Below are 72,089 nucleotides of genomic sequence, written 5' to 3'. Positions count from 1 at the left end.
TGGGGGAACCACACAGCCTCTACCAGGTGTCCACCCAGCATGGGAGCCATCTCTCCCCATGTGACCTGAAGACCCCTGGACTTCACTGTGCTCCTGGGAATTCACCCTTCTCACCAGAGCCACCAGGTATCGAGCTGCAGAATTTCAAACTCTGCACTTCTCCTGTTTATGGAGTCTTAATGGAATTTAATCCCTCTCCTTCCTCCCTTTTAAGTTCAGTCCCTGTGGCTGTTTCCACTTTTCCACTTTCCAGCTGCTTTTGGGAGGGGTGCTTTTCCCTTATTCCTCTCACCCCCATCTCTGTCCTCTCTCTGCATGCAAAAAGAGCTACCTGCCCTCTGTGGCTTCTCTCTCCCCCAGTTCACCTTTCCACCCTGTGTACCTGCTGAGTTCTGTGGTTCGGCTTGTACAGATTGTTGTGTTAATCCTCATATCAGTTTTCTAGGTATGCAGGATGGTTTAGTGTTGATCTGGTTGTACTTCATGGATGCGAGACACAAAAAAACTTCCATACTGTTCCGCCATCTTGGCTCCTGCTCTAAACCCATATTTTTCACTAATAACACTGAATGTATATGGATTAAATGTTCCAATCAAAAGACACAGGGTATCAGAATAGATTTAAGAAAAAAAAAAAAACAAGACGCATCTATTTGCTGTCTACAAGAGACTCATTTAGAACTGAGAACACCTTAAGATTGAAAGTGAGGGTATGGAGAATTATCTATCATGCTACTGAAAGTTCAAAAAAACAAAAAGCTGGAGGAGCCATACTTCTTTCAGGAAAACTAGACTTTAAATTAAAGGCTGTAACAAGAGATGAAGAAGGGCATTATATAATAATTACAGGGTCTACCCATCAGGAAAAGCTAACAATTATAAATGTCTATTGACCAATTTTGGGAGGCCCCAAATAACAAAAAACAAGTAATCATAAACATAAGAAATCTTATTGAAAAGAATGTGGTAATTGCAGGGGACTTTAATACTCCACTTACAACAATGGACAGATCATCTAGACAGAGAATCAATAAAGAAACGATGCCCTGAATGATACATTGGTCCTAGATGGACTTCACAGATATATTTAGAATTCTACGTCCCAAAGCAGCAGAATGTACTTTATTCTCAAGTGAACATGGAACATTTTCCAAGATAGATCACATACTGGATCACAAAACAGCCTTCAATAAATATAAAAGAATTGATATTTAAATATAAAAGAATTGTGTATGGTAACATACACACTTTCAGATGACAATGCTATGAAACTTGAAATCAACCTCAGGAAAAAATCTGGAAAACCTCCAAAAGCATGGAGGTTAAAGAACATCATACTAAAGAAAGAGTGGGTAAACCAGGCAATTAGAGAAGAAATTTAAAAAATATATATGGAAAAAAATGAAAATTAAAATAAAACAATCCAAAACCTTTGGGATGCAGCAAAGGCAGTCCTAAGAGGTCTTCAATCGAGGACTATCACAAGAAAAAAGAAAAATCCCAAATACAAAATCTAACAGCACACCTAAGAAACTAGAAGCACAACAGCAAAGACACTCAAAACCCAGCAGAAAAAATTAAATAATAAATATCAGAGCATAAACAATAAAGAATAAAAAAACCACAAAAAACAGTTGAACATATCAATGAACCCAAGAGTTGTTTTCTTTCTTTTTTTTTTTTTTTTTTAAATAAGCAAAATTGTTAAACTTCCAGCCAGGCTTCTAAAAAAGAAAAGAGACAGGACCCAAATAGACAAAATCACAAATTAAAATTGAATTATTACAACCAATCCCTCAGAAATACAAGCAAATATCAGGGAATACTATGAAAAATAATATGCCAACAAATTGGACAACCTGGAAGAAATGGACAAATTCCTAAACATCCACACCCTACCAAAATTCAAATGGGAAGAAATAGAAAATTTTAACCGACCCATAACTAGTGAATATACTGAATATATTGAATCACCTATCAAAAATCTCCCAACAAATAAGAGTCCAGGACCAGAGGGATTCCCTAGGAATTCTTACAGACATTTAAAGCAGAGATAATACTTATCCTCAAGTTGTGCCAAAAAATAGAAATGGAAGGAAAACTTCTGGATTCATTCCATGAAATCAGCATTACTTTGATTCCAAAACAGAGACCCAGCAAAAAAAGAGAACTATAGGGCAATATCCCTGATGAATATGGATGCAAAAATTCTCAACAGGATACTAGCATATCAAATTCAACAGCGTATAAAAAGAATTATTCACCACGATCAAGTGGGATTCATTCATGGGCTGCAGGTCTGCTTCAATATTTGCAAATCAATCAATGTGATATATCACATTAATAAAAGAAAAGATAAGAACCTTACGGTCCTGTCAATCGATGCAGAAAAACATTAGACAAAATTCAGCATTTCTTAATAAAAATCCTCGAGAAAGTCGGGATAGAAGGAACATACTTAAACATCATAAAAGCCATTTACAAAAGACCCACAGCTCACATCATCCTCAATGAGGAAAAACAGAGCTCTCCCCCTGAGATCAGGAACACAACAGGGATGTCCACTCTCACCACCGTTGTTTGACATAGGGTTGGATGTCCTATCCTCATAAATCAGACAATGAAATGAAATCAAAGGCATCAAAATTGGTAAAGAAGAAGTCAAACTTTCACTTTTCACAGAGGACATGATACTCTACATGGAAAACCCGACAGACTCCACCAAAAGTCTGCTAGAACTGAGGCATGAATTCAGCAAAGTCGCAGGACAGAAAATTAACCTGCAGAAATTGATTGCATTTTTATACACCAGTAATGAAGAAACTGAAACAGAAAGAAAGAAACTGATCCCATTCACGATTTCACCAAGAATCATAAAATACCTAGAAATAAACCTAACCAAAGATGTAAAAGATCTGTACGCTGAAAACTATAGAAAGCTTATGAAGGAAATTGAAGAAGACAAAAGGAAATGGAAAAACAGTACATGCCCATGGATTAGAAAAATCAATATCGTTAAAATGTCAATACTACCCAAAGCAAAAAAGTCATTGCAATCCCAATCAAAATAGCACCAGCATTCTTCTCAAAGATAGAACAAACAATCCTAAAATTTGTATGGAACCACAAAAGACCCCGAATAGCCAAAGTAATATTGAAGAAGAAAACCAAAGTGGGAGGCATCACAATCCCAGACTTTAGCCTCTACTACAAAGCTGTAATCATCAAGACAGTATAGTATTGGCACAAAAACAGACACATAGGCCAATGTAATAGAAGAGAACCCAGAACTGGACCCACAAATGTATGGCCAACTAATCTGTAACAAAGCAGTAAAGAGTATCCAATGGGGGGGGGGAAGACAGTCTCTTTAACAAATGGTGCCTGAAGAACTGGACAGCAACATGCAGAAAAATAAAACTATACCACTTTCTTACACCATACACAAAAATAAACTCAAAATGGATAAAGGATCTGAAAATGAGAAAGGAAACCATCAATAAACCCTAGAAGAGAAAGCAGGCAACAACCTCTTTGACCTCAGCCACAGCAATTTCTTACTCAAAATATCTCCAAAGGCAAGGGAATTAAAAGAAAAAATGAACTATTGGGATCTCATCAAGATAAAAAATCTTCTGCACTGCAAAGGAAACAATAAAAAAAAAAAGCTAAAAGGCAACAAACGGAATGGGAAAGATATTTGTAAATGACATATCAGATAAAGGGCTAGTATAAAAAACCTATAAAGAACTCACCAAACTCCACACCTGAAAAAATAATAATAATAATCCAGTAAAGAAACGGGCAGAAGACATGAATAGACACTTTCCAAAGAAGACATCCAGATGGTCAACAGACACATGAAAAGATGCTCAACGTCACTCATCAGGTATATACAACTCAAAACCACACTGAGATACCACCACACGCCAGTCAGAGTAGCTAAAATGAACAAATCAGGAGACTGTAGATCCTGGAGAGGATGTGGAGAAACGTGAACCCTCTTGCACTGTTGGTGGGAATACAAATTGGTGCAGCCGCTCTGGAGGTTTGTCAAAAAATTAAAATTTGTTTTACCCAAGGGACACAGGAGCACTGATTCATGTGGTCACATGTACCCCAATGTTTGTAGTAGCACTTTCAACAATAGCCAAATTATGGAAAAAGCTTAAATGTCCATCAACTGACGAATGGATAAAGATGTGGTTTATATATACAATGGAATACTACTTGACAATGAGAAAGAACGTAATCTGGCCATTTATTGCCACGTGGATGGAACTGGAGGGTATATGCTAAGTGAAATAAGTCAGAGAAAGATACCATATATTTTCACTCATAGGGGGATCTTGAGAAACTTAACAGAAAACCATGGGGGAAGGGAAAGGGAAAAAAAGTTGCAGAGAAGGAGAGAGGCAAACCATAAGAGACTCTTGAATACTGAGAACAAACTGAGGGTTGATGGGGGGTGAAGGAGAGGGGAAAGTGGGTTCTGGGCATTGATGAGGGCACTTGTTGGGATGAGCACTGGATGTTGTGTGGAAACCACTTTGGCAATAAATTACATTTAAAAATAAAATAAAATAAAATAAAATAAAAATAAAATAGTATTGAATGATAGTAAAATAAAATCTAGTTTGTCTGATATAAGTATAGGTTCTCCAGGTTTCTTTTGACCTGAAAAGTTCTCCCTTTCAATCTACAGGTGCCCTCAGGTCTAAAATGAGTCTCTTTCAGGAATAGCACTACTAGGAATTTATCCAAAGGATACAGGAGTGCTGATTCGTAGGGGCATATGTACCCCCAATGTTTATAGCAGCACTATTAACAATAGCCAAATTATGTAGAGTCCTAATGTCCATCAACTGATGAATGGATAAAGAAGGTGTGGTATATGTATACAATGGAATACTCGGTGATGAAAAAGAATGAAATCTTGCCATTTGCAACAACGTGGATAAACTGGAGGGTATTATGCTAAGTGAAATCAGTCAGAAAAAGACACATAATCATGTTTTCACTCTTATATGGAATTTGAGACACTGAACAGAAGACCACAGGGGAAGGGAAGGAAAAGTAAGTTACAAACAGAGAGTGAGGCAAACCATAAGAGACTCTTAAGCACAGAGAACAAACTGAGGTTTGATGGGGGTGGGGAGTTGAGGGGATGGGCGAATGGGAGATTGGATTTGAGGAGGGCACTTGTTGGGATGAGCACTGGGTGTTGTATGTAAATAATGAACAACAGGAACCTACTGCCGAAGCCAAGACTACACTGTATACATTGTATGTTAGCTAACTTGAAAATAAATTATAAAAACAAACAAGCATTAAAATAAAATAAAATAAAATAAAATAAAATAAAATAAAATAAAATGAGTCTCTTATAAGCAGCATAGGGATGGATTTTTTTTTATCCAGTCTGATATGGGGTTTCAGGTAAGGGGGTCCCACTGCCACTGGGGGCTGCTATGTTCTCCGAAGTCCTACAATGGTGGTATTGGACAGGAAAATGGCATCATCCCAATTCTCATCCCCAGACTGAGATTTCAACCCATGCTGTTCTGGTGGCTCTCATAGAATAGTGAGAGCAGGCAGCTCATCCCATGCCTCATCTTTCCTGTGCCTTCTCCTTGGCGCTTGGCTGAGAAAAATGAGAAGTCTTAAAACTGGCATGGCACAGCTCCACTCTCCTGCTCCTGAATAGAGCCTCTCCACCTGCTGATTAAAGGCCTTTGGCTGGCACCTCCTGGGTCTTCTGTCCCTGGGATGCAGTAAACCCTCTTCCAAATACACTCCAGAAAGGGGACTATTCCCTCCCAGTGGGCCATGGAAATCTCTACACTATGCTATGAATTCTGCAGCCAACTCCCTCCTCACCAGGAGTGCATTGGAGAAAGTCATGCACTTCCAAAACCTCCAAGTTTGAGCTCTCAAAGCTGTTTGCAAAAAAGTACTGGGACACTCAGTACCTTATCACCCAGTCGATGGTCCAGAGAGGTTTTCCTCTTGTGTTCATTTAATGCTGCACTATCTCAACTACCACCCCCCTTTTGTCTCTCTACAGAAAGGGTTCCCTCCTCTCCGTAGCTCTGACATTTTGTCTTCCCCAACTCAATCCACACAACTTGCACATCCCAAGATGTCTCCCTCCAAGTGTGGAGATCTTTCTGGTGCACTTCAGACTGATTTCCTGGCTGTGCCAAGTAACCTTACCTCAATAAAGCTGTGTTTGAGGGACATGGGAAGCCCAGGGATCCCCTACCTCTCTGCCATCTTAACTCCTCCAAAAATTTTCTTCCTTTTTGAGGAAGGTCTGTAATGCTATACACTTCAATCTTATGGCTGCATTTGCTACATCTCAAAGGTTGAGGAATGGCATGCTTTCACTTTCATTTGTTTCCCTGTGTTTCTTTTATAGTTCTTGAATTTCCTGGTTAATCCAGTCATTCTCTAGTAGGATGTTCTTTAAGAGGGAAAGGAAAGTATTAGATCGCCAGGGGAGAACTAGAAAATTTTGTGATTCCATAAAATGAAGAAATATCCTATTATAGGAGTCCCAGAAGAAGAGTAGGAAAAGAGGGCAGAAAGTTTATTTGAACAAAGTTTAGCTTACAACATCCCTAGTCTGGGGAGGAATCAGGCATTCATGTCCACAAGGCACAGACAACTCCCTTCAAAATCAACAAAAACAGGTAAACACCATGACATATCATAATGAAACAGGCAAAATACAAAGATAAAGAGAGAATTCTAAAAGCATCTAGAGATAAAATGACCTTATCCTACCAGGGTGGACATCTAAGGTTAGCAGACCTGTCCACTGAAATGTGGCAGGCCAGAAGGGAGTGGTAGAAAATATTTAATATTCTGAATGGGAAAAATATGCAGCCAAGAATCCTTATCCAGCAAAGCTGTCACTCTGAATAGAAAGATACAGACTTTCCCAGACAAACAAAAATGGAAGGAGTTTCTGAGAACTAATCCAGCCCTGGAAGAAATTTTAAGGGGGACTCTCTGAGTGGAGAAAAAAAACCCAGAAGGCCAAAGCAACAAACACTAAAAAGGGCCAGATAACGTCACCAGAAACACCAACTCTACAGGAAACACAATGGCACTAAATTCATATTTTTCACAATCACTCTGAATGAAAATTGACTGAATGCTCCAGTCAAAAGACATAGGGCAGGTGCGCCTGGGTAGTTTAGTCAGTTAAGCATCCGACTTTGGCTCAGGTCATGATCTCGCAGTTTGTAAGTTCGAGAACCACATCAGACTCTGCACTGACAGTGCAGAGCCTGCTAGGTTTCTCCATATCCCTCTCTCTCTGCCCCATCTCGCTCTCTCTCTAAAAATAAATATATAAACTAAAAAAAAAAAAAAAAAAGACATAGCATATAAGTGGATCAAAAAACAAGATCAATATATATTCTGCCTGCAAGAGACTCATTTTAGACCTAAGGACACCAGGTTGAAAGTGAGGAGATGTAGAATCATATATCATGGTAATGGAGGTCAAAAGAAAGGCAGAATAGCCATTCTTATATCAGACAAACTAGATTTTAAAAGAAAGGCCATAACAAGAGATGAAGTAGGCCATTATATCATAAGTAAGGGGTCTATCCATCAAGAAAATGTAACAAATGCCAATATTTATGCCCCCAACTTGAGAGAATGAAATATATAAATCAATTAATAATGAACATAAAGAAACACATTGATAATAACACCATAGGAGTAGGGGACTTTAAAACCCACTTATAACAATGGACAGATCAACTAAGCAGAAAAACAAGAAAACAATGGCTTAGAAAGATACACTGGAAGAGATGGACTTAACAGATATATTCAGAATTTTCATTCTAAAGCAGACTAATACACATTATTCTTGAGTGCACATGGAGCATTCTCTAGAAGAGATCACATACTGGGTCACAAATCAGCCTACAACATGGACAAAAAGATCAAGATCATACTGTGCATATTTTCAGATCACAACACTATGAAACTTGAAATCAACTACAAGACAATGCCCTCAAAAATACATGGAGGTTAAAAAATATCCTACTAAAAATAAGTTGGTTAACCAAGAAATTAAAGAAAAAACAAAAAATACATGGAAGCAAATGAAAATAAAAATTCAGTCCAAACCCTTTGAAGTGCAGCAAAGGAAGTTCTAAAGGTAAAATACATTGCAATTCAGACCTGTCTCAAGAAGCAATAAAGGTCCCAAATATGCAACCTAATCTTATACCTAAAAGAGCTAGAAAAGAGCAACAAAGAAAGCCTAAGCCAGAAGCAGAAGAAAATAATGAAGATTAGAGCAGAAATAAATGATATAAAAACAAACAAACAAGAAAACCCACAGTAGAACACATCAATGAAAACTAAGAGATGGCTCTTTGAAAGAATAAACAAAATTGATAGACCACTAGCCAACTTATCACAAAGAAAACAGAATGGACCCAAATAGATAAAATCATGAATGAAAGAAGAGAGATTACAACCAACAACACAGAAGTACAAGTAATTATAAGAGAATACTATGAAAATTATATGCCAACAAACAGGGCAATTTGGAAGAAATGGATCAATTACTAGAAATCCATAAACTACCAAAGCTGAAACAGAAAGAAATGAAAAATTTGAACAGACTCATAACTGGCAAAGAAACTGAATAATTAAAAATATCCCAACAATAAGCCTTATGGCTTCCCAGGGAAGTTCTACCGGATATTTAAAGAAGAGTTAATACTTATTCTTCTCAAACTGTTCCAAAAAAATAGAAATGGGAGAAAAGCTTCCAGCTCAGCTATGAAGCCACCATTACCTTGATTCCAAAACCAAAGACCCCATTAAAAAGGAGAATTACAGGCCAATATCCCTAATGAAAGTGGATGCAAAAATTCTCAACAAGATACTAGAAAATCAAATTCAAGGGGCGCCTGGGTGGCTCAGTCGGTTAAGCGTCGGACTTCGGCTCAGGTCATGATCTCGCGGTCCGTGAGTTCAAGCCCCGCATCAGGCTCTGTGCTGACTGCTCAGAGCCAGGAGCCTGTTTAAGATTCTGTGTCTCCCTCTCTTTCTGACCCTCCCCCATTCATGCTCTGTCTCTCTCTGTCTCAAAAATAAATAAACGTTAAAAAAATAAAAAAAAAATAAAAAATAAAATCAAATTCAACACTACATTATAATTATTCACCATGAGTAAGTGGAATTTATTCTTGGGCTACAGAGCTGGTTCAATGTTTGCAAATCAATCAATGTGATACACCACATTAGTAAAAGAAAGGATAAAAACCATATGATGGTCTCAATAGATGCAGAAAAAGTATTTGACAAAATACAGCATCCTTTCTTGATAAGAAAAACCCTCAAGAAAGTAGGGATAGAAGGAACATACCTCAACATCATAATGGCCACATTTGAAAGACCCACGGCTATTATCATCTTCAATGGGGAAAAACTGAGAGATCAGGAACAGGACAGGGATGTCCACTCTCACCACTGTTGTTCAACATACGACTTGGAGGTCCTAACCTCACCATCAGACAACAAAAGGAAATAAAAAGCATACCAACTGGCAATGAAGAAGTTAAGCTTTCATTCTTGGCAGATGACATGATACTCTATGTGGAAAGCCTAGACTCCACCAATTAATTGCTAGAACTGATACATGAATTCAGCTAAGTCACAGCATATAAAATCAACATAATCAGTTGCATTTCTATACACCAATAATAAAGCTGCAGAAAGAGAAATCAAGGAATCGATCTCATTGATAGTTGCACCAAAAACCATAAAATACCCAGGAATAAACTTATCCAAAGAAGTTAAAGATCTGTACACTGAAAACTATAGAAAACTCAGAAATTGAAGAAGATACAAAGAAATGGAAATAGAAAAACATTCCATGCTCATGGATTAGAAGAACAAATAGTGTTAAAATGTTGATACTATCCATAGCAACCCACACATTCATGCAATCCCTATCAAAATAACAGCATTCTTCACAGAGTGGGAGATGCAGGAGAGAAGCATCAAAGGAAAAGACTTCAAAAGGGAAGGGCTGGAGAAGGTGCAAGGCCTTAGGACATGTTTACACAGCTGAATGCGAGGCAGCTACAGCTTGGCTTTGGCTCCTAAGGAATGCCTAGAGTCATTAACATTGCCCAGGGCCGGATTCTCCTTCACACCTGACCCTTCCTAGTGTTATAGAAACCAATTAACTTGAAATTCAACCTTGAAAAGCTAAACTATTAGATTGATTAACACACTTGCTTAGCTGACTTTATGCACACAGTCTTTAGGAATTATCCTAATAAAAAGAGGCTTCATTCTGGAGTCAGGGCCTCATTCAGACTGGAGTATGAGGACCTTCACTTAACTGCACTTTGTGTGCAGACTCATCTTTGTGACTCCGGCCATACTTCCTGCAACAACAGAGTTAGAACAAATGATTTTAAAATTTGTATTGAACCAGAAAAGACCCCAAATAACCAAAGTAATGTTGAAAAAGAAAACCAGTGTTGGAGGCATCACACTTCTGAACTTCAAGCTGTATTACAAAGCTGTAATCATCAGGATGGTATGGCACTCGCACAAAAATACACATAGATCAATGGAACAGAATAGGGAACAAAGAAATGGTTCCACAAATGTATGCCCAATTAACCTTCAAAAAGTAGGAAAGGATATCCAAAGGAAAAAAAGAAGTCTCTTCGGCAAATTGTTTTGGGAAAACTGAACAGGGACATGCAGAAGACTGAAGCTGGACCACTTTCTTACACCATACACAAAAGTAAATTCAAAATGGATGAAAGACCTAAATGTGACAGGAAACCATCAAAATCCTAGAGGAGAAAACAGGCAGCAATCCTCTTTGACCTTGTTATGCCCAGAATTCGTGATCCCCGAAGACCACCAGGGAGCCGAGTCCGATGCAAAAGCAAAGAGCCTTTATTCGAGCTAGCTTGAGCTCAACCCCCTAAATGCATCGACGCAGCGGTGAGATGCCGGAGAGAGAGAGAGCGTATTTCAAAAGCACAAAGGTTTTATAGTGATCTAGGGGCAGTTGGGGGGGTGATGGTCGTGGCCTTAGCTAATTGGCTGGGGAAGGGTTAGAGTCCCTTTGCACAGGTTGCTGGGTGTGGTTTGAATGGGAAGTTTGAACGGGTGAGCAGGAAGTTACTCAAGGGGAGGAGGCGTGGTCTGAGGTTTGAGCAGGAATTTCTTTCCATGGTTTTTCCGGAAAGGGGGCCATGTTGGGGACATAGTCACTCAAGATGGAGGACACAGAACAAAATGGAGTCGGCCAGTGATGGAGGACACAGAACAAAATGGAGTCGGCCGGTCTAGGTCTACTCTTTCAACCTCAGTCACAGCAACTTCTTATGTCTCTGGAGGCAAGGGAAACAAACCCAAAAGTGAATTATTGGGACCTCATCAAGAAAAAAAGCTTCTGCACAGAAAAGGGAAGAATCAAGATAACTAAAAGTAACCTGACGGAATTGGAGAAGATATTTGCAAATGTGTAATCGGGTGAAAGGTTGTATCTAAAATCTATAAAGAACTTATCAAACTCAACACCCAAGAAACAAATAATCCAGTGAAGAAATGGGCAAAAGACATGAACAGACACCTTTTCAAAGAAGTCATCCAGATGGCTAATAGACACATGAAAAGTCACAATCTGGTGCAGCCTTTCTGGAAAATAGTATGGAGGTTCCTCAACAAAATTAAAATAAAAATGAAGTATTGGGACCTCATCAAAATAAGCTTCTGCACAGTGAAGGAAACAACAAAACTAAAAGGTAACTAATGGAATGGAAGAAGATATTTGGAAATGAAATATCAGATAATGGGTCAGTATCCAAAATGTATAAAAAACTTACCAAACAACGCCCAAAATCAAATAATCCAGTGAAATGGGCAGAAGACGAATAGCCACTTTCCAAACAAGACACCCAGATGGCTAACAGACACATGAAAAGATACTCAACATCACTCAGCATCAGGAAAATACAAAGCAAAACCACAGTGAGACACCAGTCAGAATGGCTAAAATTAACAACTCAGGAAACAATAGATATTGGCGAGGATGAGGAGAAAGGGCGACCTTTTTGCATTCTCAGTGGGAATGCAAACTGATGTGGCCATTCTGCAAAACAGTGTGGAGGTTCCTCAAAAAACTAAAAAAAGAACTACCCTACAACCCAGCAATTTCATTATTAGATATTTATCCAAACGATAGAAATATGCTGATTTTCAGGGGCACAGGCACCCTATTGTTTATAGCACTAGTATCAACAATCGCCAAATTACAGAAAGAGCCTAAATGCCCATCAATTGACCAATGGCAAAGAAGATGTGGTATATATATGCAATGGAATACTACTTGGCAATGAAAAGGAATGAAATCTTGCCATTTGCAATAAGGCAAGGATGGAACTAGAAGGTATTATGTTAAATGAGATAAGTCAGTAGAGAAAGACAAATATTATATGATTTCACTCATGTGGAATTTAAGAAACACAACAGATAAGGGAGAAGGGGGGGAAAGATAAAAATACAAAGAGAGATGAAACATAAAAGACTCAAATACAGAGAACAAACTGAGGGTTGCTTGAGGGGAGGTTGGTGGGGATGGGTTAAATGGCTTACAGGCAGGGGTGCCTGGGTGGCTCAATTGGTTAAGTGTCCAACACTTGATTTTGGCTCAGGTCATGATCTCATGATTCATGAGATCAAGCCCCATGTTGGGCTCTGGGTACTGACAGTATGGAACCTGCTTGGGATTCCTCCCCCCACCCCCTCTGTCCTTCCCCTGCCAATGTTGCCCTCTTTCTCTCTCTCAAAATAAATAAACTTTAAAAAAATGCGTGATAGGCATTAAGGAGGACACCTATTGGGAGGAGCACTGGATGCTATATGTAAGTGATCAATCACCGGGCTCTCCTGAAACCAACACTACACTGTAGGTTAACTAACTTGAATTTAAATAAAGTTTAAAGTAATTCTTCCAGAACTGTTTTATTGTTCACAAACTCCTATAGCTTTTGCTAAGGAGTTTTGCTAAGAATCTACAGATTCTTAGAATCTCTTCAGATATCCTTCTGTTCTGAATGATAGTCTTGCCGGAGGAAGTATTGTTGGTTGCATATTTTTCACATTTAGCACATTAAATATATCATATCACTCCTTTCTGGCCTTCCAAGATACTGTTGACTTGTCTGCTTCCAACCTCATGTGTCTACCCTTGTAGGTTAAGGACCTTTTGTCTTTAGCTGCTTTCAGAATTCTCTTTATCTTTGCATTTTGCAAGTTTCATTATATGTCGTGGTTTTGACCTGTTTTTGTTGATTTTGAGGGGAGTTCTCTGTGACTCTTGGATTTGAATGCCTGTTCCTTTCCGAATATCAAGGAATCTCTCAGCTATAACTTATTCAAATAAATCTTCTTTCACTTTTCCCTGCTATTCTTTGACTCTTATGAGATGGATATTATTGCACTTTGTAGAATCACTGAGTTCCCTAAGTTTATATTTGTGATCTAATAGTTTTATTCCCCTCTCCTTTTCTGGCTCATTATTTTCTATAATTTTACCTTCTGTATCACCTATTCAATCCTCTGCTTCTTTCATCCTCGTTGTAATTACACCCAGTCAGTTTTGATCTCAGTTATAGCATTATTCATTTCAGACTGACTAGTTTTTAGCTCTTTTACCTCTACAGCCATGGTTTCTCTGGAGCCTTGTTTTGTTTTGTTTCAAGTCCAGCTAGTTATGACTGTCGTTCCAAATTCTCCTTCAGATATATTACTTATATCTGTTTTGAACAAATCCATGCCTGTGGTTTCTTCTTGATCTTTCTTTGTGGAAGAATCATCTTGTCATTCTGTCTAGGTTTCTGTTTTTGGTGTGTTATGAAAGTTTGTTAGGCTTCCTGTTCCTGGATATAATACTATATTAAGAAGCGTTATACACTCTCCAGGGCCTTGTACTTCAGGAAGTGTTTCTGGTGTATGGTGTGTGCACTATACATCTCCTGTTGTGATTTGGCTGCTCTTTCCCCCAGGTCAGTCCTCTGTAAAGTTCCTCCTTACCTGTAGCGGGGAGTGTTTCGACCTTTAACCAGGTGTGCTTTTGACTTATTAAAATAAGCCCGATTTAAAAAACAATACAAATTAACGAAAACAAAAACGCCTTATCCAAAAAAAAGGTAGAGAAAACAAAAAAAAAAAAAAAAAACAAAAACAAAAAACCCAAATACACAGACAAAATACTATAAGCTGAATTCAAGAATAAAAAAAAGAAAAAGAAGTCAGTTTCAAAACATGAGAAAAGGAAACAAAAAAACTATAGGCCTGATAAAAAAAAAAAAAAAAAAATGCCTCTTCTTGTTTCCAGCATAACTGATGCTGATGCTTTGGAGCACTCTATGATCATTAGACTTAGTGCATGTGGGGGAGCCCGTGTTGTTCCTCTGGGGGAAAAGCCCAGTGCACTGGCTCACAATCAGACCTGCCCCTGTAAGATAACCATTGTAGGGGCCAGGGGGCCAGGCTTTGGTATAAGTAGCTGTAGCCTCAATTAGGAGTGCTGTGTATGATGGGCTGGTGTGATGGGCTGGTGGGTGGGGGTAGACGGTACCATACCACTCTCTTTTCCCCAGGCAGAAAAGATGGAACCTGCAGCTGTTCAGGTAGCCCTCACAGACAAGCAACCAATCTCCTCTCCTGTGACCCATGGTTCATCAGATTCTTCCCCTTACCCTTTTGTGCCTGGGCCATCAACTTGCCTGGTGCCACAGCTCTCCAGTGTTTTATCTATGGCATACAACTGGGATTCCCAACTCTCAAATTTTAAAGGACCAGGCAAGGCACAGACCCGCTCCCCCACTGCAGAGGAGAGCTTCACAGCACTGCATCTGGTACTGTTCTGTCCCAGAAAAGCAGTCCCATGGCCATCCTGGTGCCTAGAGTTTATGGTGAAGCACAATGAAAAGCTACAACCACTTCATCCACCCTCTGCATGTGCCCCTGTCCCTTGCTGTTGAATACATGTTCAAAGGTGCCAGCTGGGTCTTTTGTCCTTGGAAAGGCATTATAGTCTCTTCCAAATACACTTGGGGAAAGAGAACTTTCTCTCCCAGTGAGACCAAAGGAATCTTTGCACCACACTGTCCACTGTCTGCTCTTGGGCTTCCCCTCCTTCTCCCCAGGAGCACTGCTGCCCATCCAGATCTATTACAGCAAACAGCACAGACTTCCAAAAACTCAGAATTTCACCTCCACTGTTTGCAAAACCTTGGGATATTCAGTTCCTCACAATTCCCCCATCAATGGTTTTGGGGGATTGCTTTCCTTATGTGAATCTGACACACTACTCTCTCCCCACTACCCTTTCTCCTCTCTGCAAGTAGGACTCCCATCCCTTCTGCAGCACCATGGCTTTTCTCTCCCCCAAATCTCCTCTCCACACCTGCCATGTTCTCTCCCTCAAATTATGCAGACTGTTCTTTTAATCCTCAGGTCAATTTCCTAGGTGTTTAAAATGATTTGATGTTGATTGAGCTGTGTTTGAGGGACTGAGACTAGCCCAGGTTCCCCTTACTACACCACCATCTTAACTCCTCCCCCCTTATAAAATTAGAATTTAAATCAATGGGAAAATATAAATATTTTAATAAATGATGCAAACCATTGCTTAAGGGGGAAAAACCAGATACCTATCTTACACTAGTTATAAAAATGAATTCCATAAGGATATACTTGTATTAGGAAAATATTTTTATCAAGGAAATACAAAGTCTACAAATCTAGCCCTCTGGATAAACACAAAGCTGATTATCTATTCCTAAACAGCTTGCTAGTGTTAAAGTGAAATAACTATGATTAAAATCTCCTTCATCATATTGATACCATACTTACATACTATTGTCTCATCTTATGTTAAAACCAATAGTATACAATTATAAAATCTTTTTACTATTCATGAAAGTTTCTCTAAAGTTTTTGGTTCTATTTGATTTTCCTAACTAGGACTCATCTATCACCCACAGGAATCACCCACAGGGGCCCATTATTTGAAATAAGTAACAGTATAATCTATAGATTTACAAACATCTATAATTACCAATATAAATATTAATTTATGTTACATGTAGGTATCACAGAAGACAATAAAAAGATAACTGTAATGGAGGTGGGTAGAAAATACAAGACCAAATCATTAGCGATTCAGGTGTTGTTTTTCCAACACAAATAAAACACAAGTGCTCTATCTGCTTTATGAAATTAGCTGTAAACATTTCATTATAAACCAAACATCCACAGGGCTCCCTCTGTCCATTCTGCATCACCGAATGTGGTACTCCCTGAAACACTTGGCATGGACACCCTTCTGGCATTTCTCGCAGCGGGTGTTGGTCTGCGAGTGGCAAAGGGCACACCGAGTCCTCTTGTCCTGGTGGACGATCCAGTGACCAATCATGTCAAAGCGGCTCTCAGTTTCCAGCCGTCTGCTTCGCCTCCCTTGGGAGGACATGTCAGCATTGCTCTCTAGGTACACACAGGCCACATATCTCCGGAAGGCCAGGAGGTCTACCTGGGCATCATGGCTGCAGATCCTGTGTAGTTGCCAAGCATTATTGAGGGCAGCATCAATGACATAGCCAATGAAGCTTGAGTACCACTTCATGCCCCGGATCTTTACCTTGTATTTGGCAATATTCTGGTCCATCCGGCTGACACCCCCCACTTTCTCCTGGTACAGCTTCACCAGGGATGGTTGATGGACTTGGGTCCGTGTTTTGGCTATTCCTGAATGATGGCTGGTCAGCTCCACTGGCTCTATGCCCACAGCATTAGAGCAGATGTTAACCACACTGCTATCATGCCAGCGGCACACGATAATCTCCTCACTCTCATCAACTTTATAATCAAATGAACCCCTCTTCATTTTCTTAAGTTCTTTGGGATCTTTGAGGGGACATCGCTCAGTCCTGTATTCACGAACAGTTCCTGTGGCCTTCACCCCCTTTTTCCTCAAAATGGACATGAGTTTGACACTTGTAAAAACCTTGTCAAAAAATATGTGGTATGGCAAACAGCCACGTTCCTGAAGAGCATCCACAAATTTTACCACCATACTACCTCCTAAGTCTAAGCCCCTGTCTGACTTGGTGAACAGTGTGCCCTGTGAGGGCTCAAACCACACCAGATAGCCCCTGCTGGTTGTCCCACACCAGATCTTGTAGCCCAGACGCATGGGTTTCCCTGCTGGCAGCTGCTTGGATCCCCGGTGTCCAAAGTATTCACACATGGACTCACCAAAGCTGTAGAACTCTTCCAAGGGTGCGTGCTTCTGGAAATTGCAATTCATTCGGACAATGAGAGGCCTGACCTTGGCAAACCTATCACTTTCATCCAGCTCATTATTATCCGCAAAATGCAGGTATGAAAAGATCAGTTCAAATCTGTCCCTTCTAATTGCATCAGCCACAAGATGATGATGTGAATCAGGAGATGTTTCCCAAAACATCCTTCTCCTTGGATAGGATATATACCCACTTAAAATCAAAATTCCCAAAACACACTTTAATTCCTGGGCTGTGAGCCCAAGGTTGACATTTTTTTGCCAAGCATAACGATTGGTTTCATTAACAATAAAATTAATAGTTCCTTCATCAAAAAACAACTCAAATAGGCCTACAGGACTCAGTTCCTGGCTTTTGAGATCCTCTATATGGGGATCTGATGGAGTCCAGCTGCGGAAGCTGGGTTGGATATCTCTTTTGATCCAAACACGCTGAGGTTCCACTACTGCCTTCTGCCTCTTCATGGCTGGTGGTGGCTGCAGGTCGTCATCCTCCTTCTCAGTGCCAGAGTCCTCAGGTACAACAGAGGCATGCAGCACACTACCGGGCACATGGGAGCCTCGCTGGCCATCTTCATCACCTGAGTCCTCATCAGTGAAATCCCCTGAGGCATTGTCAGGTGGTGCAATGAAGATCTCTTCCCTGCGGTGGCTAGGACCCTCCTCCTCCAATGCATTCAGAACCTCAAGTAGCTTCATGGACTTGAGCTTTGAACTGGCATCTCTCCCAACAGTGGGATTGCTGCAATGACAGGAAACGAAATAAAGCGAGGTCACACAGGAGACAGTGTTTTCAGCAGAAAACTCTGTTAAAGCATCACCTGAGAGGAGGGCGCTCCCACTGCAGACCAGCTGAGCTTGAACCGCATTTTGGAACCAGTACCACCAGGCACAGTACCAGTTAAGGGAATTTTCCAAACATAGGTTACTCTTTCAAGTGCAAAAGTATTTTAATGATAGGCATTCTAAAGAGAAGTTCCAGGGGGAGGAGGTAAGATAGAGGAGAAATAGGGGAACCCTGAGCTTTCTCACCCCCCAAACACAGCTCTACCAAGGTCACATCACTTGGAACACCCAGGAAATCGATCTGCAGAGTGGCAGAAGGACCTGCATGGTTGGAGGGAGACAGGGTGGCAGGTGTGAGGTACATGGATATGAATTGGTGGATAGAAAAATGGCAGTGCTGCAGAGGGGGAGGAAACCCTTTCTGGTAAGAGAAAAGAAGGGAGGGAAAGAGAGAGGCGTTGAGAGAGTATAGCACTGGGTTCACACAAGAGGAATATCTCTCTAGACCACAGACTGGGGTGCAAGAAGTACTGAGCGTTACAGGTTTTTGTTATGTTTTGTGGTTTGCGAACAGCGTGTGCAGCTCAACCCTGAAGTTTTGGAAGTGTGTGACTCTCTAGCAGAGAGCTGTAGTGTGTGGTCATGGGGGGAAGGAAGGAGCTGGCCCCAGAGTGCATAGCCTGGTGTAGGGACCTTCAAGGCACACTGGGAGAGAACATTCCCCTTCCTGGAGTACTTTTGGAAGAGGTTTATTGCCTCTCCAAGGACAAAAGAACCTATAGGTGCCAACTAATGGCGTTTCATCAGCAGGGGACAGAGGTACAGCAGATAGCATATGACCTTGTTGCTGCTTTCAGTGGTGCTACACTATACACTCCACACAACATGCTGGCGAGGAACTATTCTTCTGGGACAAAAACCATCTGACACAGCATGCAGAGGCTCTACTCCAGAGGAGGGAAGCAGGTCCATGTAGTGCTGTGCCCATTAAGTTTTCAAGTTTTGTATTCCAGCTGCACACCAAGGAAAAACTCAAGAAAGCTGTGGTGCAGGGCAAGTTGACTGCCCTTACTATCTGTGAGGACTGCCTGAATGGTGGGGGATGTGAGATTCTTTCTGGGGACAAAGATTGGGGTGGCGTCATTTTCCCCCAATACCAACACAGTGGGACTTCTGAGACCAACACAGCAGCCCCCAGCAGAGGTGGGACCCGGTTACACCACAACCTGCCTCAAAGTGCCTGGTAACTGCTTATTTACTGGAGTAAGACTGACTCTGAGCCATTTCAGTCAGTCTCTCACGCAGAAGACCACCATAGGCAGCACCCTTCATGTACCAACTGTACTGAAAATTGAATGCTTCAAAATGACACATGTAGTTCTGGTGGAAACAGGACCAAGTTTACTTTTTTTCTACCACAGCCCCCCCCCCCATTTGTTTGTTTATTTGTTTTTCTTTCTTTCTTTTTTCTTCTAGAATCAGGCTCATACTGTTTTATATGTTTGTTAGTTGGCTATTTTCATTTCCTTTCTCCTTTTTGGGAGGGTCAAGCTTCTTTTTTCTTTTATTTGTCTTTTATTTTTTTAGTTTTCTTTCTCTTTGAATTCAGCTTATAGTTTTTTGATTGGTGTTTTTTGTTCCTTTTCCCTTTCTTCTACAGGATCAGGTTTTTTATTGTTTCTTTTGTTTGTTTTTTTTTTTCCAGGCTTATTTTAATTAACAAATCAAAGCAAACCCAGCTAAAGGTCCAAACACTCTCCACTGTAAGAAAGGAGGAGCTCTATGGATGAATGGATAAAGAAGATGTGGAGTATTACTCGGCAATCAAAAAGAATGAAATCTTGTCATTTGCAACTACATGGATGGAACTAGAAGGGGTTATGAGCAAATCATAGCAGAAAACTTTCCTAACCTGGGGAAAGACACACACATAAAAATCCAGGAATCACAGAGGGCCCCCATTAGATTCAACAAAAACTGACCATCAATAAGGCATATCATAGTCAAATTCACAAAATACTCAGGCAAGGAAAGAATCATGAAAGCAGCAAGGGAGAAAAAGTCCCTAAATTACAAGGGAACACAGATCAGGTTTGCAGGAGACCTATCCAAAGAAACTTGGCAGGCCAAAAAGGAGTGGCAGGATATGTTCAATGTGCTGATTCAGAAAAATATGCAGCCAAGAATTCTTTATCCAGCAAGGCTGTCATTCAAAATAGAAGGAGAGATAAAAAGTTTCCCAGACAAAAGAAAATTAAAGGAGTTTGTGAGTACTAAACCAGCCCTGGAAGAAATTTTAAGGGGGATTCTCTGAGGGGAGAAAAGATGAAATAATAAACAAACAAAAAAAAAAGGCAACAAAGACTAGAAAGGACCAGAGAACGCCACCAGAAACTCCAACTCTGCAACCAACATAATGGCAGTAAGTTCATACCTTTCAGTTATCACTCTAAATGTCAACAGACTCAGTGCTCCAATCAAAAGACACAGGGTAAGAGAATGTATAAGAAAACAAGATCCATGTATATTCTGTTTACAAGAGACCTACTTTAGACTTAAAGACACCTTCAGATTGAAAGTAAGGGGATGGAGAGCCATCTATCATGTTAATGGTCCACAAAAGAAAGCCGGAGTAGCCATACTTATATCAGACAATCTAGACTTTAAACTAAAGGCTGTATCAAGAGATGAAGAAGGGCATTATATCATAATTAAGGGGTCTATCCACCAAGAAGACCTAACCATTGTAAACATTTATGCTCCAAATGTGAAAGCACCCACATATATAAATCAATTAATTACAAACATAAAGAAACTCATTGATAGTAATACCATAATAGTAGGGGACTTCAACACCCCACTCACAGCAATGGACAGATCATCTAATCAAATATCAACAAGGAAACAATGGCTTTGAATCACACACTGGACCAGATGGACTTAATAGATATATTCAGAACATTTCATCCTAAAGCAGCAGAATATACATTCATCTCCAGTGCACATGGAACGTTTCTCCAGAATAGACCACATACTGGGACACAAATCAGCCCTCAACAAGTACAAAAGTATTGAGATCATACCATGCATATTTTCAGACCACAATGCTATGAAACTTGAAATCAACCATAAGAAAAAATTTGGAAAGGTAACAAATACTTGGAGACTAAATAACATCCTACTAAAGAATGAATGGGCTAACTAAGAAGTTAAAGAGAAAATTAAAAAGTTCACGGAAGCCAATGAAAATGATAACACCACAACCCAGAACCTCTGGGACTCAGCAAAGGTGGTCATAAGAGGAAAGTATATAGCAATCCAGGCCTTCCTAAAGAAGGAAGAAAGGTCTCAGATACAAAACCTAACTTTACGCCTTAAAGAGCTGGAAAAACAACAGCAAATAAAACCCAAAACGAGCTGAAGACAGGAAATAACAAAGATTAGAGCAGAAATCAATGCTATGGAAACCAAAAAAACAGTAGAACAGAACAATGAAACCAGAAGCTGGTTCTTTGAAAGAATTAACAAAATTGATAAACCACTAGCCAGTTTGATCAAAAAGAAAAAGGAAAGGACCCAAATAAATACAATCAAAAATGAAAGAGGAGCGATCACAACCAACACAGCAGAAATAAAAACAATACTAAGAGAATATTATGAGAAATTATATGCCAATAAAATGGGCTATCTGGAAGAAATGGACAAATTCCTAGAAACATATACACGACCAAAACTGAAACAGGAAGAAACAAAAAATTTGAACAGACCCATAACCAATAAGGAAATCGAATGAGTAATCAAAAATCTCCTAAAAAACAAGAGTCCAGGGCCAGATGGCTTCCAGGGGAATTCTACCAAGCATTTAAGGAAGAGTTAACACCTATTCTTTTGAAGCTGTTCCAAAAAATAGGAATAGAAGGAAAACTTCCAAATTCTTTCTATGAAGCCAGCATTACCTTGATTCCAAAATGAGACAGAGGTCCCACTAAAAAGGAGAACTAAGTATAGACCAATTTCCCTGATGAACATGGATGCAAAAATCCTCAACAAGATAATAGCCAACCAGATCCAACAATACATTAAACAAATTATTCACCATGACCAAGTGGGATTTATACCTGGGATGCAGGGCTGGTTCAATATCCGCAAAACAATTAACGTGATTCATCACATCAATTAAAAAAAGGAAAGAACCATATGATCCTTTCAATAGATGCAGAGAAGGCATTTGACAAAATACAGCATTCTTTCTTTATAAAAACCCTCAAGAAATTAGGGATAGAAGGAGCTTATCTCGAGATCATAAAAGTCATATATGAATGATAATGGTAATATTCTCAATGGGGAAAAACTGAGAGCTTTCCCCCTAAGGTCAGGAACAAGACAGGGATGTCCACTCTTGCCACTGTTATTCAACATACTATTGGAAATCTTAGCCTCTGCAATCAGACAACACAAAGAAATAAAACGCATCTAAATCAGCCAGGAGGAGGTCAAACTTTCACTCTTTGCAGATGACATGATACTCTATATGAAAAACCCAAAAGATTCCACCAAAAAAAATGCTAGAATTAATTCATGAATTCAGCAAAGTTGCAGGATATAAAATCAATGCACAGAAATCGGGTGCATTCCTATACACCAACAATGAAGCAACAGAAAGAGTAATCAAGGTATCGATCCCATTTACAGTTGCACCAAAAAACATAAAATACCTAGGAATAAATCTAACCAGAGAGGTGAAAAATCTATACACTGAAAACTATAGAAAGCTTATGAAAGAAATTGAAGATGACACAAAAAAAATGGAAAAAGATTTCATGCTCCTGGATAGTAAGAACAAATATTGTTAAAATGTCCATATTACCCAAAGTAATCTACACAGTCAATGCAATCCCTATCAAAATAACACCAGCATTCTTCACAGAGCTAGAACAAATCATCCTAAAATTTGTATGGAACCAGGAAAGACCCCGAATAGCCAAAGCAATCTTGAAAAAGAAAACCAAAGCAGGATGCATCACAATCCCAGACTTCAAGCTATATACTATAAAGCTGTAATCATCAAGACAGTATGGTACTGGCACAAGAACAGACACTCAGATCAATGCAACAGAATAGAGAACCCAGAAATGGACCCACAAACGTATGGCCAACTAATGTTGGACAAAGCAGGAAAGACTATCCAATGGAATAAAGACAGTCTCTTCAGCAAGTGGTGCTGGAAAAACTGGACAGCGACATGCAGAAGAATGAACCTGGACCATTTTCTTACACCATACACAAAAATAAATTCAAAATAGATGAAAGACCTCAATGTAAGACAGGAAGTCATCAAAGTTCTCAAGGAGAAAGCAGGCAAAAACATCTTTGATCTTGGGGGCAACAACTTCTTAACACGTCTCTGGAGGTAAGGGAAACAAAAGCAAAAATCAACTACTGGGACCTCATCAAAATAATCTTCTGCATAGCGAAGGAAACAATCAGCAAAACTAAAAGGCAACCGAAAGAATAGGAGAAGATATTTGCAAACGACATATCAGATAAAGGGTTAGTTGTCAAAATCTCTAAAGAACTTATCAACAACACCCAAAAAAACCAAATAATTCAGTGAAGAAATGGGCAAAAGATATGAATAGACATTTCTCCAAAGAAGACATCCAGATGGCCAACCAACACATGAAAAAATGCTTAACGTCACTCATCATCAGGGAAATAGAAATCAAAACCACCATGAGATACCACCTCACCCCTGTCAGAATGGCTGACATTAACAACTCAGGCAACAACAGACGTTGGCAAGGATGTGGAAAAAGAGGATCTCTTTCCACTGCTGGTAGGAACAAGCTGGTGCAGCCACTCTGGAAAAGTGTGGAGATTCCTCAAAAATTAAAAATAGAACTACCTATGACCCAGCAATTGCACTACTAGGTATTTATGCAAGGGATACAGGTATGCTGTTTCAAAGAGACACATGCACCCCATGTTTATAGCAGTACTATCAACAATAGCCAAAGAATGGAAAGAGCCCAAATGTCCACACACGGATGAATGGATAAAGAAGATGTCGTATATGTACATATACACAATGGAATATTACTAGGCAATCAAAAGGAATGAAATCTTGCCATTTGCATCTACATGGATGGAACTAGAGGGTATTATGCTAAGCAAAATTAGTCAGAGAAAGACAAATATCATATGTCTTCACTCATATGAGGACTTTAAGACACAGAACAGATGGATACAAGGGAAGGAAGCAAATATCATATAAAAACAGGGAGGGGGACAAAACATAAAAGACTCTTAAATATGGAGAACAAACTGAGGGTTATTGGAGGGGTTGGGAGGGGGGATGGGCTAAATGGGCAAGGGGCATTAAGGAATCTACTCCTGAAATTATTGTTGCACTATATGCTAACTAATTTGAATGTAAATTAAAAAAATAAAATAAATTAAAAAAAGAAGATGTGGTGTATATGTATACATATATATACATACATACATACAATGGAATATTAGCATCAAAAGGAATGAAATCTTGCCATTTCCAATGACGTGGATGGAGCTAGAATATATTTTGCTAAACGAAATAAGTCAATCAGAGAAAACAAACATCATATGATTCCACTTATATGTGGAATGTACGAAACAAAACAGATGAACATATGGGAATGGAGGGAAGAAGGAGAAGAAAAGAAACCACAAGAGACTTAACAACAGAGAACAAACAGGGCTGATGGTGGGAGATAGGCTAAATTGGTGTTGGGTATTAAGGAGGGCACTTGTGATGAGCACTGGGTGTTATATGTAAGTGATAAATCACTAAATTCTACTTCTGATACACCTATATGTTAACTAACTTAAATTTAAATAAAATCTTAGGGAAAAAATGCCAACTTTGTAAATCACTGAATTCTAGTTCTGAAACCAATATTGCACTGTATATTAACTAACTATATTTAAATAAAAAGTAGGTAACAACAACAAAGAAATGTTACATACCTCCTTCCTTCTTAATGTGTCTTGAATACAGAATTCCCTTTACTGATAAATGACAGGTGCCACTGTCATTACCCAAATGACAGTAACCACCAAAAAGGAAGCCTAGGCTGCTGAAGTGACATCCACTGATGTCTTCTGATTCATTGGTCCCAGCAGCTCTACTTTCATGCTTCAGTCTTACCTTTGTCTTCCCTTTCCCTTATTAATTTGGCAAATATAAGGTTCCTCCCTCCCAAATTCCCAAGCTCTCCCTACTTGACCTCTTACTACCCAATATCAGGACCTGAACAGATTCAGACAAATTTTCAGACGGTTCCCTCAGTATCAGACATCTTACTATACACTAGTTGCAATTCAGAAGCCAAACAGATTTAGAAAACATGGAAACCCCATCTATCCTAACTCTCCCTGTGCACTAGGATCTAAATGGATGACAAGAGATACCTATATTTAATGAGCACCAACCACGAGCAGGCACTTCCCAGTAACTGGCAATGGACACACTCTGCTCCTGACCTGCACAGCACTTGTCTACCTGGAGGTGAAAGATGACAGTTCAGCACACAAGTAGCTATGCAAGATGGGGGCCATCCTGGACAATGGGCAGAGAATGTAGCAAAGGAGTAGGACTGGGGTTACTATTTTAGATGGATGATAAGTGAAGGCTCCGAGGCAGGTGGCCTGAAAAAAGAGGGAGGGGGCCTTACAGACAGCTAGAAACAGGGTGTCCCAGGCAGAGAAAAAGAATTGTAGGCACAAGGCCCTGAGCCTGAAGGGACTTGATAACTGTGAACAGCAAGGAGGTCAGTGAGACTTCAGATGTAGTAAAGGGAGGAGAGCAGAGCACAGGCTGCCAGGACCAGGACCCACAGGGCTCTATAGGCCCTAATGAGGACTTTCAGTAGTGTTCAGCTGTCACAGGAAGCCCTCTAGTAGGATGCAGAAGGGGCAGTGACGCACATCACTGGCTATGAGAATGGACGGGCAAGGAAGGTGGGCTCTACTGCTGCCCTGTGTCACTCTGGCCCAACCTCCACATGAGAAGAATCTCAAACCAGAGGGAAGACACAAGCTTTACCGCAAAGGTTATTTCTCTACAGACCTACCCTTGGACTTGGGAGTTCACTGCATTAGAGATTCACTACAACCTCATTTGGTGAACACGGACTCCATCAGCCTCTGTGCTAGAGTCTACTAGGGCACAGGAGATCTGACCTCAGGGAAGGCAAGGTATTTCTCATGCTATGCCAGAAAGGGAACCCAGCTTTCAGGGATAGGAAATCTGAAGCACTTCCCATGGACCTCAGACTGAGAGGTTCTCAGGGGTCAGTAGACAACTTGCCATCTTCTCAGCCTCTCCTATTTTCGAGCAGCAGATCCAGGCCTATATAGTCAGGGTTTCCACCACTCTCACTATCTAAGCTCCTGTGTGCCCCCATGCCTCCAAAAACTTTCTGTACATAGTTGTTAAGACTCCTGGAGTAGGACAGGATTTAGATGTCAGAGTAGTAGGGGGACCCTATACTTACTTTGTCCATCAAACATAGCTAGATAAATATCAAATCCATTCCAAACACCCAAGAAATGAATCTGAGGACTGAGAGAACAAACTGCACAACTACAGGGATAAAAGAGGCCACACTGTGGAAGGGAGGAGGTACAGAGAAGTGATTAGCGAGAAAAGAATCATGGGTGCTGTGGGGGGTAAGGAGCCCTGATCACACAGGAAAGAGATTCAGAGACAGAGAGCATATGTGAGAAAGCATGTGCATGCAGGGCACTGCACAAGAAAAACACTTCCCCAAAACCACTGAGAAGCAAAACAATTGGGGCTGACTATTGCCAAGTTTTTCCAAGCAGTGGAACTCAAAGTCAGAAGTTTTAGAAGTCCATGCCATGACCAGAGACAGAACCTGACCAGCACAGATGTGCTTCTGTTGAGAGGGAGGGCAGCGGCCTGGGAGAAGACAGATGGTCTACAGATACCCTGGGCCACACTGGGACAGACAGATCTCCTCCTTACAGTGCATTTGAGAGAGGTGGCACTGCCAGCGGGTGCCACTGAGCTACCCTATTCATTCCAATAGGAGCAGAGACACCTGCTGAGACCAGGTAACCTGAAAATCAGCCTTTCGCTGTGCTTTACCATACTCCAAGTGGCCGCACATTCTGTGACTGCCCTTCTGAGACAAGCAGGCACCAGCCACAGTGTAGTGAGACCCCACCCCAGATGATTAGTGCAGGGCCAACCATGCCAGGTCCCTTTGGAGTTCTGAAACTCAGCACAGGTTGTGTCCAGCACAGGACCATGATGCTGGGTGGGCAAAAGGCTCAGACACAGAATGGGTGAAGGCAGAGAGATCTGAGGGATTCCTGGGACACAGGAGGGGAGATTGTTCGATCTTCAGTGAGGGTTTCCTGAACATCAGTGGGCGCAAACACCCCTCTGCAGGAAGACAGTGGGCTGAAACTATATTAATTCCTCACCTATCAGCACAGACAGACTTAAGTGAGCAACACAGCACACACATTAGAGGCCTGAGCCACTTACTCCAAGACCCGCCCCTGTAGGCTCTGCAGGTGCTTTTTCATGAGTGCAATTGTGCCTGAGAGCCAGAGCAGAAGCAGGTCCCTCTGCTAGAAGACGAGCACAAACCCCTTGTACCTACCAAGTCTACTGACAACGGAGTGATGCAAAACTTCAGCTCTAGTGGAAAATGGATCTGGCCTTTTGAACAAGCAGACCAAAACACACCGAGTTAAAACTCACCACACACTGGGCAAGGCCCAAACACAACCCAGTACAGACAAGGTGAAACTGCAGAGGACTGACGTGAGGGAAAGAGCAGTTAAAACACAAAAGCAGAGTGTACAAACTGCACACCAGAAACACTTCCTGGAGCGCCAAGCCGGGGTCAGTATATAGCATCTTCTTAATATAGCCTTTACTCTCAGAAGCAGGAAATATAACAGGCTTTCCTAACACAGAGAAAACAGAGACTAAAGCAAAGTGCCAAGATGGAGAAATGGATCACGAAACAAAAAATAAAAAAAGGTCATAGCCAGAGATCTAATCAAAATAGATATAAGTAATATGCCTGTACCAGGATTTAAAACAACAATCATAAGGATATAGCCGGGCTTGAGAAAAGCACAGAAGACACCAAGGAGTCTCTTAACACAGAGATAAAAGATCTAAAAACTAGTCAGACAGTAATAAAAAATGCTATAACTGAGATGTGAAACCGACTCTAAGAAATGACCATGAGAATGGAAGAAGCAGAGGAATGAGTAAGTGATAATGTAAGATAAAATTATGGAAGATAATAAAGCTGAGAAGAATAGGGAAAGAAAACATTAGATCAGAATGTAGACATAGGGAACTCAGCAACTCCATAAGACGTAATAACATTTGTATCACAGGAGTGCCAGAAGAAGAGAGGAAAACAGGGGCAGAAACTTATTTGAGCAAATTATTGTGGAAAATGTCCCTAATCTGGGGAAGGAAACAAACATTCAAGTCAAGGACACACAGAGAACTCCCACCATAATCAACAAAAGCAGGGCAACACCAAGACATATTGTAGAAAAATTTGCAAAATACAGAGTTAAGGAAAAAATCCTGAGAGCAGCAAGGAAAAAGAAATCCCTAAGTCATAAGGGAAGACAAATAAGGTTAGCATACTTATCAGCAGAAACTTGGCAGACTAGCAGGGAGTGGCATGATATATTCAAAGTGAATGGGAAAAATACGCAGCCGAGAATACTTTATCCAGCAATGCTGCCATTTAGAATAGAAGGAGAGATAGAGTTTCCCAGACAGGTAGGAGTTAAGATGGCAGAGCAGTAAGGGGACCCTGAGCTTGTCTTGTCCCTGAAACACAGCTAGATCAGCATCAAACCATTTTGAACACTTAGGAAATTGATCTGAGAATTATTGCAACAATCTGCATAATTTGAATCAGAGAACTTAGCAGGTACATGGTGTGGAGAGGTGGACTGGGGGGAGAAAAGCTGAGGAGCCGTAGAGGGTAGGAAGCCATTTTTGCAGAGAGAGGACTGGGAGGAAGGCAGCACATCAGGATCATGCAAGAAAAAGCACTCCCCCCAAAGTAGCTGGAGAGAAAGAAAGAAAGAGTGAAAACACCTCGCATGGGACTAGACAAGAATCTGTTCACAAAAACCACTGATGGAAGAAAGGAGGGGGATTTCAATACCACCCAGGATTCTATATATAGCTATATTCTATAATAGGTCAGAATCTGAAGTTTTGGAGCTCAGTGCTTGGCGGTGCTCTGGTAAGTAAGTCAGGTGAATCCCCAGGAGCAGGAAGCATGGTTTGAGGGGTCCATGTGCCACCTGGGGAAAAGTGGTTCTCCTGATTGGAGTGTACTTGGTAGAGGCCATAGGCTTCCCCATGGGCAAAATTCCTGGCATATCCCAGAGAGCTACCATGTAGCTGTAGTACTGAAACAAAGATGCCAGAGTGCACCATGACCTGTACAGGATATGTGCTGTGATTCACCATAAACTCTGAGCCTCTGCTGCTGTGGGATCGTGCAAATGTTTTCTGTGGACACCCTTCCCCAAAGCATTAGCATGGGTCCAAGCCACAGGGATCTCTGAAGTGAGGGGTTTTGAAACACAGCTCTGTGTGAGATAAAACTCGGGAGGGAGGTGCCACCTGGAAGGGACACAGCTTGGACACAGACAGGGTGAAGGCAGGGAGCAGATAGAAGCCTGAGACCAAGGAGAGGCACTTGAATGCATGTCCACAAGGGCAAAAATTCCCACATCAGACACTAGAGAGCTCTGTGAAGTCATTCTCACCACTAACAAGCATACATGCATGGATGCACTCCTTGATCGACACCCATAAGCTAAGCAGTGCCACCAAATGGAGAACAGAAACAGTTACCCCACGCCCCACCCAGCTGTGCCCTCTAGGCACATGCCCCAGAAGACCAGGACAAATCCTTCTACCTACTTAGTCTATGAATTATAGTGTCTTACGAAGATTTCATTCTAGGGGAAAATGAATGTACTTCATTCAGGTTTCATTCTGTTTGCTTCTTCATTTGTTTGTTCGTTTTCTTTCCTTCTGTTTTTGCTTATCTTTTTTTTTTCCTTCATTCTTTTCTCTTTCTTGGATACAGAAAAAGCAATTTTTTATTTTTTTTTATTTTCCTTATTTTATTCTATTACTTAAGAACTCTATTTTTCAATTTAAAATTTTGTTTATAGGGGCGCCTGGGTGGCTCAGCCAGTTGAGCATCCGGCTTTGGCTCAGGTCATGATCTCACGGTTTGTGAGCTCGAGCCCCACGTCAGGCTCTGTGCTGACAGCTCAGAGCCTGGAGCCTGCTTCCGATTCTGTGTCTCCCTCTCTCTCTGCTCCTCCCCTAGTCATGCTCTGTCTCTCAAAAATAAATAAACATTAAAAAAATTTTTTTTTAATTTTGTTTATAGTTTTTTGTTTTCCTTTTTTTTCTCTCTTTTCTATCAACCTCTCAACAAGCAGAAAGAAACACACCTAGGGGTACCTGGGTGGCTCAGTTGGTTAAGTGTCTGAGTTCAGCTGAGGTCATGATCTCACAGCTCGTGAGTTCAAGCCCTGAATCAGGCTCTGTGCTGACAGCTCAGAGCCTGGAGCCTGCTTCAAGTTCTGTGACTCCCTCTTCTGCCCCTCCCCTGCTCATGCTCTGTCTCTCCAAAAATAAATAAACATTAAAAAAAATTAAAAAAAAAAAGAAACAACACTAGTATCTAGCTTCCATTATTTGATTTGTATTGTATTATCTTGTTTGTAATTTTTTAATTTTAATTTTTTATTTTATTTTATTTTTTTTGCCTCCAAAATGACAAGACAGAGGAATTCACCCCAAAAGAAAGAACATGAAAAAATGATGGCCAGGGATTTAATCAACACAGATATAAGAATCATGAGTGAATTAGAATTTCAAACCACAATTATAATAATATTAGTTGGAGTTGAAAAAAGCACAGAAGATGCCAGAGAATCCCTTTCTGCAGAGATAAAAGAATTAAAATATAGTCAGGCCAAAATAAAAATGCTATAACCAAGATGTAATCTTGAATGGACACCTTGTTGGCAAAGATAGGACAAAGAAGAGAAGAGAATCAATAATACAGAAGATAAATTATGGAAAATAAGGATACAGAAAAAAAGAAGGAAACAAAGGCAAAAGACTATGATACAAGACTGAGAGAATATAAATTATTAAAGAGGAATACCATTTGTATCATAGGAATCACAGAAAATAAGGAAAGAGAAAAGGGGGCAGAAGGTTATGTTAGCAAATTATAGCTGAAACTTTCTTAATCTGGGTAAAGATACAGACATCAAAAATTCAAGAAGCACAGAGAATTCCCATTAGATTTAACAAAAACCAACATCACTACGCATATCATAATCAAATTCACAAAACACAGACAAGGAAAGAACCCTGAAAGCAGCAAGGAAAAAAGTCCTTAACCCACAAGGGAAGACAGATCAAGCTTGCAGTGGATATTCCACAGATACATGGCAGACCAGAAAGGAGTGGCAGTATATATTCAACGTGCTTATAGGAAAAATATGCAGCCAAGAATTCTTTATCTAGAAAGGCTGTCATTCAGAATAGAAAAAGAGATAAATAGTTCCCCAAACAAAACCAGCCCTGCAAGAAATCATAAGGAGGACTTTGGAGTGGAGAAAAAACAAAACAAACAAACAAAAATCAGACCAAAGGCAACAAGATTAGAATGGGCCAGAGAGAACATCAACAGAAACACCAACTCTACAGGACACACAATGGCACTAAATTAATATCTTCCAATAATCACTCTAAATGTAAAAGGACTGAATGCTCCAATCAAAAGACACAGGGTATCAGAATTGATAAAAAAAAAAAAAAAAAAAAAAACAACACCCATTTATATGCTGATTATAAGAGACTCATTTTAAACCTAAAGACATATGCAGATTGAATGTAAAGCGATGGAAAACCATCTGTCGTGGCAATGGACATTAAAAGAAAGCCAGAATAGACATACCTATATCAGACAAACTAGATGTTAAAACAAAGACTGTAACAAGAGATGAGGAAGGGCATTATATAATAATTAAGGGGTCTATCTACAAAAAAGATCTAACAGTTGTAAATATCTATGCTGCCAAGTTGGGAACAACCAAATTATAAATCAATCACAAACAGAAAGAAACTCATTGATAAAAATACCATAGTATAGGGGACTTTAACACCCAAATTACAACAATGGACAGATCATGTAAACAGAAAATCAACAAGAAAGAAAATAATCGCTTTGACTGATACAATGCACCAGATGGACTTAACAGTTATATTCACAACATTTCATCCTAAAGTAGCAGAACACACATTCTTTTCCAGTGCACATGTAACATTCTCCAGAAAAGATCACATATTGGGTCACAAATCAGCACTCAGCAAGTACAAAAAGATTTACATCATACCATGCATATTTTTAGACAAAAACACTATGAAACTTGCAATCACCACATGAAAAAATATTTGGAAAGACCACAAATATTTGGACATTAAAAAAAAATAAATCCTACTAAAGAATGAATGGGTTAACGAAGAAAGTAAAAAGAAATTTAAAAACACATGGGAGCCAATGAAATGAACACTATTGTCCAAACCTTGGGATTCAACAAAGGCAGTCATAAGAGGAAAGTATATAGCAATCCAGACATTCCTAAATAAGGAAGTAAATTCTTAGATACATAACCTAACCTTATACCTAAAGAAATTGGAAAAACAACAGCAAATAAAGTCCAAAACCAGAAGAGGAAAATAATAAAGATTAGGGCAGAAATCAATGATATCAAAAAAACAAAACAAAACAAAAACAGAACAGATCAATGAAACCAGGAGCCGGTTCTTTGAAAGAATTAACAAAATTGATAAACTCCTTGCCATATTTATTAAAAAGAAAAAGGAATAGGACCAAGTAAATAAAATCACGAATGAAAGAGGAGAGATCACAACCGACTCACAGAAATGAAAACTATAATAAGAGAATACTATGAAAATTATATGCCAACAAACAGGGCAATCTGGAAGATGGACCAATTTCCTAGGAACTCACAAACTACCAAAAATGAAACAGGAAGAAATAGAAAATTCAATAGCAAAGACATTCAATCAGTAATCAAAAATCTCCCAACAAACAAGGGTCTAAGGGTGGACGGATTCCCAAGGGAATTCTACTAAACATTTAAAAGAAGAGATAATACTATTATTCTGGACCTGTTCCAAAAAATACAAATGGAAGGAAAACTTCCAAACTCATTCTATGAAGCCAGTATTACTTTGATTCCAAAACCAGACAAAGTTCCCACTAAAAAGGGTGTCTGTAAAAGTTACAGACCAATCTCCTTGATGAACATGGATGCAAAAATTCTGAACAAGATACTAGCAAGTTGAATCCAACAATGCATTGAAAGAATTATTCACCATTATCAAGTGGGATATATTCCTGGGCTGCAGGGCTGGTTCAATATTCGCAAATCAACATCATAACACCACATTAATAAAGGATAAGAACATAAGATCCTCTCAATTGATGCAGAAAAAGCATTTGACAAAATACAGCATCTTTTCTTGATAAAAAATCCTCCAGAAAGTAGGGATAGAAGGAACATAATGCAACATAATAAAGGCCACATATGAAAGACCCACAGCTAGTATCAATCTCAATGGGGAAAAACTGACAGCTTTTCCCCTAAGGTCAGGAACATGAGAGGGATGTACACTCTCACCACTGTTGTTCAACATAGTAATGGAAGTCCTAGCCTCAGCAATCAGACAACACAAATGAAAGGCATCCAAAATGGCAAGAAAGAAGTCAAACTTTCACTCTTTGCAGATGACATGATACGCGCTCTATGTGGAAAACTCAAAAAACTCCACCAAAATACTGCTAGAACTGATACATGAATTTGGCAAAGTCACAAGATATAAATCAATGTAGGGGCGCTTGGGTGACTCGGTCAGTTGGGCAGCCGACTACAGCTCAGGTCATGATCTCGTGGTCTGTGAGTTCGAGCCCCACATTCGGCTTTGTGCTGACTGACAACTCAGAGCCTGAAGCCTGCTTCCCATTCTGTGTCTCTCTCTCTGCCCCTTCCCTGCTTGCTCTGTCTCTCTCTCTCTCTCTCTCTCTCAAAAATAATAAGCATTAAAAATTTTTTTTAGTAAATAAATTAACATAAAGAAATCGATTGAATTTCTATACACCGATAATGAAGCAGAAGAAAATGAAGGGCTTCAATCCCATTTACAATTATAGCAAAACCATAAAATACCAACCAAAGAAGCAAAAGATCTTTCCACTGAAAACTACAGAATGTTTATGCAAGAAATGAAGAAAACTGAAGAAATGGAGAAACATTCCATGCTCATGGACTGGAAGAACAAATACTGTAAAATGTCTATACTATCCAAAGCAACCTTTTACATTGAATGCAATCTGTATCAAAATAACTATAGCATATTTCACAGGCCTAGAACAATTTCAAAATTTGTATGGAACCAAAAAAGACCCCAGATAGCCAAAGTAATATTGAAAATGAAAACCAAAGCTGGAGGCATCACAATTTCTGATTTCATGAAGCTGTATTACAAAGCTGTAGTCATCAATACAGTATGGTACTAGCATAAAAACAGACAAAAAGATCAGTGAAACAGAGAACCCAGAAAGAGACCCACAGATGTATGTAAAACTAATCTTTGATAAAGCAGGAAAGAATATCCAATGAAGAGACAGACTCTTCAGCAAATGGTGTTAGGAAAACTGGACAGCAACATGCAGAAGAATACACCTGGACCACTTTCTTGTACCATACACAAAAATAAATTAAAAATGGATGAAAGACCTAAATGTGAGACAGGAAACCATCAAAATCCTAGAGGAGAATACAGGCAGCAACCTCTTTGACGCTGGCCATGGCCACTTCTTACTAGATACATCACTGGAAGCACAGAAACAAAAGTGAAAATGAACTACTGGGACTTGAAGAAGATACATAGGTCCTGCACAGCAAAGGTACCTATCAACAAAACTAAAAGGCAACCTAGGGTACGGGAGAAGATATTTCCAAATGACATATCTGATTGATAAAGGGTTGGTATCCAAATCTATAAAGAACTTATAAACTGCAATACTCCCAAAAAATAATCCAGTTAAAAAACTGGCAGAGGACGTGAATAGAATCTTCTCCAATGAAGACATCCCAATGGCTAACAGAAACATGAAAAGATGTTCAAAAACCACTCATCAAGGAAATACAATCAAAACTACAATGAGATACCACCTCACACCTGTCAGAATGGCTAAAATTAACACAAGAAAACAACGGATATAGGAGAAGATGCAGAGAAAGGGGAGCTCTCTTTCACTGATGGTTGGAATGCAAATTGGTGCAGCCACTCTAAAAGAGATGGAGGTTCCTCAAAAGTTAAAAATAGAATTACCCTGGGGCGCCTGGGTGGCTCAGTCGGTTGAGCGTCCGACTTCAGCTCAGGTCACGATCTCGTGGTCTGTGAGTTCGAGCCCCACATCGGGCTCTGGGCTGATGGCTCAGAGCCTGGAGCCTGCTTCCGATTCTGTGTCCCCCTCTCTCTCTGCCCCTCCCCCATTCATGTTCTGTCTCTCTCTGTCTCAAAAATAAATAAACGTTAAAAAAAAAAAATAGAATTACCCTATGATCCAGCAGTTGTACTACTAGGTATTTATGCAAAGAATACAAAAACACAGATTCTAAGGGGCATGTGCACCTCATATTTATAGCAACATTATCAAGAATAGCCAAATTATAGAAGGAGACCAAATGTCCATCAATTGATAAATGGATAAAGATGTCGTGTATACACACACACACACACACACAATGGAATATTAGTTATTAAAAAGAATGAAATCTTGTCATTTGCAAATTCGTAGATGGAGATAGAGTGTGTTAAGTGAAATAATTCAGTTAGATAATACCTTATGATTTCACTCATATGTGGAATTAGAAAAAAAAAAAGAGATGCACATAGAGAAGGAATAAAACAAAAGGAGGGATGCAATCCATAAGAGACTCTTAACTATAGAGAACAAACTGAGGGTTGCTGGAGGGTTGGAGGTGGATGGGGAGATGGGCTAACTGGGTGATGGGCATTAAGGAGGACACTTGTGATGAGCACTAGGTTTATCTGTGAGTGATGAATCACTAAATCTACTACTGAAATCAATATTGCACTATATGTTAACTAACTAGAATTTAAATAAAACTTGAAACAAACAAACAAAAAGACTCCTGGAGTGGGAGGCTTGCAAGGACTGAAGCAGCCCCAGTAGCAACCATCTTGTGCATTAAAAGATGAGGAAAGTAAATCACATTTTAAATTTTTTTTTAATGCTTATTCATTTTGAGAGACAGAGAGACAGAGAGAGAGAGAGAGAGAGTGTGAGTGAGTGGGGAAGGGCAGAGAGAGAAGGAAACACAGGATCTGAAGCAGGCAGAAGCAGGCAGCACAGAACCCGACGCAGGGCTCAAACCAACAAACCATGAGATTATGAGCTGAGCTGAAGTCAGACACTTAATCGACTGAGACACCCAGGCACCCCAGAAAGTAAATCACATTTTTAGATCAAGTATAGACACTGGAACTACAGGGCCACACCTATCCCACACACCCGACCTTGTCTGCCTCACCTTTTCTCCATCCTCCCAGTCTCCTCTCTCTTCCTACTTTTTCCTTCTAGAGACCAAATGCTTAGTGAGGTCAGTAAGACTAAGGGCTAAAATGTCATGGGCTTGGGCATTTCAAAGAGAATTAATCACTTGCATAAAGTCTTTCATCAAACAGGACTTACCTTGAAGTTGAAGCCATGATATACTGGGAACACAGAGTGGTCTTTATGTGCAAAGTCAAAGAATCTGTAAGGCAACAAAAATTGATTTTTAAAAATCGTATCTTAAGTAGAAAGGCAACAGGACTTTCTAGACCATTTAAGGAAAACAAAAACAAAAACAAAAAGCATCTCTAGCTTAAGGTTCACCAGCAGAGTAAATGGACTGAGTATACAGGGACAGGGATGGTGTCTAGGCAACTGGTTAAGCAGAGGGAAAAACAACAAGATCTCCACCTCACACTTCACATCAAAATACATCGTAGGGCAGAGTTTCCCACCATCAGAATTATTGTCATGTTGGCTGAATGAGTCTTTGCTGTGGGGCGGGGGGGGGGGGGGGGGGCTGTCCTGTGTATTATGGGATGTTTAATAGCTCTCCAGCCCTCTATCCAATAGAAACCAGAATACCCATCCCTTATTTGTAGAAATCAAAAATGTTTCCAGATATTGTCAAGTGTCCCATAGGGTAAAAATTGCTCCTGGTGAACAACTATTATTCTATATCAGGATTGCCAATGAAAGTTATTATAATAGTGGAAAATGTTTTGTATCATTGGTACCTAATATGGTAGCCATGAGCCACCTGTGATTATTAAACATCTGATATATGGCTTGTGACTGAGAAAGTGAATTTTAATTTTATGTGATTTCAATTAATTTAATGTAGATAGTCATATATGCCTAGCCAGCGGCCAGTGCATTTGACAGTGAGTCCTAGATATGTAAAGAACTGACTATGAAACAAGATTCTCCTTAACAACCAATGAATTAAAGAAAAATTAAAAGAAAATTTAAATATATCTTGTTGGAGTGCATGGGTGGCTAAGTTGGTTAAGTGGTTTCAGCTCAGGTCATGACCTTATGGTTCATGAGATCAAACCCTGCATCGGGGTCTGGGAGTCTGCGCTGTCAACACAGAGCCTGCTTGGGATTCTTTCTCTCCCTCTCTCTCTACCCCTCCCCTGCTCATGCTTGCACGCTTGCACATGTGCTCTATCTCTCTCTCAAAAATAAGTAAATAAACATTAAAAAAAATTAAGGGGCACCTGGGTGCCTCAGTGGGTTGAGCATCCAACTTCAGCTCAGGCCATGATCTCGCAGTTCGTGAGTTCAAGCCCCACATCAGGCTCGCCACTGTCAGTGCAGAGCCCGCTTCAGATCCTCTGTCCCTCTCTCCTTCCACCGCTCCCCACTTGCACTCTCTCAAAAATAAATAAAATATTTAAAAAAATAAAAAGTATCTTGAAACAAATAAAAAAGAAACACAATATATCAAAACATATAGGATGCAGCAAATGATTTCTAGGAGAGAAGTTTATAGTTATAAACACATACATTAAATAAATAGATCCAAAAAAAAAAAAAAAACTTCATATCTTAGGAACTATAAAAAGAATAGATGGATGGATTAAAAATATGTGATACAATAGAATATTATTCACCCATAAAAAGAACAAAATCTTGGGCCCCAGGTTACAAATGCAGAGGAGTAGGGTGACCCTAAGTTTGTCTCCTTCCTCGACCACAACTAGATAAATATCAAATCATTATGAACACCCAAGAAACCAGTCTGAGGACTGAGAGAACAAAGTTGCACATCTACAAGCAGAAAAAAGACCACCTTGAGGAAGGTATGAGGTGCAAAGAACTGATTTAAGAGAGAAAAGCGCTGCAGGTGCTGCAAAGGACATGGAGCCCTGAATGTGGACAAAGAAGAGTTAAAGAGAATGAGAGAAAGAGTGAGAAAAAGAGTGAAAATGTGCAGGGGATTGCACAAGAAAACTCTTCCCCAAACCACTGAGTGGCAAAAGGAAAGGGTTTTAAATATTGGAGGTTTTATAAACAGCAGAGTGCAGAGTCTAAAGTTTCAGAGATCAGTGCCATCACCGTGGTCATGCCTGGCAGCATTAGCAGTGTTCTGGTGGGGAAGGACGGCAGACACCCAGGAGCAGGCAGATCCCCTGGATCAGACAGGAGAAACAGTTCCCCTGTCTGGGGTGCATTGGTAGAGGTGATATGGCCTCTCTGGGGGCAAAAGACCCTGCAGGAGCCATTGAACTGCCCTGTTCATCAGCAAAGGAACAAAGATACTGGCTGAGGACAGCAAACCTTGGTGCTGGCTTTGTGCTGTGATTTACCATAAACTCCAAACTGCTGTGCAGCCATATGACTGTTTTCTGGGACTGCCAGCACTGGCCACAGCACACAGCAAGACCCTCCCCCAGAGGATCAGCAGAAGTATGCACCTCAGGGTGAGTTTTGAAACTCACTCATGCCACAGATAAAACACAGAAGTGCTGTGCCTCCTGGTAGGCAGACAGTTCATACATAGGATGATGACGGGTATCTGACAGAAGCTTGGAACAAAGGAGGGGTGACTCTTTGATCATCTGTGAGGGCTTCCTGAGGAGCAGTATGCATGAGGTCCCTGATCCAGAGAAAAGAAAGCAGGGAAAAACCATTCTTCCCCCACCCTTCAACTCTGACCAACTTCAGGGAACAAAACAGCATCACCAAGTGGAAGCTGGAGCCGCTTACTGCAAGCCTCACCCCACTGTGCTCTGCAAGTACAACTTGACTAGGGCAAGTCCTCCTGAGAATCAGAGCAATCAGCTCCTACCCCAGAATATCAGCACAAATCCCTCACATGCACCAAGTCTACTGATAATAAAGTGCTACAAAGCTTCAGCTCTAGGGGAAACAGGATCTAGCCTCCTTTGGATTTATATATATGTATGTGTATATGTGTGTGTATATACACACACATATATACACATACATATATATACATATGTATATATAAATACAGAGAAAAGAATTTTTGTTTATTCTTTTTCTATTTATTTTTATTGTTTATTTATTTATTATAAAAGAGAGACAAAATGTGCACGAGTGAGTAGGGGAGGGACTGACAGAGAGGGAGAGAATCCCAAGCAGGCTCTGCAATGTTAACATAGAGCCCAATGTGAGGTTCGATCTCACAAACTGTGAGATCATGACCTGAGCCAAAATCAAAAGTCAGACACTTCACTGGCTAAGCCACCCACACGCTGTTTTATTTTTTAAATTATTATTTTATTCTATTTGTTTTATTTTTCTTTTTTATTTTGGATCAAGTGTCTCTTAACAAGGAGACCAAAACACACTGAAGATCTAGCCTGGTTTCTTCTCTCTCTTTCTCCCTCATTTTTTTTTTGACCTCCAAAGTGACAAGTAGAAATTCATCCCATCCCAAAGAAAAAAATGGAAAAATTCATGGCCAGAGATTTAATCAACACAGATATAAGATGTCTGAACTAGAATTTGAAACAACAATTTTAAGGGTACTAGCTGATATTGAAAAAAGCATAGAAGACACTAAGGAATCCATTACTACAAAGACAAAAGAACTAAAAACTAGTCAGGCCAAAATTAAAAATGCTATAACCGAGATACAAACCTGAATGGATGCCATGACAGAGAGGACGCAGAGGTAAGAATCAGTGATACAGAATCTAAAATTATGGAAAGCAATGAAGCTGAAAAGAAGAGGAAAGAAAGGTTTCAGATCACGAATGTAGACTTTAGGAACTCAGTGACTCCTTAAACTGTTATAACATTCAAAACATAAGAGTCCCAGAAGATGCAGAGAAAAAGGTAGAGGGTTGTCTGAGTAAATTATAGCTGAAAACTTCCCTAATCTGGGGAATAAAACTGACATCACAATCCCAAGAAGCACAGAGAACTCCCATTAAATTCAACAAAAGTTAGCCACCATGAAGACACATCATAGTCAAATACACAAAATAATACACACAAGGAAAAAATCCTGAAAGCACAGAGCAAAAAAGTCCTTCACCTGTAAGGGAAACATATCAGGTTCACAACAGATCTGTCCACAGAAACTTGACAGGAGAGAAGGGAATAGCATGATATATTCAACGTGCTGAATAGGAATCATATGCAACCAAGAATACTTTATTCAGAAAGGATGTTATTCAGAATAGAAGGAGAGATAAAGAGTTTCTCAGACCAGCAAAAACTAAAGGAGTTCATGACCACTAAACCAGCCCTGCAAGAAACAGTAACAGGGACTCTTTGAGTGGGGGAAAAAAAACAAAAACAAAACCAACAAGGATAGAAGGGAAAAGAGAACATCACCAGAAACACCAACTTTACATGTAACAAAATGGCACTAAATTCATATCTTTCAATAACCATTCTGAATGTAAATGGACTAAATATTCTAATCAAAAAACACAGGATGTCAGAACAGATTAAAAACAACAACAACAAGAAAAAACCAAGACCCCATCAATATGCTGCCTATAAGAGAGTCATTTTAACCTAAAGACAACTGCAGATTCAAAGTGAGGGGATGGAGAATCATCTATCATGTTAATGGCTGTCAAAAGAAAGCCACAGTACCCATACTTAGATCATACAAATTACATTTTAAATCAAAGACAGTAACAAGATGTTGGTGAGGATGCTGTGAAAGGGGAACCCTTTTGCACTCTTGGTGGAAATGCAAACTCTGGAAAACAGTATGGAGGTGCCTCAAACAATTAAAAACAGAACTACCCTACGACCCAGCAATTGCACTAGGTATTTATCCAAGTATACAAAAATGCTGATTCAAAGGAGCACATGCTCCACAATGTTGATAGCAGCACTATCGACAACAGCCAAATTATGGAAAGAGCCCAAATGTCCATCAACTGATGAATGGATAAAGAAGATGTGGTATATATCAGGGCGCCTGGGTGGCTCAGTTGGTTAAGCGTCCGACTTCGGCTCAGGTCATGATCTCGCATCGGATCTTCGGCTCAGGTCATTAGTTCGAGCCCCGCGTCAGGCTCTGTGCTGGAGCCTGCTTCGGATTCTGTGTCTCCCTCTCTCTCTGCCCATCCCCCACTCATACTCTGTCTCTCTCTCAAAAATAAATAAAAAATTTTTAAAAAATATTTTAAAAAAAGATGTGGTGTATATGTACAATGGAATACTAATTGGTGATCAAAAAGAATAAAATCTTGCCATTTGCAACAACATGGATGGAATTAGAGTGTATATGTGAAGCAAAATAGTCAGAGAAAGACAATCATGATTTCACTCATATGTGGAATTTGAGAAACTCAACAGATGAACATACAGGAAGGGAAGGAAAAATAAGACAAAACCAGAGAGGGAGGCAAACCATAAGAGACTCTTATATACAGGGAACTGATGGTTGCTGAAGGGATACTGCATGGGGGGATGCGCTAAATGGGTGATGGGCATTAAGGAGGGCACTGGTTGGGATGAGTACTGGGTGTTATATGTAAGTAATTAATCACTAAATTCTACTCCTGAAATCATTTTTACAATATATTTTGCTAACTTGAATTTAAATAAAAAATAATTTAAAAAAATTAAAAAAAAATAAATAAAAAACCAAAGACTGTAACAGGAGATGAAGAAGTGCATTACATCACAGTTAAGAGCGGTCTATCCATCAAGAAGATCTAACAATTTGGGGAGGTTAAGTGTCCGACTTCAGCTAAGGTCATGATCTCATGGTTGGTGGGTTTGAGCCCCGTGTTGCAGTCTGTGTTGACAGCTCAGAGCCTGCAGCCTGCTTCAGATTCTATGTCTCCCTCTCTCTCTCTGACCCTCCCCTGCTCATGCTCTTTCTCTCTCTTTCTCTGTCTCTCTTTCTCTCAAAAATGAATAAACATTTAAAAAATTAAAAACAAAAGATCTAACAATTTTAAATACTTAGGGTCCAATTGAGAGTTCCCAAATATAAGAATCAATTAATAACAAACATAAAGAAACTCATTGATAGAGAACTTTAACACCCAACTGACAGTAATGGACAGATCACCTAAGCAGAAAATCCACAAGGAAATAATGGCTTTGAATGACACACTGGAAGCAGAGAGACTTAACAGACATATTCACAACATTTCATCCTAAAGCAACAGAATACATATTCATCTCAAGTGTACATGGAACATTCCCCAGAACAGATCACATTAGGTCACATATCAGTCCTCAACAGGTACAGAAATATCGAGATCATGCCCTTCATACTGTCCTATCACAATGCTATGAAACTTGAAGTCAACCACAAGAAAAAATATGGAAAGCCCTTGGAGGTTAAAGAACATCCTACTGAAGAATGAAAAGGATTAACCAGGAAATTAAAGAATTTAAAATGTACATGGAAGCAAATGAAAATGAAAACACGACAGTCCAAACCCTTTGGGATGTAGCAAAGGCGGACCTAAGAGGGAAATAGATCACAATATAGGCCTACCTCAAAAAGGAAGAAAAGTCTCAATACACAAGGTTACACAATAACCTTACACCTAATGAAGCTAGAAAAGGAAAAGCAAATAAAGTCTGAAGCCAGCAGAAGAAGGTAAATAATAAGGATTAGAGCACAAATAAATGGTATAGAAATTAAAAAAAGATCAACAAAATGAGGAGCTGGTTCTTTGAGAGAATTAATAAAATTGATAAACCCCTAGCCAGACTTATCAAAAAGAAAAGACAAAGGACCCAAATAAATAAAATCACAAATGAAAGAGGAGACATCACAACCAACACTTTAGAAATACAAACAACTCTAAGAGAATATTAAGAAAAATTATATGCCAACAAACTGGGCAATCTAGAAGAAATGGACAAATTTCTAGAAAAATACAAACTACCAAAACTAAAACATGAAGAAATAGAAAATTTGAATAGACCCGTAACTAGCCAAGAAATTGAATGTTATCAAAAATCTCCCAACAAACAAAAGTCCAAGGCCAGACAACTTGCCAGGGGAATTCTACCAGACATTTAAAGAAAAGTTAATATATACCCTGCTCAAATTGTTCCAAAAAACAGAAATAGAAGGAAAACCTCCAGTCTCATTCTACAAGGCCAGCATTACCTTAATCCAAAAATGAGAAAAAGAACCCACTAAAATAGAGAACAGGCCAATATTCCCAATGATCATGGATACTAAAATCCTCAACAAGATACTAGCAAATTGTATCCAACAGGACTTAAAAGATTTATTGCCCACGATCAGCGGTATTTATTCCTTGGATTCAGGGGTAGTTCAGTGTTCACAAATCAATCAATATGATACACATTAAAAAAAAAAAGCCAGGGGCGCCTGGGTGGCGCAGTCGGTTAAGCGTCCGACTTCAGCCAGGTCACGATCTCGCGGTCCGTGAGTTCGAGCCCCGCGTCGGGCTCTGGGCGGATGGCTCGGAGCCTGGAGCCTGTTTCCGATTCTGTGTCTCCCTCTCTCTCTGCCCCTCCCCCGTTCATGCTCTGTCTCTCTCTGTCCCAAAAATAAATAAACGTTGAAAAAAAAATAAAAAAAAAAAAAAAAAAAAAAAAAAGCCATGAACCATACAATCCTCTCAATAAATGCAGAAAACGTATTTGACAAAGTATAGCATACATTCTTGAAAGAAAAGCCCTCAGCAAAATAGGGATAGATGAAACATACCTCAACATAATAAAGTCCGTATCTGAAAGACTCCACAGCTCATACAATCCTCAATAGGGAAAAACTGAGAGCCTTTCCTCTATGGTCAGGAAGAAGACAGGGTTGTCCACTCTCACCATACTATTTAACATAGTATTGTAAGTCTTAGCCTCAGCAATCAGACAGCAAAAAGAAACAAAAAGTATTCAAATCACCAAGGAAGAAGTCAAACTTTCACTATTTGCAGAAGACATGTTACTCTATTTAGAAATCCCAAAAGGCTTCACCCAAAAATTGCTAGAACTGATAAATGAATCCAGCAAAATTGGAGCATACAATTTCAATGTACAGACATGTACTGCATTAAACAACAACAACGACACAGCAGAAATCAAGGAATCAATCCCATTTACAATTGCACCAAAAACCGTAAGATACCTAGGAATAAACCTAACCAAAGAGGTAAGAGATCTGTACTCTGAAAACCATAGAACACTTATGAAAGAAATTGAAGAGGACACAAAGAAATGGAAAACCATTCCATGTTCATGGATTGGAAGAACACTGTTAAAATGTCTACATTTTACACAATGCAATCTACACATTTAATGTAATCCCTGTCAATACCCTGCCCCCATACCACCAGCATTTTTCACAGAGCTACAACAAAGAATCCTAAAATTTGTATGGAACCAGAAAAGACCCCAGATAGCCAAGCAATCCTGAAAAAAAAAAGAAAAGCTGGAGACATCACGATTCCAGATATCAAGCTCTATTACAAAGCTGTAATCCTCAAGACACTATGGTACTGGCACAAAAACAGACACACAGATCAATGAAACAGAAAATGCAGGAATGGAACCACAATTATATGGTCCATTAATCTTCAACAAAGCAAGAAAGAGTATCAAATAGAAAAAAGTCTCTTTAAAAAACGGTGCTGGGAAAACTGGACAGCAACATGCAGAAGAATGAAACTAGACCACTTTCTTATAACATACACAAAAATAAATTCAAAATGGATGAAAGACCTAAGTGTGTGACAGAGAACCATCAAAATTCTAGAGGAATTTTGCTGTATTACAGGCAGCAACCTCTTTGACCTTGGCCACAGCAACTTCTTACTAGATACATCACTGGAGGCACAGAAACAAAAGCAAAAATGGGCTACTGGACCTTGATGAATATAAAAAGATCCTGCACAGTGAAGTAACTATCAACAAAACTGAAAAACAACCTAGGGAACAGGAGAAGATATTTCCAAATGATATATCTGACTGATAAAGGGTTAGTATCCAAAATCTATAAAGAACTTACCAAACTCAGCACCCAAAAACAAATAATCCAGTAAAGAAATGGGAGAGGACATGAACAGAAACTTTTCCAAAGAAGACATCCAGATGGCTAATGGACACATGAAAAGATGCTCACCATCACTCATCATCAGGGTAATATGAATCAAAATCACAATGACATACCACCTCACACCTGTCAGAATGGTTAAAATTAACAACACAAGAAACAACAGGCATTGTCGCGATTGTGGAGAAAGGGAAACCCTTTGGCCCTGCTGGTGGGAATGCAAACTGGTACAGCCACTCTGGAGGACAATATGGAGGTTCCTCAAAAAGTTAAAAATAGAACTACGTTATCATCCAGCAATTGTACTATTAGATATTTACCCAAAGGATACAAAAATACAGATTCAAAGGGGTCAACGCACCCCAACGTTTATCACAGCCTTATTAACAATAGCCAAACTATAGAAAGAGCCCAAACGTCCATCAACTGATGAATGGATAAAGAATGAACACATGGACACACACACACACACACACACACACACACACACACACAGGAACATTATCACTCAGCCTTCAAAAAGAATGAAATCTTGCCATTTGCAAAGAGGTGGATGGAGCTACAGTATTTTATGCTAAGTGAAATAATTCATTCAGGAAAAAACAAATAACCACATAACTTTACTCAAATATGCAACTTAAGAAACAAAACAGATGAATGTATGGAAGAGGGAAAAAAAAGAGAGGGAAGGAAACCATAAGAGACTCTTAATGATGGAGAACAAACAAGGTTGATGGAGTGGTTGGGTGGGGATGGGCTAAATGGGTGTTGGGTAATAAGGAGGGCACTTGTGATGATGACCACTGGATGTTGTATGTAAGTGATGGATCATTTTATTCTACTCCTGAAACCAATATTGCACTGTATGTTAACTTGTACTTAAATAAAAATTAAATATATATATATATATATACATATATATATATATATATATATATATGGCTAGATAAAGAAAATGTGGTATATACTTACAATGGAGTATTATTCAGTCTCAAAAAGGAATAAAATCTTGTTACATGTTATAGCATGGATGAAACTTAAGGATATTATGCTAAATAAACCAATCACAAAAAGACAAACACTGTAGGATTCCATTTATATGAGGTATCTAAATTACTCCAATTCATAGAAACAGAAAGTAGAAGGGTGGTTGCTAACACCAGTGGAGGGTGGAGGGGGAAATGGGGAGATGATACTTAATGGGTGTAGAGTTCAATGTTGCAAGATAAAAGTGTTCTCAAGATTGGCTGTACAACAATTTGAGTATATTAACACTAGTGAAAAGCAGTTAATATGGCAAATTTTATTTTATGTTAATTTTTACAATTATCAGAGAAAAAGAAGGTAACTTCTAGAGAAAAAATCTCCTACTTGCTAGAAGGATATAATAATTTTAAATTTTATGCACTTAATAACAACCTCAAAATAAAGTAAAAATTAACTGCAGAAGCTGACAAATCCATCACAGTAGTGAGAGATTCAATACACTCTTTCAGTGATTAATGATCAAGCAGACAAAATTACTGAGACCTGAACAGCAAAACTGACAACGTTTGGTCTATCCTAAACAGCAGTGATGTCAGCAAGATGGAAGAACAGAAAGTCCCTATCTTGTGTCTCCCTACACAATGATTTGGCAGCCAACCACAGAAAAGTGCCTTTGTAGGTGCTTTGGGATCCTGGTAGGAGGCTTCTAAACTGGGGTGAACCAAGACTAAGGAAAGCTTCTTTGAAAAAAGGCCAGCACTCTGGTGGCAAGTTCACCAAATGCAGCGTGGCCTACAAACCAAAGGCAGCCTCAACACCCTAGGGACTGAGCTCCAGGCCTGCCTGGCCATAGTCCTGCAACCAATCCCATGTGCCAAGGAACTTAGGAAGAGCCACAGTGTCCACACACCAATAATAGGTCCCCCAGCCTTGGACCAGACTACGGATCCCAAAGCACCCCTGTGTCCAGGCTCTAGTCTGCCCTTAGTCCTTCTCACCCAGGGACCTAGCAGCACCCATACATTCTTCTAGTATGAGGCCTGCTGACCTCAGTGTCAGCTGTGGACCCAGAAGCAGCCCTGAGACATGGTTTCAGCCTCTCTCTGCCACAGTCTAGGGTAGGTCCAGGGAACCAGTGGGAGACACACCGATCCAATCCCCCAGTGGTAGACCAGCTAATCTTAGTCCCAGCTGTGGTCCCTGAAGCAGTCCTGTGGTTCAGCTGCAGCCTTGACTGAATGTGGTCCCAAAGGCAGTCACATCCACCTGGGGACCAGCAAGAACCACATCTTTCCGCAGAAAGTATTAACCATAAAGAAAATGATAAATTACACCACATTTAAATTAAGAACTTCTTAGTTCATCAGAAGAAACTCATAAATAGAAAAAGTTACCTGTAACAAATATAAGGGATTAGTATCTAGGAGACCCAAAGAATCTAAGATATACAAAGAAATCAGAGGAACAATTAAGAAAAACACAAATAACACAACAGGAAAATGGGTAAAAGGATATCAGCAGGTACTTCTCAAAGGAAATACAAACAGCATGCAAACATGAAAAGACAGTCAATCTCATTACTATTAGGGAAATAAAAATTTCAATCACAATTGAGGTATCATTTCACACATCACTTCACTAGGTTGGCAAAAATTTTAAAGGCAGACATTATCAAGTATTGGAGAGGACCATGAGTCATACAAGAGGCCTCAGTGCTGGAAGGAGTGTAAAAGATGCATTAGTATCTATGCCCAAACCCACACCCAGCAATCCACCCCAAGTATTTACCCTAGGGCAAGAGTTCTCAGCCTCAGCAATGACACTGGGGACTAAACAATTCTTCAGTGTGTGGGAGGGCTGGAGATGGGGAGGCTGTCCTGTGCATTACAGAATGTTTAGCAGCATGCATGACCTCTACCCATTAGAGACAGTAGCACCTCACTTGCCAGTTATGACAACAAAAAAGGATCTCCCTTTTTTTTGTTGTATAATGAAATACAACAAAAAAAGTGAATGAAGAACTTCAGCCACACACACCACTGAATGAATTGCAAAAAAATTCATTAGCAAAAAAAACCCACATACTTCATTACATGCATTCATTTTATAAGGACCAAAAAGGTAAACAAAACTAAAGTATGTATTATCTGGAAATACACACATACACATGGTAAAACCATAAAGAAATGCAAGGAAATGATTAAAAGATACTTCAGGACAGTGGTTACCTCTGAAGAGAAAAGATGAACTGGAGCAGACAGATAAATGACTTCTAAGGTTTGGATAAGGTTCCATTTCTTAAACTGAGCAGGATATTGAACATTGTTTCATTATTTTTGTTCACATGCATTTTATATATTTTTTGCACACTCACACAGACACACACAAAGGCACAAGGATATTTGCACACCCGTGAGCAAATACTAGCGAGTTGATCCACTCTGTGCCCCTCAGGAAGACTGCTGTCTGCGGTGATGAAGGAGTGGCAGGCAGAAGGTATTCTGTGGTGTTCCAGAACACATGTATCTTGCACAACTAGAGGAAGAAAATTAGAAAACAGTTATCTCCCCACTCTATAGTCTCATGAAGAGTCTCTTTACAGAATCCTTATTTCTCAAAGCCCAGCCAGCCCACATCCCAGCTTGTCCACACAGCGTCTCTGACCACCTCACCTCTTCCTCTGGTCTACTTGACGCTGCATATAAATTCCCCTACAGCCCAACCACACAAGATGCAGGCATCACGGAAACAAGTCCCACAAGCCCTTAGTGTATCTGAGTATGTGACTATAACCTCTATGGGCCTCCCACCTCCCTTCTCCTCTGACCTTCCTCAGCACTCAGGCAGGCTGGCTATAGATGCTAGGTGTCTAAACAGTAGGAGAAAGACCTTGGTCCTTCAACCCCTCTCCCCACCTCCCATTCACAAATCTGCAGCCTGGTAAGAATGTAGACCATGGAGCCACCAGTGGCAAGCTCTGTAATAATGGGTAAGTCGCTAACCTTGTCTGTGCCCACATCTCCTCACCTATAAAATGATATCTTCATGGTACCAATCCTAGTGGGGTCACTGTGAAGATAAGAGTCAAGGCATATGAAGCACATACAAGGGGCCTGGCTCTAAAAGTGTTAGCTATCATTTGAGATCCACAATCCCTCCCCCACAATTCTCAGAAGTCAAAAATGCTGTGAAAACTGAACAATTCTTCAAAATGTACCAACAAACTCTGGCAGCAAAATCTAAAATGATGTGAGGCTCTCTGCAATCTCTATTTCTAACTGTAGGTATCCATACATTTTGCTGCAGAAATCCTGTGTTTGATTAGGGGTGCTTTAGTATGACTTTGATAAAATCCAAACACGTCTGGCCAGTTTGGGGTCAGATAATGTGACCTGGTTACCATTTCACAGTCATGCTAACCCTCAGCAGTTCAGCTCATTACCTTTTTCTCTGTTGTGCCCTAGGCGGTCCTCTTCCACTCACTGACATTCAGTGACAGCCCCCAATCAGTCATTCTGACACTGGCCCATCCTCACAATCTGCCAAGAACCTTCCCAGATCACAACTGCACAGGACTTGGTATTAGATCAAGGCCACTAAACAGCCTGGTCCTGAGCCTTCCCCTACCGAGCCCCTGCCTAGGCTCAGGCCACCCTATGTCCTGCAATGTTCTTATCTAAGTCAAGAGTTACTGCATGTTGACCTCACCAAGTGCCCCCATGGCCAGGCAGTTGCCTGGTAAATTTATTCACCTTTATATCCCCAGAAGCCAACACAACTCCTGGCATGCAGTATGCACCCAATAAATACTTGCCGAACTGAACAAATGAGCAAATGGCCATAGTTCAGGGAACCTAATCCACCTTATCAGGCCTTCATTTTCATCTTTACCTTTTGACTTTCAGTCACTTATTCAGAACAGAACTAGGAACTCTTGACATATGATTGACCCTTACCAAAATATACTTATAAAGATTCTCTGAAACTGTGAGAAAATAAGTCCTCTATTTTTTTTTTTTTTTTTTTTTTTAGCAAAGGAATATCTTTAAAGATTATAGGCAGAATACGACACAATCACTTGGACATTTTAACAAGCTTATTCTGACTGTGGTGCAGCCAACTGAGGGCACCAAAGCAAGCACAGGTAGACAAAAGGCAGGATGGTGGTTCCCATAGAGAAAAGTGGGCCAGCCCAGGGAGAATTCAAAAAGGTAACCAAATCTGTATTGACTGCAGGCTAAAGCTGGGGGAAGAGCTGACAAGGGATGCCTTCCCCAGGAGTGTCTGGGTGGCTAGGGTAAGGTGATGTCATTCACAGAAATTGGGGGCACTAGAAGAGGACCAGATGTGAGTGAGCTCAAGGTGCCTTATGCTCATATTGAGACAGAAACGCTTTTGAGATAACCCAGAAACGTATCATGTAGGCCACAGGCTAAGCAAGTCTGGGACAGAGAAATGACCTGGGCTGGACCTGGGTTTGCTCAAAACCACAACAATCCTTAAAGCGACAAGAGATCACCCAGGGAAGATGCCCAGACTGAAAGAGAAGATGGCCAAGGAGGGCATCTTCAGAGATTTGAGGACAAAAGGAGATAGGCCTGATAAGTAGAAGGAGAATCAAGAGAGGCTGGCTAGGACCAGGATGGGTCAAGGCACAGAGGATGACCAAAGCTGCCACTCTCTATTGGGCCTGGCAGGGAGGAAGAAAAGACCCTCTGATTTGAGATCTGGTGCTTCCAATGCCACTCTGAAGGGGAGAGAGCCTCTACTGGTTAAAATGTAAATTTGTCCAATAAGACAACTAAATGCAACTAAATACTGACTTGGATCCTATACCACAGAAAAGAAATGGGCTAGACAAACAGACTGATCTGAATAGAACCTGTAGATGTTAGTGTCCTAGTTTTGCGGTTCTGTTAAATTAGATGTTAACATTTGGAGAGTCCAAGTGAATAGAATGAGAATTCTTTGTACTAGTTTCTAAAATTTTTCTTAATTCTGAAATTATTTCGAAAATATTTCTTTAATAAGACATTTTACAAATGTAAATGCCTCAAAGTTGAGCCACGTGCAAAACGGCGGGGGAAAAGCCTTTGTGAGACACCAGCCCCCTCCCCTCCTCTTCCCCATTACAAAATCAAACCGAGAATAGGAAAACAAAAGGCACTCCGCGATCGCAGAGGCAGGCAGAAGCACCCAGCAAGTCCCCGCTCCGGGTCACCCCTCCCTGAGGGTGCTCCCTCCCCTGAGGGAGCGCGGCCCGAGACTCGCCCCCTACCAGGTCTCTCCGCAGCCGGGACTCCGCCCACAGGTGGCGACCACTCAACTCCCGTACATCCTGCTTCAGCGCATTCCCGCCCAGCCCAAAGGTTCTAGGTTCTCTCCGCTGAGTCCGCACCGCCCTCAGCCCGCCTCCCGCCCTACAGCGGGAGTGCGGCTGTTCGGCCTTAGGAGCCCAGAAGCCCATTGTCCCCATACCAGTCCCTCGTAACCACTATCCGCGCGCGGCGCTGAGGGCCAAAGCCTGGGATGCCGTTGAGAAAACGCAACGCCAGGCCCCACCGCTCCCGAACCCAAACCAGGGCGGTCCGCAACGCGAGCGGGCCGACGCCTACCTGCGCGCCTTGCGGGCTGAAGTCTCGCTGAGCCGCGCTGGACACAGAGCGAGGCAGGGAACCCCAAAGAGCCGGGCCGCGCCCGCCTCGGGCGTCGCGGCCGCGCAACGTCCGGCACCAGAGCGCTCTGGGCGCCTGGGCTTGCCTTCTGTGTCCCGCCCCAGTCACGCCCCCGACCACGCCCCGACCCGAGCAACCACAGAGAGGCCAGGGCCTCCGCAGAGCCTAGAGGGACCTTGGAAGTACCTCCGCGAGCCTGTCTGAGCTGCAGAAGTGTCCGAAGAATCTCCTGTTTGCTCCGCTCACACTGCTCTCTCCCTTGCTAGTCTAGGCACTTTTCTCGCCCCTGGTCACAAAAGCAGGAGGCTTTTTTCTATCTAGGTTGGTGGTTCTGTAAACAGAATGAGTTAGGGGGGCCTCTGGAAAAGTACAGACTTCGCTTTCTCTACATAAGAAAAGTCGTTTTAAGACCCTGACCATCTTGTGAAAGAATTTAAAAGCAAATAGCCGCTATCAAGCCAGAAGATACCCTAGTCACGTAAGGGACAATATAATCAGTGCTAAAACTCCCAGTGCTGACTCAAAAGTGAAGACTGACCTGACACACATACTTGAGTTAACTTTACAGAATCTAAACCACTTTGAGCACTCAGGTACAAGACATACTGGAGCCATTGAACTAATAATGCTCACCTGGTTGGACCTTGTGAGTTCAACCTGGAGACAGTCAACTTAAGATGACTTTTACCCTAATTCCTTGTTGTCTTCCCCATTGTGCAAGCCTTTCAGGAGTATGCGTGCTCCCTTAGCTTAAAATTTACCCAATTTTGTTGTTCAAGGAGACTCTCTTGGGAAAGACCACCCTTTACCTGTTGCAAGTAAAACTCTTACTCTTCCTATTCTTTGGGTTCGTTGTGTATTTTGGCTCCACATCCACCAAGAGGTGAACTTAGTTTTGGGTAACAGTTTTCCAGACCAATAGCTGCTTCACCTGGGAACTTAGTAAAAAAGCAAATCCTGGAGTTCCATCCCAAACCTACTGAATCAGAAACTGAGGGCAGGCCCAACATCCCTTGAGGTGATACAAAGTAGGTTTTGAAAACCACTGGTCTGTGACAAGTTTTCTCAACCTCCATACTCTGGACATTTTGGCCTATATAATTCTCTGTTGTGGGGGTCTGTCCTGTGCTTTACGGGTAGAGTCACCATAAAATACAAGGTGACCAGTTAAATTTGATTTTCAACTAAACAACGGTGTTAATTTAAGATTCAAATTTAACTGAGAGTCCTGTATTTTATTTGGAGACACTACCCTACATGTTTTTTTTATTTGCTAAATCTGAAAATTCTGATTATAGGATATTTGAACATCCCTGGCCTCTACCTGTTAGGTGCCAGTAGCACACCACACCCTTGCCCCTCCAGTTATGACCACTAAAAATGTCTCCAGTATGCTCATTGTTAAATAAAAAATTCATTTGACTAAATTTAAAGATCTAAGTTGTTTTATTAAATCATTCACAAATTGGGGAGCATTCCCTCTAGCAAATGGAGGAAAGTTCTGAGGAATTATACAAAATTGAAGTTTTTTATAGAAGAAAGGTGGGGCAAGAAAATTACTAGCAAAGGAAAAGGATTGTCCCTAGAAAGACCACTTTCCTTGTGGGTAAAAGCAAGGGATTTTATTGTGGAATTGACCTCATCTGCCTTTGGGGGATGGAGAGGGCCTATTATGGAAAACTGGCACTGATCAAAAAAATTCCTGACTTACCAGTAAACAAACACTACATTTCTGGGGGAGGTTGAAATTGCAATTTTTAAATTTTTTTTGTTTACAATTTATTTTCTTTTTTCTTTTTAAAAATTTTTTTTAACATTTATTTATTTTTGAGAGACAGAGGCAGAGCATGACCAGGGGAGGGGGAGAGAGAGAGAGAGAGAGAGAGATACAGAATCTGAAGCAGGCTCCAGGTTCTGAGCTGTTTGTTAGCCCAGAGCCTGATGCGGTGCTCGATGCAGGGCTCGAACTCAGAACTGCAAGACCATGCATGACCCGAGCTGAAGTTGGATGCTCAACTAACTGAGCCACCCAGGTGCCCCTATTTTCTTTCTTTAAGAAATCTCCGCACCCAATGTGGGGCTCAAACTCATAACCCTGAGATCAAGAGTTGCATGCTCTACTGACGAAGTCATCCAGGCACCCCAAATCTGCAATTAGATTGGTATTAATCCCCAATGTAGGAACTCAATGTAAGTGACACATTTTGAGCCTGTGGTTTCCTTTTTCACACCAAGGAGGCAAAATTCCTCCTCTACTCCAACCCACCTGTACCTTCACAGCTTGAGAATTACTGCTTTATGAGATACATGGGACAGCGTACTTCACAGAAAAGGATGACTTGGCCTCAAAGGCTCTGTCTAAACACAAATATTCTTGGGAACAACCTATGTTAAACGTCCAAGAGAGTCAAGTAGCAAAGGTTTTGCATTTGCTTGTCTACCCTGGCAATTCTCCAGAAGATATTTTTTGTTTGGTTGGTTTTGTCACTGTTTGTAAAAATAAAATCAAAATGGTGTCACTTAAGTTAAGGCCTGAAGTCAGTAAACCAACAATTATTACCTAACCTAACTGCAGTTTCAACTCTGCAGAAATGTAAACTTTAATCAGTCAACATGGGGATTTCCTGGTCAGCACTAGGAAATTTACTGAGAGACCACGTCAGTACCCCTTAGGAGGACAACCTTGTCTAAAATAATGGGTTTATGGACAATAATTTCCTTTTTGTCAATTCCTCTCTATCTTTAAAAACCTTTCCCAGGGTGCCTGGGTGGCTCAGTTGGTTAGCATCTGACTTCAGCTCAGGTTATGATCTCATGGTTTGGTTCAGTTCCTGACCTCAAGCCCACATCAGCGCAGAGCCCACCTTGGATCTTCTGCCCCCACCCCCCCACCCCTACCCCACTCATTCATGCTTTCTCTCTCTCTCTCTCAAAAATAAATTAAAAAAACGTTTAATTTTTTTTTCCCTTTTCTGTACACCTTTGGAACTCCCCTCTACTTTCCAGACAGGATGCTGTGTGATTCATGAATCAATATATAAAGCCAATTAGATTTTTAAATTTATTCTGTTGAGTTTTTGTTATTTAACAGATTTGGTATCAGCAGTGTCATTCGAAGCAAACTTTTGGCAACATTCAGGGACAATGCAAAAAAATAAATAAATAAATAAATAAATAAATAAATAAGCATGCTCTCCATGAATCCTTTGAAGTCCCTGTCCTTCTCACATTTCCAAGGGCTATAAGTAAGTTCTTCTCAGTTCTGACTTCCACACTTTCTGCATTCAAACTTTCAAATCTAATTGGCATTCTTTTACAAGGCACATCAACTTGAGCTGCCAGGAGATATTCCCAGAGGCAACTGAGCTTCCATAAATATGGAACCCAGTTGATCTTCCATGTTTGCCTGGTGCCCAACTGAGCTGGCAGAGGATGTTCCCAGGGCCAAACTCTGACCTTTCAGACCACAATTGCCTGGGTAGAAAACCTCAACAGTTTCCATGGGAATTGGTGATAGTGTGCACACAAGGCATTCTTGTGACCAGGAGGCACTAACATTTTGTGGTTACTGTCAATACATTAAGGTGCACACGTGGGGCGCCTGGGTGGCTCAGTCAGTTAAGCGTCTGCCTTCAGCTCAGGTCATGGTCTTGCAGTCTGTGGGTTCGAGCCCCGCGTTGGGCTCTGTGCTGACAGCTCAGAGCCTGGAGCCTGTTTCAGATTCTATGTCTCCCTCTCTCTCTGACCCTCCCCTGTTCATGCTCTGTCTCTTTCTGTCTCAAAAATAAATAAAGGTTAAAAAAAAGATTAAAAAGGTGCAGATGTTCGTCTTGTTTTATGTAGATAAGGGCTATTGCTAACGGGCATTTTCGAGACCAAAAAGCTGCAAAATTGGGGGGTGTGAGTTTAGGACTGAAAGTCTATTAGATCATTTGCTACTTCAAGAAGACTCTTATGTTAGGATAAGTTGGTCATGGAATGGGTTAGGTTCACACTAGTTTGCCCGCCATCTGCAAGAAAATCTCCATACAACAAGATATATTGTAAAACATGCACAATCCTCCATCCAGTGGCACATCCCTTTTAGGTAGTAGTTCAAGTCTGAGAAACCCAAAAGGCTTAGCTAATGGATCCTTAAGTTCTAGATTCAAGCATGACACCTTCCAGCATACCAATTTATTTTATGTCCAAGAACTATAGTCCTGAAAGTTGCAGATATTTAGCCAAAACAACAAAATCTTACTAAGCATGTCTTGTGTCCTGAGGAATTTGGCTTGGTAACCATCAGATTGGGGGCCCCCAAATAGGGCAGAAAAGAAAAGTGAGTTGCAAAATGAACAAACCTTTTAGAATCTCTAAAAGAAAGTTTCATTTGAACCAGAGTTGAGACAGCTGCCCAAGAAACACCATCTTCCCAAAGAAGGGAGTGCTCTGGAAAATGATGTTTTTACAGGGTTATATACTTTTTACATCTTGTAAGAGCTCAAATATTATAGACTAACATATAGGCAGGAATCACAAGTAGTAACATCAAGGAATGCAGGGATAAGAAGCATTGTCTTTAAGGACAAGATAGTTTTCCTTTAGAATACTCATTTACAAAGCAAATATACAATGCATGCTTGTAGGACTTGAATACAGTTTCAACTCCCTCAGATATGTAGCCTTTAACCAGTCACCAGAGAGATTTGTTAGTCAGTTTTAGGAAATTTAATGATAGACACTCTCTGTTCCCCTCAGGAGGGCAACCTTGCCTACAACAATAAATTCTTTGCTAATAATTTTCTTTTTTCTACTTTTAAAAACCTTTTCTATAGCTTTTTGGACATCACATCTACTTGCTATATGTGGAGCTGCCTGATCCATGAATAAATTTATAAAGCTAAACAGGTCTCTAAAATTTACTTGGTTGAATTCTTGTTATTTAACATTGTAAAGTGTGTTACAAAATATAAGTTATATGTAAGAAATATATACATAAGAAATATAAGTTATGACAATTTGTGACATCCTCAGCCAATGTTACACTCAAGTTTGTCATTGTTCATTTCACTTATATGCAGTGAGGCCATGGACACCAGATACAACAGAGAACAAAATGTGCTTGTTCTCATGGACTCACTTTCTAATAGAGGAGGCATTCAAGAAACAAGTAGTATGTAATGTGTCAAAATGTGGTTTAATTAACACATTTTTGTGGTATTGCTTTATTTAGCAAGTTAAGAGGATAAGGAATGATCGCTATAAGGGTGGGGTGCTATTTTAGGTAATGTAAAGGTAGTGTTTCTCAGATTACTTTACTCCAGAACCTGTGTCTCATTTGTTCCTTCATTCAACAAATGTCTAATGAATAGCACTCTGTGACACTCATTCTTCTCCTCTAAGCACTGTAGTTAAAACAGTGAGGAAAAAAAACCACACCTTTTCTTCATGGTACTTACATTCCAGTGAGAAAAACAATAAACAAACAAGTAAAATATATGTTAGAGACTGCTATGGAAAAAAATAAAGTGGGAAAGGGAATAGCAAATCCAGTTTTACATAGTGTGGTCAGGGAAGACCTCACTGTGAAAACTATATCTGAGTGAAAAGCCAAGAGATATGAAGAACAAACCATTCAGAATTCAATAGGAAAAATAATTTAGGCAAAAAAAATGGCATGTTCAAAAGCCCTGGAGTGAAAGCATGCTTAGCAAGTTTGAGGAACAGCATGACGAGCTGAGTGAATAAGGAGAGTCAAAGAAATGAAGTCAGCCAGGAGGAGGTCAAAGTTCACTCTTTGAAGATGACAGGATACTCTACATGTAAAACCCAAAAGATTCCACAAAAAAACTGCTACAACTGATTCATGAATTCAGCAAAGTTGCAGGATATAAAATCAACACACAGAAATCGGTTGCATTCCTATGCAAAGAGAAATCACGGAATCAATCCCATTGACAATTACACCAAAAACCATAAAACACCTAAGAATAAATCTAACCAAAAAGGTGAAAAAATCTATACACTGAAAACTATAGAAAGCTTAAGAAAGAAATTGAAGAAGACACAAAAAAATGGAAAAATATTCCATGCTCCTGGATTGGAAGAACAAATATTTTTAAAATGTCAATACTACCAAAAGCAATCTACATATTGAGTGTAATACCTATCAAAATAACATGAGCATTCTTCACAGAGCTAGAACAAACAATCCTAAAATTTTTATGGAACCAGAAAAGACCCTGAATAGCCAAAGCAATCTTGAAAAAGAAAACCAAAGCAGGACGCATCACAATCCTGGACTTCAAGCTATACCACAGACTGTAATCATCAAGACAGTATGGTACTGGCACAAAAACAGACACTCAGATCAGTAGAACAGAATAGAGAACCCAGAAATGGACCCACAAACGTACGGCCAACTAATCTTTGACAAAGCAGGAAGGAATATCCAATGGAATGAAGACAGTCTCTTCAGCAAGTGGTGCTGGGAAAACTGGACAGTGACATGCACAAGAATGAACCTGAACCACTTTCTTATACCATACACAAAAATAAACTCAAAATGGATGAAAGACCTCAATGTAAGACAGAAAGCCATCAAAATCCTCAAGGAGAAAGCAGGCAAAAACCTCTTTGATCTTGGCCGCAGCAACTTCTTACTCAACACGTCTCTGGAGGCAAGGGAAACAAAAGCAAAAATCAACTACTGGGACCTCATCAAAATGAAAAGCTTCTGCACAGCGAAGGAAACAATCAGCAAAACTAAAAGGCAACCGACAGAATGGGAGAAGATATTTGCAAATGACATATCAGATAAAGGGTTGGTATCCAAAATCTATAAAGAACTTATCACCCTCAACACCCTAAAAACAAATAAACCAGTGAAGAAATGGGCAAAAGACATGAATAGACACTTCTCCAAAGAAGACATCCAGATGGCCAACCAACACATGAAAAAATGCTGAACTTCACTCATCATCAGGGAAATAAAAATCAAAACCACAATGAGATACCACCTTGCCCCTGTCAGAATGGCTAACGTTAACAACTCAGGCAACAACAGATGTTGGCGAGGATGCAGAGAAAGAGGATCTCTTGCATTGTTGGTGGGAATGCAAGCTGGTGCAGCCACTCTGGACAATAGTATGGAGATTCCTCACAAAACTAAAAATAGAACTACTCTATGACCCAGAAATTTCACTACTAGACATTTATGCAAGGGATACAGGTGTGCTGTTTTGAAGGGACACATGCACCCCAATGTTTATTTATTTATTTATTTTTATTTTATTTCTTTTTCAATATATGAAATTTATTGTCAAATTGGTTTCCATACAACACCCAGTGCTCATCGCAAAAGGTGCCCTCCTCAATACCCATCACCCACCCTCCCTCCCTCCCATCCCACATCAACCCTCAGTTTGTTCTCAGTTTTTAAGAGTCTCTTATGCTTTGGCTCTCTCCCTCTCTAACCTCTTTTTTTTTTCCTTCCCCTCCTCCATGGGTTTCTGTTAAGTTTCTCAGGATCCACAGAAGAGTGAAAACATATGGTATCTGTCTTTCTCTGTATGGCTTATTTCACTTAGCATCACACTCTCCAGTTCCATCCACGTTGCTACAAAGGGCCATATTTCATTCTTTCTCATTGCCATGTAGTACTCCATTATGTATATAAACCATAATTTCTTTATCCATTCATCAGTTGATGGACATTTAGGCTCTTTCCATAATTTGGCTATTGTTGAGAGTGCTGCTGTAAACATTAGGGTACAAGTGCCCCTATGCATCAGTACTCCTGTATCCCTTGGGTAAATTCCTAGCAGTGCTATTGCTGGGTCATAGGGTAGGTCTATTTTTAATTTTCTGAGGAACCTCCACACTGCTTTCCAGAGTGGCTGCACCAATTTGCATTCGCACCAACAGTGCAAGAGGGTTCCCATTTCTCCACATCCTCACCAGCATCTATAGTCTCCTGATTTGTTCATTTTGGCCACTCTGACGGGCGTGAGGTGATATCTGAGTGTGGTTTTGATTTGTATTTCCCTGATGAGGAGCAACGTTGAGCATCTTTTCATGTGCCTGTTGGCCATCTGGATGTCTTCTTTAGAGAAGTGTCTATTCATGTTTTCTGCCCATTTCTTCACTGGGTTATTTGTTTTTCGGGTGTGGAGTTTGGTGAGCTCTTTATAGATTTTGGATACTAGCCCTTTGTCCGATATGTCATTTGCAAATATCTTTTCCCATTCCATTGGTTGCCTTTAGTTTTGTTGCCATTAGCTATTCATTAGTTTTGCCTTTGCTGTGCAGAAGCTTTTTATCTTCATAATGTCCCAGTAATTCATTTTTGCTTTTAATTCCCTTGCCTTTGGGGATGTGTCGAGTAAGAGATTGCTACGGCTGAGGTCAGAGAGGTCTTTTCCTGCTTTCTCCTCAGGGTTTTGATGGTTTCCTGTCTCACATTCATGTCCTTTATCCATTTTGAGTTTATTTTTGTAAATGGTGTGAGAAAGTGGTCTAGTTTCAACCTTCTGCATGTTGCTGTCCAGTTCTCCCAGCACCATTTGTTGAAGAGACTGTGTTTTTTCCATCGGATGTTCTTTCCTGCTTTGTCAAAGATTACTTGGCCATATGTTTGTGGGTCTAGTTCTGGGGTTTCTATCCTATTCCATTGGTCTATGTGTCTGTTTTTGTGCCAATACTATGCTGTCTTGATGATTACAGCTTTGTAGTAGAGGCTAAAGTCTGGGATTGTGATGCCTCCTGCTTTGGTCTTCTTCTTCAAAATTCCTTTGGCTATTCGGGGCCTTTTGTGGTTCCATATGAATTTTAGAATTGCTTGTTCTAGTTTCAAGAAGAATGCTGGTGCAATTTTGATTGGGATTGCATTGAATGTGTAGATAGCTTTGGGTAGTATTGACATTTTGACAATATTTATTCTTCCAATCCATGAGCAGGGAATGTCTTTCCATTTCTTTATATCTTCTTCAATTTCCTTCATAAGCTTTCTATAGTTTTCAGCATACAGATCTTGTACATCTTTGGTTAGATTTATTCCTAGGTATTTTATGCTTCTTGGTGCAATTGTGAATGGGATCAGTTTCTTTATTTGTCTTTCTGTTGCTTCATTGTTAGTGTATAAGAATGCAACTGATTTCTGTACATTGATTTTGTATCCTGCAACTTTGCTGAATTCATGCATCCATTCTAGCAGACTTTTGGTGGAGTCTATCAGATTTTCCATGTATAATATCATGTCATCTGCAAAAAGCGAAAGCGTGACTTCATCTTTGCCAATTTTGATGCCTTTGATGTCCTTTTGTTGTCTGATTGCTGATGCTAGAACTTCCAGCACTATGTTAAACAACAGCGGTGAGAGTGGGCATCCCTGTCGTGTTCCTGATCTCAGGGAAAAAGCTCTCAGTTTTTCCCCATGGAGGATGATGTTAGCTGTGGGCTATTCATAAATGGCTTTTATGATCTTTAAGTATGCTCCTTCTATCCCGACTTTCTCAAGGGTTTTTATTAAGAAAGTTTGCTGAATTTTATCAAAGGCCTTTTCTGCATTGATTGACAGGATCATATGGTTCTTATCTTTTCTTTTATTAATGTGATGTATCACGGTGATGGATTTACGAATGTTGAACCAGCCCTGCATCCCAGGAATGAATCCCACTTGATCATGGCGAATAATTCTTTTTATATGCTGTTGAATTCGATTTGCTAGTATCTTATTGAGAATTTTTGCATCCATATTCATCAGGGATATTGGCCTGTAGTTCTCTTTTTTTCCTGGGTCTCTGTCTGGTTTAGGAATCAAAGTAATACTGGCTTCATAGAATGAGTCTGGAAGTTTTTCTTCCCTTTCTATTTCTTGGAATAGCTTGAGAAGGATAGGTATTATCTCTGCTTTAAACGTCTGGTAGAACTCCCCTGGGAAGCCATCTGGTCCTGGACTCTTATTTGTTGGGAGATTTTTGATAACAGATTCAATTTCTTCGCTGGTTATGGGTCTGTTCAAGCTTCCTATTTCCTCCTGATTGAGTTTTGGAAGAGTATGGGTATTTAGGAATTTGTCCATTTCTTCCAGGTTGTCCAATTTGTTGGCATATAATTTTTCATAGTATTCCCTGAAAATTGTTTGTATTTCTGAAGGATTGGTTGTAATAATTCCATTTTCATTCATGATTTTATCTATTTGGGTCATCTCCCTTTTCTTTTTGAGAAGCCTGGCTAGAGGTTTGTCAATTTTGTTTATTTTTTCAAAAAACCAACTCTTGGTTTCATTGATCTGCTCTACAGATTTTTAGATTCTATATTGTTCATTTCTGCTCTGATCTTTATTATTTCTCTTCTTCTGCTGGGTTTAGGCTGTCTTTGCTGTTCTGCTTCTATTTCCTTTAGGTGTGCTGTTAGATTTTTTTTGGGGATTTTTCTTGTTTCTTGAGATAGGCCTGGATTGCGATGTATTTTCCTCTCAGGACTGCCTTTGCTGCATCCGAAAGCATTTGGATTGTTGTATTTTCATTTTTGTTTGTTTCCATATATTTTTTAATTTCTTCTCTAATTGCCTGGTTGGCCCACTCATTCTTTAGTAGGGTGTTCTTTAACCTCCATGCTTTTGGAGGTTTTCCAGACTTTTTCCTGTGGTTGATTTCAAGCTTCATAGCATTGTGGTCTGAAAGTATGCATGATATAATTTCAATTTTTGTATACTTATGAAGGGCTGTTTTGTGACCCAGTATATGATCTATCTTGGAGAATGTTCCATATGCACTCGAGAAGAAAGTATATTCTGTTGCTTTGGGATGCAGAGTTCTAAATATATCTGTCAAGTCCATCTGATCCAGTGTCTCATTCAGGGCCCTTGTTTCTTTATTGACCATGTGTCTAGATGATCTATCCATTTCTGTAAGTGGAGTGTTAAAGTCCCCTGCAATTACCACATTCTTATCAATAAGGTTGCTTCTGTTTATGAGTAATTGTTTTATATATTTGGGGGCTCCGGTATTCGGTGCATAGACATTTATAATTGTTAGCTCTTCCTGGTGGATAGACCCTGTAATCATTATATAATGCCCTTCTTCATCTCTTGTTACAGCCTTTAATTTAAAGTCTAGTTTGTCTGATATAAGTATGGCTACTCCAGCTTTCTTTTGGCTTCCGGTAGCATGATAAATAGTTCTCAATCTAAAGGTGTACTCAGATCTAAAACATGTCTCTTGTGGACAGCAAATAGATGGGTCTTGTTTTTTTATCCATTCTGATACCCTATGTCTTTTGGTTGGCACATTTAATCCATTTACATTCAGTGTTATTATAGAAAGATACGGGTTTAGAGTCATTGTGATGTCTGTATGATTTATGCTTGTAGTGATGTCTCTGGTACTTTGTCTCACAGGGTCCCCCTTAGGATCTCTTGTAGGGCTGGTTTAGTGGTGACAAATTCCTTCAGTTTTTGTTTGTTTGGGAAGACCTTTATCTCTCCTTCTATTCTAAATGACAGACTTGCTGGATAAAGGATTCTCGGCTGCATATTTTTCCTGTTCAGCAAATTAAAGATCTCGTGCCAATCCTTTCTGGCCTGCCAAGTTTCAAAAGAGAGATCAGTCACGAGTCTTCTAGGTCTCCCTTTATATGTGAGGGCACGTTTACCCCTTGCTGCTTTCAGAATTTTCTCTTTATCCTTGTATTTTGCCAGTTTCACTATGATATGTCGTGCAGAAGATCGATTCCAGTTACGTCTGAAGGGAGTTCTCTGTGCCTCTTGGATTTCAATGCCTTTTTCCTTCCCCAGTTCAGGGAAGTTCTCAGCTATTATTTCTTCAAGTACCCCTTCAGCACCTTTCCCTCTCTCTTCCTCCTCTGGGATACCAATTATGCATATATTATTTCTTTTTAGTGTATCACTTAGTTCTCTAATTTTCCCCTCATACTCCTGGATTTTTTTATCTCTCTTTTTCTCAGCTTCCTCTTTTTCCATAACTTTATCTTCTAGTTCACCTATTCTCTCCTCTGCCTCTTCCATCCGAGCCGTCGTGGTTTCCATTTTGGTTTGCATTTCGTTTAAAGCGTTTTTCAGCTCCTCGTCACTGTTCCTTAGTCCCTTGATCTCTGTAGCAAGAGATTCTCTGCTGTCCTCTATACTGTTTTCAAGCCCAGCGATTAATTTTATGACTATTATTCTAAATTCACTTTCTGTTATATTATTTAAATCCTTTTTGATCAGTTCATTAGCTGTTGTTATTTCCTGGAGATTTTGTGAGGGGAATTCTTCCGCTTGGTCATTTTGGATAGTCCCTGGGGTGGTGCGGACGTGCAGGGCACTTCCCCTATGCTGTGGTGTATAACAGGAGCTGGTGGGCGGAGCCGCAGTCAGACCTGATGTCTGCCCCCAGCCCACTGCTGGGGCCATAGTCAGACTGGTGTGTGCCTTCTCTTCCCCTCTCCTAGGGCGGGATTCACTGTGGGGTGGCGTGGCCTGTCTGGGCTACTTGCACACTGCCAGGCTTGTGGTACTGGGGATCTGGCGTATTAGCTGGGGTGGGTAGGCAAGGTGCACGGGGGCAGGAGGGGCATGCTTAGCTCCCTTCTCCTTAGGTGATCCACTTCAGGAGGGGCCCTGTGGCAGCGGGAGGGAGTCAGACCTGCTGCCAGAGGGGTGGCTCCGCAGAAGCACAGCGTTGGGTGTTTGCGCAGAGAGCAAGCAAGTTCCCTGGCAGGAACTGGTTCCCTTTGGGATTTTGGCTGGGGGATGGGTGAGGGAGATGGCGCTGGCGAGTGCCTTTGTTCCCTGCCAAACTGAGCTCTGTCCTCTTGGGGCTCAGCAACTCTCCCTCCCTTCGTCCTCCAGCCTCCCCGATTTCTGAGCAGAGCTGTTCACTTATGACCTCCCAGATGCTAAGTCTCACTTGCTGTCGGAACACACTCCGTCCTTCCCCTCCGATTTTGCAAGCCAGACCCGGGGTGCTCTGCTTGGCCGGCAGGCTGCCCTTCTGCCCCGGCTCCCTCCCGCCAGTCTATACAGCACGCACCGCCTCTCCACCCTTCCTACCCTCTTCCATGGGCCTCTCGTCTGCACTGGGCTCCGGATACTCCGTTCTGCTAGTCTTCTGGTGGTTTTCTGGGTTAGTTAGGCAGGTGTAGGTGGAATCTAAGTGATCAGCAGGACGCGCAGTGAGCCCAGTGTCCTCCTACGCCTCCATCTTCCCCGAAAGTCTGCACCCCAATGTTTATAGCAGCAGTATCAACAATAGTCAAAGTATGGAAAGAGCCCAAATGTCCATCGATGGGTGAATGGCTAGAGAAGATGTGGTATATAGAAACAATGGAGTATTACTCGGCAATCAAAAAGAATGAAATCTTGTCATTTACAAGTATGTGGATGGAACTGGAGGGTATTATGCTGAGTGAAATTAGTCAGAGAAAGACAAATATATGACTTCACTCATATGAGGACTTTAAGAGACAAAGCAGATGAACATAAGGGAAGGGAAACAAAAATAATATAAAAACAGGGAGAGGGACAAAACATAAGAGACTCATAAATATGGAGAACAACAGGGTTACTGGAAGGGTTGTGGGAGGGGGGATGGGCTAAATGGGTAAGGGGCACTAAGGAATCTATTCCTGAAATCATTGTTTCACTATATGCTAAGAAATTTGGATGCAAATTTTTAAAAATTAAAATTAAGAATTATAGTGAGAAAAAAAGGAAATTAAAAAAAAAAGAAATGAAGTCAGAGGGGTAATAAATAATGTGCCTGATGTGTGGGGTCTTATAGGCCATTGCCAGCTTCAGTGTTCACTCAATGTTAAAGCCGACGAAGAATGCAGTCTAATGTAGATTTTAGAAGTGCCCTATGAGGTGAAGCAGAGCAAGAAGCCAGATGGGATGCTACTACACTTGTTCATATCAGTCATAATGGACAGGCCAATGGACTAGGGTGCTTATGATAAAGAGGGAGAGAATTAGGGTTACTCTGAACATTCTTTCAAAGTAGAGACAAAAGGATTTCCTTCTAGATTCAATGTAGAAGATGAGAGAAAGTCAAGGAAGACTCAAAGTGTTGGCTTTCACGGGACAACAGTGTTGACATAAACTGAGAAAGGAGGGATGACAGAAGAACAGGTTTCATGTGAGGTCAGGACTTTGGTGTTAGACATATTAGATATCTTGCTTAGCAAGTTAGTGTAGGTGACTGACTTACCTTTTCTAGGAGATAAATACCTATCTAGTTCATAACCAACCTTTCTCCAAATTAACAGGTAGGATCTCTAGCTAAGCCATTTTCTCCTGTGTAAGTGTTCAGTTGAAAATCTGAGACCCTCCTTGGTTGACAAGATTGTTCTACTCAGAATCAGGAAATGGAAATATTCATAACCTCTAGCTAAGTCAGAATTTAACCTGGGGAGGTATTACACAAAGACCTCTCCCTTCACCCTGGTTTCCTACCTCTCTCCTTCTCAGATAATAGAAAGGGCATAAGGAAGAACTTTATTATTCATATGGCAATACATGTCCTAGAGACTGTGACTCCATTTATGAATGAGCTCAAATGGGGAATGGAAGAAGAAAAAAAAAATGACAGGCTAATACTTTTCCAGAATAAATCAGCTTACCAACCACCAGAAACATCATATCCCTACTGTGGTCTACTAAGGATTATAGAGATATGGAGTAGGGGTATCCTAGGATAAAGGGAGAAATAGGTTTAAATCAAAATGAGAGAGAAAAAATAGTCATGGAAAGATGGACTGAGGTAAAGAGAGGGAAGAGGGGAATGATAGAGTGGTGGGTTCCAGATGGTGAACCCATTTAGTAGATCAGGTCTTATCTCCTTTTCTGAGATGTCTCCTTAGAGTGCATTGAGACATTTTCTTTTTAATATAAAGACTCTTGCTTTGCTCGCAGTATTGAATGTCTTAATCATCACTTAGTGTGATTCATGGTGCTCCCTCAAAACATACATCCACTCAGAACCTCAACATTTGACATTATTTGGAGTGTCTTCACAGATATTATTTAAAAAAGATCTTGAGATGAGATCATCCTGGATTAGGATGGGGCCTAACCAGTAATGGATGTCCTTACCTTCCTTGGCTTCTGGTACATTATGCCAATCTATACCTTTGTCTTCACATGGCTTTCTGACTGTGTCTTTGTATGTTCTCTCCTTTTCTATTATAAAAACATCCACTGTTACCCTCCCTCTGAGTTTTAAATCATTGCTCCTACTATTCTGGCCAAAAATAAATAAATAAAAGTAAATGGTTCTATCATTTTAGTTTAGGGCATAGCATATTGCGGTTTTAGTTATCCTGTTTTAGAATGGTTTAAGTCAGTTTTGTAGCTTATTTTTACTTCAAATGGAGATTTTTATAGCCTTGGTTAAAATTTTACTCTATTCCTTTCTTCTCTTAAACAAGTTTTGTGCCATATTTTACTAAGTTAATCATGTGACAACAATGACTATGATAACATTTACCAACACTTATATATGTTTCTTTTTTTCTACACATAAGTTTTTTTTTTAAGTTTTGGTTAACATACAGTATAATATTTGTTTCAGGTTTACAATATAGCAATTTAACACTACCATACAATATCCAGTGCTCATCACAAGTGCTCTCCTTTATCCCAATAACCTATTTAACCCACTCCCCACTTGTCTCCCTTCTGGTAACCAAAAGTTTGTTATCTTTAGTTAAGAGTCTTTTTTCTTGGCTTGCTTCTCCCTTTCTTTATTCACTTTGTTAATTTGTTTTGTTTCTTAAATTCCACATAGGAGTAAAATCATATGGTATGTGACTTTCTCTGACTGAATTATTTCACCTAGTATAATGATCTCTAGCTCCATTCATGTCATTGCAAATGGCAAGACTTCATTCCTTCTACAACTGAGTAATATTCCATTATATATAAATATAAATAAGTATAACATATCCTCTTTCTCCATTCAAAAGTCAATGGGCAAAAGGGGTGTTTCCATAATTTGACTATTGTAGATAATGCTGCTATAAATTTCTGTGTGCATGTATCCCTTTGAAATAGTATTTTTGTATTCTTTGAGTAAATACATAGTAGTGTACATGCTGGATCATAGAGCTTCTATGATCTGTCATATACTTCTGTTTTTAACTTATTGAAGAACCTGCATACTATTTTCAGTAGTGGCCAAACCAGTTTGCATTCCCTACAAAAGTGAAAGAGGGTTCCCCTTTCTCCACATCCTCACCAACACCTGTTGTTCCTTATGTTGTAATTTTAGCCATACTAACAGGTTGTGAGGTGGTATTTCATTGTGGTTTTGATTTGTATTTCCCTGATGATGAGTGATGTGGAGCATCTTTCCACGTGTCCATTGGCCATCTGGATGTCTTCTTTGGAAAAACGTCTGTTCATGTCTTTTGATCCATTTGTTAATTGGGTCATTTGCTTTTTGAGTGAGTTTCATAAGTTCTTTATATATTTTGGATACTAACCTTTTATCAGATATATTATTTACAAATAACTTCTCTCATTCTGATTGTTGCCTTTTGGTTTTGTTGAGGCTTCCCTTTGTTATGCAGAAGCTTTTTATCTTGAATGAAATCCAAATAGTTCATTTTCCCCTTTGTTTCCTGTACCTCAGAAGATGTATCTAGAAACAAGTTGCTAGGGCTGATGTCAAAGAAGTTAATGTCTGTGTTCTCTTCTAGGATTTTTCTGGTTTCAGATCTCACATTTTGGTTGTTCATCAATTATGAATTTATTTTTGTGTATGATACAAAAAAGTGGTCCAGTTTTATTCTTTCACATGTAGCTGTCCCGGTTTCCCAATACAATTTGTTGAAGAGACTGCCTTTTTCCCATTGGATATTCTTTACAGCTTTGTCAAAGATTAATTGACAATATATTTATGGATTTATTTCTACATTTTCTATTCTGTTCCATTGATCTACACGTATATTTTTAGGCCAGTACCATACTGTTTTGATCACTGCAGCTTTCTAAAAAAGACTTGAAGTCTGGAATTGTGATGACTTTAGTTTGATTTTTTTTATTTTTCTTTCTTATTTTTTTAGTGACAATGAAACGTAGCTTTATTTATTTTTCATTTTTTTTCTTTTTTAAAAGTTTTTATTTAAGTTGTAGTTAGTGAGCATATAGTGTAATATTGGTTTCAGGAATAGAATTTAGTGTTTCATCCCTTACATATAATACGCACTGTTCATCTCAACAAAAGCCCTCTTTAGTACTCATCACCCATTTAGACCATCCCCCACCCACCTCCCTTCCAGCAACCCTCAGTTTATTCTACATAATTGAGTCAGGACACCTGGATGGCTCATTTGATTGAGCATTGACTCTTGATTTCATCTCAGGTCATGACCCCAGAGTCTTGGGATCAAGCCCCACATCAGGCTTCACACTGGACATGGAATCTGCTTAGGATTGTCTCTCTCTCCTTCTCCCCCACTCTCTCTCTCTCTCTCTTTCAAATAAACAAAGAGTCTCTTATTGTTTGTCTCCATCTTGTTTTCTCTTTCCTTAAGTTCATCTGTTTCATTTCTTAAATTCCACATGACTGAAATCATATGGCATTTGCCCTTCTCTGACTGAATTACTTCATTTAGCATTATAAATACACACACAGACACACACACACACACACACACCTTCATCCATTCATCAGTCAATGGACATTTGCGCATTTTCCATACTTTGGTTATTGTTAGTGCTGCTATAAACATTGGGGTGCCTGTGCCCCTTTGAATCCGTGTTTTTGCATCCTTTGGGAAAATACCTGGTAGTGCAATCAGTGGATTTGTAAGGTACTTCTATTTTTAAGTTTTTGAGGAACCTCCATACTGTGTTCCAAAGTTGCTGCACTAGTTTGTATTCACACCAACAATGGAAGATGGTTACCCTTTTTCCACACCCTTGCCAACATGTGCTGTTTTCTGTGTTATTAATTGTAACCAATCTGAGAGGTATGAGGTGGTTATCTCACTGTGATTTTCATTTGTATTTCCCTGATAATGAGTGACATTGAGCATCTTTTCATGTGTCTGTATCCATCTGTATGTATACTTTGGAAAAATTTTTAGATTAGAGGAGTTAATATGGTAGAGGAGTAGTGGAACCCTATGCATGCTTCATCCTGTGAATACAGCCAGATAAATATCAAACCATATTGAACGGCCAAGAAATTGATCTGAAGTCTGAGAGAACAAACAGCACATCTAGAGGTAGGAAAACAGCTACATCATGGAAGGTAGGAGCTGCAGAGAGCTGAGTTGGTGGAGAAAAGAAGGGCAAGTGCTGTGGAGGGGAGGGAGTCCTGATCATGGAGAGAGGAGCAAAAGAGAAAGAGGAAGAAAGAGTGAAAGCACATGCAGGTGATTGCATAAGAAAAACTCTTCCCCAAAACCATTGACTAGGAAAAGGAGAGGGATCTATTACCACAAGTTATTATAAGCAGGGAGCACAAAATTTGCAGTTTTAGTAGTCCACTTTTTGGCCAGGTCATGCTTCAGGAGGCTTAAGTGGTGCTCTCATGGGGAAGGAGGGCAGAGATCCATAAGCAAGCAGTGTGGTCTAAGGATCCCCTGGGTCACACAGGGAGAAAAATTTCCCCTCCTTGGAGTGCATTTGGGAATGGCGGCATGATCTTTCTGGGGACGAAAGGAACCAGCAGCACCACTGGGCTGTCCTGTTCCCTGGCATAGGAACAAAGACACTGGCTGAGGACAGCAAACCTGGTGCTAGCTTGTCCTGTGCTTTACCATAAACTCTGAACTGATCCACAGCCATGTGATCACTTTTCTAGGACAAACTGGCAAACAGAGTAAGCATAGCAAGACTCTCCCCCAGAGGATCACTGTGGGCCCCTGTTGTCTGGGTCCCTAAAATTTGGAGTTTGCAGTTTTGAAACCCAGCCATGTGTCTGAGATAAAACAGTAGTGTTGTGCTACCTGGTAGGCAGACAGAACAATGGACACAGGCAGGGTGAAGACAGGGATCTGGTGGAAGCTGGGGACATAAGAGAAGTGATTGCTGGTTCTTCTGTGAGAACTTCCTAAAGAGTGTCAACTCCCTGCTCTGTGCACCAGAGTGGGGCAATGCCATTTCCCCTCCCCCCTCCCCATCCATCAGCACTGACCAACTTTAGTGACCAAAACAGCACCACCAAGGGGAGGCTGGAGCTGCTTACACTGAACGTCAGCCCCCTGAAGGAGGTACATCTCCACTTGAGGGAGTCCACCTGAGAATCACGGCAGGCTGCACTCCCAGAAGACCAGCACAAACCCCTCTAAACCCACAAAGTCTACTGATCAGAGTGCTACATAGCCCCAGATATAGGGGAAATAAGATCTAGCTAACCTTTTTTTGTGCCTCTTCTTAATATAGCTTTTATTTTCAGGAGAAGGCACAAATAGGCTTTCCTAACAATCACACACACATACACACACACACACACACACACACACACACACAACAGTGATCCAGACAAAATGACAAGATAGGGAAA

The 72,089-nt window shown here is 40.3% G+C and overlaps 1 protein-coding gene across 1 annotated transcript; it reads right to left on the bottom strand.

The window, feature by feature from the left end:
* Positions 1–15,713: 15,713 nt before the first annotated feature.
* On the bottom strand, positions 15,714–52,659 carry PGBD2 (piggyBac transposable element derived 2). The gene is made up of 4 exons (XM_030314727.2): positions 52,531–52,659; positions 49,326–49,450; positions 37,075–37,138; positions 15,714–18,119 (listed from the first exon to the last, which is right to left on the bottom strand). Exons 3-4 carry the CDS (start codon positions 37,089–37,091, stop codon positions 16,358–16,360), a joined length of 1,779 nt encoding a protein of 592 aa, XP_030170587.1. The 5' UTR covers positions 37,092–37,138; positions 49,326–49,450; positions 52,531–52,659; the 3' UTR covers positions 15,714–16,357.
* Between the last annotated feature and the right edge of the window lie 19,430 nt (positions 52,660–72,089).

The sequence above is a fragment of the Lynx canadensis genome, chromosome A1, assembly GCF_007474595.2.
Source record: "Lynx canadensis isolate LIC74 chromosome A1, mLynCan4.pri.v2, whole genome shotgun sequence".
Classification (NCBI taxonomy): domain Eukaryota; kingdom Metazoa; phylum Chordata; class Mammalia; order Carnivora; family Felidae; genus Lynx; species Lynx canadensis.
This window is presented reverse-complemented; position numbering and strand designations above follow the sequence as displayed.